This window comes from Argiope bruennichi, chromosome 2 (assembly GCF_947563725.1).
Source record: "Argiope bruennichi chromosome 2, qqArgBrue1.1, whole genome shotgun sequence".
In the NCBI taxonomy this organism is placed as follows: domain Eukaryota; kingdom Metazoa; phylum Arthropoda; class Arachnida; order Araneae; family Araneidae; genus Argiope; species Argiope bruennichi.
Window position 1 is genome coordinate 14849504 of NC_079152.1, and position 72089 is coordinate 14921592.

A 72089-nucleotide genomic window follows, 5' to 3' on the forward strand; every position below is an offset into this window, starting at 1 on the left:
GCGACAGGGCGAATCAACGATTTTTACGGGTCCTTAGATAGAGCCTCGAAACTGCAAATTTGTTTTATATAATATATATATATTCTTTTTTATTATTTTGAATATTATTCCGTATAATAATTCTATGGTTACTCTAAATTATTCCAATTCTTATAATTAAAAAATCAAATATTTCGTTAAAATATTTATAGATTTATTTGAAATTTTAAGTGTCTAGTTCAAGCACATGCGTAGAAGTCATTCCTATTCTTAGCATTGTGCTTTTAGACCAGATTCATACCGAACTTGAAATTTGGATTGTCGTATTAAGAATGAAAGATCCCTTCTCTGCTCAAGGAATACGTGGTTTGGTGGCTACAGCGACAAAACGAATAAAAGATTTTTGCAGGTCATTAGTTTGAGCCACGAGACCGCAAACTTGTTTATATATTTTTACTCTTTTTTTATTTTGAATATTATTCCGAATAATAATTCTATGGTTAATCTGAATTATTGTATTCTTAATCGGGGAACCTCTTCTTGAGCTTCCTGAAGGAACTGGTCTCACTAATCAAAATCTTAGTCTTTCGTGCAGATAGAAAAGTTTTTGCAGTTAAAATATCACTCACAAGGTTGCTTGTAAAAAAAAATCCTGGAAATATTTCTAATTAAATACAAAGCAATATAATGCATTATTTGATTAGCCCTTTTGTTTCATATACATGATATTGTTTTAAGTATAAGCAGGATAGGTTTCACCTTCATCATCTGACTGGAAATCCGACTCTCTAGACATAGCCCTCGCGTGGCTTCCAAGTAGGATGTTAAAATAGATAAATTAAACTAAACATTTGATTTAAAATGGCATAAGATTTTTGATATATTCTGATTAATACCCACTTTCTATTTTTAAAATTTTTCTGACCAATTCACCTTCACATTTTTTTTTCTCGCAGTAGAATAGGAGATGACTTATTTTCCAGCCAGCTAAATTTCTTTGGTTAAATCCTAGTTTGGTCTACCTCCGAGATTGTTGCCAATATGGTGACAAATAAAAAAAACCAGCGGAATAATTTTTCTAGTAACTCTAATGCTAATTTGTTTACAATTTTTTTCGCTTGTTGAGTTGTACATCTACTATAACAATTTTGCAAAAAATGAAAATTTAAAAAAAAATCGACAAATAAACATGAATTAAAGAATTTAAATTGCGTTTGATGATTGAAAATATTTTAACTGCTGATAAAACATTCAGTGTTATTTTTAAAGCGAACTAATCAAATATAATATTTATCCTTTTACAATTCTTACTGAAATATATTATTCTAATTAAAATCGTCTGTTTACGAATTTTGGAAGAACTGAAACTAAAAACATCTGCTTGAGCTTTTTGAATCGTTTGTTTTTATTTCACAGTTTTTCATTTTAATATTATCATAACATTCTAATGTAATTCTTTGCAAGTTGTTCTTTTCGTAGATTTTCTGTGTTTATTCACTGTTTGTAAGTATGTAAATATCTAATAATCCGATGTCTGATAATTGAAATAATCAGAAATATTATGATGAAAAATATTATGAAGAATATTATATTTTGTAAGTTCGATATATATATTTCGAAATATATATGAAAAATTTTGCTATTTATATGGAAATCGTACTCTGCTTGAACGAAAAATTAATTGAACCGAGTAAGTATATTTATTCCTACAAATTTCTTCTTAAAAAGAGCGCCAGTCTCTAGTAATGAAGCAATTAGGAACCGGTGCTTTCTTTTTTCCTTGTGCTGTTTTTGTTATTCTCAGAATCCTTAACTTTGATGAGCTAGCGAAACTACTAAGTTCCCCCTCCCAGTGTTAGTGATATTAATTAAGGATATTTTTTTAAGTTGGAAAAAATTCTGCTGAAGGCATCGTGTGTTCGAATTTTACTGTCTAAAATATAGAACTGCGCAGCCAGTTTCCCAAAATTTCGTTATTTAAGAATTCAAAGAAGATTGAGAACTTGTGATCCATTAAGATTTAAAAGAAAGTGCTCCTAGATAAAACAATCGTAGTTATTAAATCTTATAATTTTAATAAAAATGGTGGGTAACTATAATTGTTTCATAGTATTATGTTTAGCCATCTTGATTGGCAATTTTGTACTGTTTGCATCTTTGGTGAAATAAGGGCACATTAACTAGAATTTTGCCAAATTAAGTTGAACCTTTGATTTAAAGTGACAAGAGATTTGGATTAAAATCGTATTAATACCTACTGTCTGCTTATAAAATTTTTATGGCCTAGTTTGTCTACTTTCTCTTTTCTCGCAATTGAAAAGAAGACGAGGATTTATTTCACTACCAGCTAAATTGCTTTCAGTGCATAATTTTTTGGCAAATCATGTTTAACAAAGATATTACTCAATATTCACACAAGGTTGTTCAATGTTCTTAATACTGTACATTATAATAATAATATTGCAAAACATTTTAACATATTGTTATAAGCTGGATAGTGGTGGGAGGGCAAAAGAGGGTATAGATGGCCCAAGTACCATTTTTAGGGGGCGTCATGAAGACTAAACATTAAAACATTTCGTTACATTTTACAATAAAATATAATGAAGAGGCGAAAAAAAATGAATGATTTATTTTTCGCGTTTTATTTCAAACACAAAATGAATCTTTTTGTTACTTTAATCGTTGTTAATTGCTTTACTGCGCCAAATCTTAAATCCTTGTACTTCAATCGATCATTCGTTTTAGTAATACTATTATCAAGCTCGTACTTGCAACTTCATGATGTAATCATCACTGAACTTTAATTATGGTATCGCCATTTATTTGAAAGTAAACCTTTTCACCTCCTCTCCTAAATATCCTCTATTAGCTCAACAAGATAAATGATAAGCTGATTAGAAACACTGATAGCTTCACTACTTCCTTTTCTGACTTTGAAGATAAATTTTCATCTATAGTACTCTTAAAAAAATAATCATTTTGAAAATTTCATTTCGTTTGTTTAATTATTGATATTTTGCATAATCTTAACAAAATTGGTAAATGTATAATTTTTATTAATCAGTGATTGAATCGCTATTGTTGCTACTCTAAAACTATAATTTGTTCAACTGCTGTCTTTTATTTCAAAGTGCTAGAAATATAGAAGCTCGTATGTTATTTTGAAATTTTGATACAAATAATAAACCTGCCAATGCAGGTTTAAGTTATAACTATAGGTATTTTCACTAATTTCTTTTAAACAGCTTCCTTTAAAAAACGAAAGCCATCTTAATAATTTTAATTAATACCTGAATCATTATTTCGTTATTAAACACTGTTATGAGATTTTCTTTATGAAGATTCAGTTATTTGTAAAAATAGAGAATCCACTGTATTTCAAATTATAAGTTAAACTTTATTGTAAGCATGCATTACAAAAATGTGAAGGGATATCATATTTTAAGTCCCACAGAGCATCCATAATGAGGTGTCACTTATGATACTAAATCTATTAATTTATTTTTTTAAACTATTTCTTAAAGTATTTTCTACTATTGTTCAAGCCAGTTGTGCTTTCATTATCAAAGTTAAATACGCTCTTCAGACCGGAGTAAGGAAATCATGCACAACATCCACAAACTCATCGACTTTCTCGAGCAGTACCAGGTGGGTCGTGTCCTCTATGGTGATAAGCTTCGAATTAGGGCAATACGTTAAAATTTTCTCAAACCTTGAGTCACTAGAAAAAAAATAGCCAAATATTCAACTTTTAGTAAGTGTAAAATATTAAAACTTTCTGTAACTGTAAAATACTAAAACTTTTAGTAAAAACAAATCAACACATACTGAATCTTAAGAATTGATACAACCCTTATCACATCTTTGTAGAAAAAAAGCTAATGACTATAATTAAATCTCTATAAAAGATATTTTAGTATATACTTACGAATATATATGACAAAACGAAGACAAAAGGTAAAAATGTAATAATGTAATAAAATAACTACTTGTTATTGAATAATATATCAATTTATATAATATTATTTATGATAATGATATATTATTGAATATAAATAGTATTTATGTTTTATGTAATTGTATAATATTATTAATTATATCTTATTGAATTATATATCAATTTAAACCCGTTTAAATTGATATTTTGATATTTATAAGAATGGTTAGTATTTAGTACTGTTGACGCCAACTAAATTTGTAGCGCCACCAAGTGGTGAAATCATATAACCGTTGGAGTGTGTGTGTAAACCCGAGAGATACAGGAGAGTGTGTGTGTAAACCCGAGAGATACAGGAGAGTGTGTGTGAAAACCCGAGAGAGAGGGTGTGTCAGGAGTGTTGAGAATAAACAAAGGGAGATACAGTCCACGAGTTTGTGTATCATTTTTATGTGAATGAGTTTTTTTTCTAAAAACTGAGCTATCGAAGGCCAAACATGGTCCAGTTAGCCGGAGACGTCTATGCATCTATTGTATAGTGATTCATCATTTGAAATGTGTGATTTATTAGTGGAGATATCGTCGATGATGATGAAATTGGTGCGAAAATACCAAGAATGAGAATTCTATTGTGGATAACTGGTCTCGAGTGACAGCAGTCCCAGCAAAGAGGTATGGGCAGTATTATCCTTTGAGTTATTAACTAATTAATTTCCCGAGATGAAGTTAATTTTGTTTTTAATGAGTCATAATTAATTTCCCGAGATGAAGTTAATTTTGTTTTTAATGAGTCATAATTAAATTCCCTAGATGAAGTTCATTTGTTTTTGATGAGAGTGTAATTAATATTCCGAGACGAAGTTAATTTTGTTTTAATGAGTTTAGAATAAAATTGTGATAATATTATTCTCTTGAGTTATTTTAAATTATATATTTAAAATGGCGGATTTAGCAAAATTAAAGAAAGATGAATTAAAACTCGTTGACGAGGAGATAGGTTTGGTTGTTGCGGAAGGCATGAAAAAGAGTGAAATAATACGTTTAATTGAGGAGAGTGATGTGTACAAAATGACAACGAAGTTGTTAAAGATGCTGTAGATCAAATAATAGGGAATAAAAACCAAAAATCCGATCAGGATAGTGAAATAGAACTAGAGCGTCTTAGATTAGAGAGAGCTAAAATAAAATTACAATTAGCGCAATTAAGGGCTAATGAAAATAGTACTCAGACTTCCGTTAATGTAGAGCGTAAAACCGAACCAGAAGAGTCTCTGGATAGCTTATTAAAGTCTGTGAGAATATTGTGCATTAAACCACCGAGCAAAGCTCAGGATTGGGGTTTCTTTTTTACTTCGTTAGAGAGAGCACTTAATACTAAAAAGGTTCCTGAAAAATTTAAAGCTGAGATTTTATTAAATTTATTAGGAGAAAGAGCTTCGAATATCCTAACTTATATTGCTGAGAAAGACTTAAATAATTATGAAGAAATTAAATCAATTGTACTAAGAGAATTCGAGCCAACAGGGCAAGCAGTTTTAGAGAATTTTAGATACGCTACTAGAGATAATGAAACTCATGTGCAATTCGCGTCACGCTTAATGACGAGTTTTGAATATTATTTAAAATTAAGGGGTGTTAAAGATTTTGAGACCCTAAAACAATTGATAGTTTCGGATAAATTATTCCAAACGCTGGATAAAGAAACAGCAACTCATATTAATATTAGGCAAAATCAAAAGTGGTTTACACCTCTCGAGTTAGGAAAAGAATGTGATCTTTATTTTGCTTCCAAAGGCAAAACCATTAATGAGATGAGAAGAGGGCAAAATTATAGCAATAAATTTAAACCAGCATCAAAAGTATTTTTCAATGAGATGAAAAATAAAAATTGCGATTTATGTCTAAAAGGCGAGAATCATCCTTTGTATGCTTGTCCTCAATTTAAGAGACTTTCGGTTCTTGAACGCGTAGAGGTAGTAAAAAATAAAAACGTCTGCTTCAAATGTTTATCGCCTAATTGCAGCGTTAAAAAGTGTTCGTTTAGAAATTGTTTCTGTGCAAAGCTCACAACAAGTTAATACACTTTTCGAAAGAAGCAAAAAATGTTTCGTCTACGAATGTAAAAACCGCCGAAGTCATAAATAAGTCGCAATCGGAGGGGAGAAATTCGGAACAGGGTTCGGTTTCCCCCAGGGAGTGGGGTCCGACTTTCGTCGCAACAAATCTAACCGTAAACAAGAATGTTGTTTTGTCGACTGTAAAGGTGGGTTCACACGAGGCTTTTTATTGCGCGCAATCGTTGTCTCTCTACTGTTGTCCCTCTATTGTCCCCGTGTGAACAGTTGAGACAACGTTGATGGGACAATGGCTAATAGTTGTCCCGACGGGACAACCATTTGCCATTGTCCCGTTGCAGTCACGTGATTTTCCTGAAGTAGGCGTGACCTTCTATTGCGCGCAATAATAAGCCTCGTCTGAACCCACCTTAAGATGTTTGATAAAAGACAGATGTTCGCAATGGCAGGAAGTAAGGTGCCTTTTGGATAACGGCTCACAGTGCTGCCTCATGAATCAGAATTGTATGCAGAGGCTAGAACTCCAAAGTGAAAAAATAAATCAATCTATTTCTTGTATTAATAATGCCTCGCTTGTAGTTAATCGCAGAGTTACAGCAATTGTGGCTAATAAAAATAAAAGTTTCGAAAGAAATATTTCAATGTTAGTGGTATCAAAAATAACGGATTTAATACCGAATAAGATGATAGATATGCGTGTAAATATGCCAGAATCAATTGACCTTGCGGACCCTAATTTTAATATTCCGGGCAAAATAGATATTTTAATTGGCGCTGAATACTTTTATGAAATAATAAAGCCGGGAAAATTAAATGCTAAAAATGAGAATTTGACGTTACAGGACTCTGTATTTGGGTATATTGTAGGAGGTAGCGTTTCGAGTTCAGTTAAATTAAATTCTAACTATTGCGGTTTAATACGTGGAGCAGAAGAATTAAATTCAGACTTGAGAAAATTTTGGGAGATTGAGGAAATGGGTAATGAATTACCTAAAAGTAAAGAGAATGCTATTTGTGAGGAGCATTATGCGCGAACACATAGAAGAGATGAGACAGGAAAATATACTGTGGCGATGCCATTTAAAGAGCATTGGTCATGTCTAGGGAATTCAAGGGATATTGCTCTAAAACGACTCGAATCGCTGTGGACTGGCCTGTCTAGAGACCAAAAATATCTGAAACTGTATTCTGATTTTCTGAAGGAGTATGAGGAGTTAGGCCACATGAGCGAGATACAAGATGAAAGTGTTGAACCTGAAGTGACATATTATATGCCTCATCATGGCATCTATAGGCCTCAAAAAACGACGACTAAACTACGTACTGTGTTTAATGCGTCCACCTTGACTAGTAGTGGAAAATCGCTCAACTCAATTCAGTATAACAGCGGAGTGATTCAAGACGATCTATTTACATTGCTAATTAGATTCAGAAAACATATATTTGCATTTACTGCAGATATTCGTCAGATGTATCGTATGATCAATATAGATGAGAGTCAAAGAAATCTACAAAGAATTTTATGGAAAGAGGGAGCTAATGAGCCCGTTAAAACGTATCAGCTAAATACGGTTACCTACGGAACGGTTAGTGCTCCATATCTAGCCATGAGAACACTGTAAGCAAATTTCCATTGACGAGGGAAAAAACTTTCCAAGTGCTGCATCAGTCTTGTGCCATGATTTTTATATGGACGACGTTTTAAGTGGAGCGAGTACATTGGAAGAGACAAAAACTTTGCAACATGAACTTGTTGGCATTCTAAAAACTGCCCAGATGTCATTACACAAGTGGTGTGGAAATACTTCCGAGCTTATTCCTGCTACGGAGAAAGAGTATGAGTTCTCATCTACAGATGAAATTAAGACTTTAGGGATTGCCTGGAAGGCTAAAACTGACTGCTTTACCTTTAAAGTAGATTTACAGCATAATGCCCATACTACCAAAAGGTCGGTCTTATCCATTATCGCCCGACTTTTTGATCCACTTGGGTTACTTGGGCCAGTGATCACGAAGGCAAAAATATTCATGCAACAATTGTGGTTGCTCAAGATCGATTGGGGTGAAATGCTTCCCGAGAAAGAAGCTAGTGAATGGCAAGAGTTTGTAACATCTTTAAGAAACTTAAATGACCTTAACATAGAAAGATGTATTGTCATTCCAAACGCGGAAGTGAATGAGCTTCATGGATTCTGTGACGCGTCTGAAAAGGCATATGGCGCTGCAATCTACGCCAAAACAGTCGATTCAGCGGGTGAAATGAAAGTGAAGCTAATCGCGAGTAAATCTCGTGTGTCACCAATCAAGCAGGTAACTATACCTCGTTTAGAATTATGCAGTGCCGTTCTGCTCACCAAATTGATGCAGAAGGTAAAAAATGCATTAAAAATGGATATTACGTCAGTATCGTATTATTCGGACTCTACAATCGTGCTTTCGTGGATGAGAAAAGAGTCACGAGACTTAAAAACATTTGTTGCGAACAGAGTGGCTACTATTCAAGAATCCAGAGAAATGAATCAGTGACATCACGTTCCTTCCGAACAAAATCCCGCTGACGTCATTTCAAGAGGACTTGACCCAACGAGAATGCAACAAAGTGACTTATGGTGGTTTGGTCCAACCTTTCTCCAAGAACTGCTTGTGAACTTTCCTGGTGATTGCGACGACATCCACGATTCTTTGGACAGTTCTGTGCAGAACAGGGACGTTTCTTCTGAGAAACTTTATTTAGCAGAACTCAAAAATCCGACTAATTTCTGTTTAATTTCAGCTGTGGACTCATCATTTTTAGATAATATACTTAGTGTGTCAAATAAGTTTTATAAAATAATTAAAATTTTAGCCTTTATTTTCAGATTTATTAATAACTTGAGAAACTCGAGCAAAATGTCAGGTCCTTTAACCACCAAGGAACTGCAGTTGGCCAAGTTAACTTTAGTCAAACTTTTTCAGGTAGCTGCCTTTAATTGTGAAATAAAAGCCCTCAAAAAAGGTGAAAATGTTAATAAGAGTGAGGTAAGTTGCTTGAACCCATTTCTAGACCCAAACGGTGTCTTACGTGTTGGAGGAAGACTAAGTAATTCTGATTTATCATATGATAAAAAGTTTCCCATATTACTTCCAAAGAATCACAAATTCACGTTGTTAGTTATGCAATATTTTCATCTTAAATAATTGCATGTTGGTGCACAAACATTGTTGTATTTGGTAAGACGGGAATATTGGCCATTATCTGGCAGAAATACGGCCAGAAAAATTATTCATGATTGTGTTATTTGTGCTAAAACTAAACCTAGAACGGTAACCCAAATTATGGGAAATCTCCCAACCAATAGAGTTAAACCTAGTTATCCTTTTACTCATGTCGGGATAGAGTTTTGTGGACCTTTCTATATTAAATACAAGGGTCAGAGGAAAGGCAATTATCAAAAATGTTATGTGGCTGTTTTCATTTGCTTTGCTACTAAGGCAATCCACTTGGAAATAGTCACTGACTTAACTGCAGAGGCAATGATTGCCACTTTAAAGCGCTTTTTTAGCAGAAGAGGTGTTAGTTCCTCTATCTGTTCTGATAATGCAACTAATTTCAAAGGGGCCAATTCAGATTTGAAACGTTTGCAAAATATGATTGGTAGACCCCCAGAGCCATTAGCTAATTACTTAACAACTGAACAAGTGACATGGAAATTTATTCCACCAAGGTCACCTAACTTCGTTGGCTTATGGGAGGCGGGTGTTAAATCTTTCAAACACCATTTAAAGAGAGTTGTTGGTAATGCGCGTTTAACAATGGAACAGTTTTTGACTATTGTTATTCAAATTGAAGGTATTCTAAACAGTCGCCCACTCACACCTTTGTCATCAGATCCAAACAATTTTGAAATTTTGACCCCAGGCCATTTTTTAATCGGCCGTCCCATAAATTGTATTCTTGATCCAGATTATTCAGAGAGAAAAGATAATCTTTTATCTCAATGGCAAAGATTGAGCAAAATGGTCCAAACAATTTGGAAGAAATGGAAATTATATTACTTAAATAATTTGCAAGCCAGACACAAATGGCAGTTTGAGAAACAAAACATTTCAAAGGATTCTTTGGTTCTTTTAAAGGATGATAATCTTCCCCCTTGCCAGTGGACAATGGGAAGAATACAAGATTTAATTTATGGATCAGACGGCAAAGTCAGAGTAGTACTTATAAAAACTCCACAAGGAGTCACGAAAAGAGCAATTTCAAAAATTTGTTTGTTACCATGTGAATAAAATCAATGTATATCTAGTGTAATTATTATATTTAGTATTTAAAATGATATAATGTATATTTAAGTTGTTCATTGTACATATTGAAATATAGCATATATTTTCTTTTCAGAAATGTTTTGTATATAATATTCAAATTTTTTTAAAGTGTAATTTTTTTGTATCTTGTGCAAGATAATTGTTGAAATTTTGCATTGTCTAATTAAGTAATGTGTTAAATTTTTATTTCTGTAATGTTGAGATTTTGAAATGATATTTCAAGGGGGGCGGAATGTTGACGCCAACTAAATTTGTAGCGCCACCAAGTGGTGAAATCATATAACCGTTGGAGTGTGTGTGTAAACCCGAGAGATACAGGAGAGTGTGTGTGAAAACCCGAGAGAGAGGGTGTGTCAGGAGTGTTGAGAATAAACAAAGAGAGATACAGTCCACGAGTTTGTGTATCATTTTTATGTGAATGAGTTTTTTCTAAAAACTGAGCTATCGAAGGCCAAACAAGTACTTTCTTTCATCTCTTGAAATCTATAATTCATAGATTTTAAGACTTCAATTTTTTTTATCACAAAAACTGAATTATTTAGCATTTATTTTGCTTAACTATCAAATCACGGTCATTGCCCTTTTTACCCTTCTCTCTTTCAGCTCATCAAGCTGATACTTAATCTTTCGACTGAATAGACGTCTCGGAACACTGTAGTTGAAGAAATCTCTTCAAAATTTTCTAATGATGTTGTTTTTTAAAAGTCGTAACGCCACTAACGCCATTTCTAGCACACACCCAACATTATGGTGGCTGATTTCCGACTAGACAAACCAAGCAGATGATTAGTCACCGAGGGAGGCAGAGATGTGTAACTAGCAAAAAGTTAAACATCATTAGTTGTTACTTATGGCATTTGTCATAGACAAATCCGAGTTTGTGGGTTACAGTAACTTCTGAGGGTAAACGCCCCTGAACATCCCAGAGCAGAAGTTTGACTTCTAGCTCATACGAAGATGACACTCACACACTCGCTTGCGCAATCCCTTTTAACAGGTTTGGGGGGACTCTTTCACACACCTCACAGATAGAACACAGGGTAAAGAACAATCGTGCCAGAACTAGAACTCTAACTTGGGACGCCCAGATCACGGGGAAGACGCGCTACTCCTAGGCTAGGAAGCCGGCAAATATCATTAGCCTAGTCGTTAAATAAATAACTTTGTAAGAAGCAGAATTTTTTGATAATAAAATAGAAGTACTGCAGTGTATGTGCTCATTGAATTAATGAAATCGTACACGAAAGCATAAGTCATATTTTAATATATTGGAATATTAATCATTCATCAACTGAATTAATTATATTCCATTTGGCAGATCATATAAAATAAAAAAAAATATTTAATATAATGGAGAACCTTTTGCAGCAAAGAAGAATACATTCGATGTTTTCAAATGCATTATACATATAACAGGTTGTATAAGAAATTAGAGCAAATTTATGAAGTTGTCATTAGTGGGAAAGGTCTCAGTGAGAACTCGTTACAGCAGAACATCCATTGTGCGATTAGGTGGATTGTTTTTCTATCGTTAAATGGCTCTTGCTCTTCTATACCTAATTTAGCTCAAATTATTCTGACAAATTTTAGTTCATTCTTTAAACATTGCGTAGGTATTGCGTCAGATATAGAAAATTATTTCCTGAAAACGATTCTAATTATTTGTGTTTCTTATCTTCCAAGAACAATAGATTAAAGCAAACTGCGAAATAGGGATATCGAATAACAGGTTTTGGCTTAATTTGCTGTCCTTATTTCTTTGCTGTTATATCTCAGCGTCTTTTAAATGAACTTCCAGAAAATGTGAATTGCACAGCTGAGATAAACCAAATAATTATGTTTTCTAATTATTATCCAATTTGTGTAATTTAGAGCTTATTGAGAATGCATCTTCGGAAAAAAAATGTGCTGGAATTTCTACCTCATATGAAAAAAAAAAAAAAAAAAAAAACTCTTAATACGAAAATGTAGGTTGAATGATAGCTTATCAGAGGTTAGTTATAGCTTATTCCGATAAGTTTTAAGACAACCTTTGTGTTAATTCCTAAATTAATTTTGTATGGAATTTGTAATTTACAATTGAAATGAGATTACATTCTCCCAGGTAATTTAAAGAAAAAATTTAACTTATGGTATCAACAGTTACATTTAATATCAAGCATATAAGATTATAGAGATGATTAAATATATCAATAACGACTGGTTTGTTGAGTTTGCATGTGTTTTGCATTGCAAGCCAAAAAGGATTATGCTGCCTGTTTTTAGTTACGAGTTAATCAAAGGATCAACATAGTACATACCCAAAGTAAAGTAATACTGATGAAAACTGTACTATTTAATATTTAGAAATCCTCACTTGTTTAATTGAGATATTCTACTAAATATTGTGTTGAAAAACATATCAAAATTGGAGGACATTTATTCCAAATGGAATGAGGCATACGTCCTCTATTCCCCTTTCCCTTGTGGTCCTACGTTCAAAGAGCACTTAGTGCTATTGATACTGCATCGCGTTAATATTTTTTTTAATGGAAAGCCCGAGTGACCTGTTTGATTACAGAAAAATAAAAAGGCATTGGCCAAATTTTGTGAGCAATCCAGAGAAGAATTTGATTATAAAAGTGGAAAACTGTTATCACTACTTTAATCAAAAATGATGATAATATTAAGTTGTATTATAAGTACTTTGCATTTGTAAAAAATATAGCACATATGTTAGTTTGGGTGTTAAGTTTTTACTCTGATTGCCTGGAAAATTGCTAGTGATTCCTCAAAAATTTTGCTTACAGAGAGCTGAGTAGCTCTTGTTTATCTTTCTGATTCACAACTTAAACCGATAATTGATTATTAATCCGAACTAAACTGCAGCGAATATTTTTAACCCTTATGTTTATTTTGTAGAGTATACCATACATACAACTTTATAAAAATATACTACCACTATAAAATAAAAATATATATAAAATATAAAAAATATAAAAATATAAAATATAAAAAATATATATAAAATAAGCTACCTATATACATTTTTTTTGCTTTTCTTCAAAAAAGCAATCTTGCCACGATAAGGGCTAATCAAGATAATACTAATGATTTTGTTTCCTGTTACTTTACCCTGTGATCGTACAGTAGTTAAGTTATTGATATTGAATGCACATAATGATCTACTTCCTGCTAGTTAATGTCGCAGTTAACGAGGAAAACATTTGATCATTAAGGCTCGTCAGACCACGCGAAACTTTATTAGAAAGCATGTGAGATGGTAGAAATTCAAAATTAAAAGATGTTAAGCAATTACTGGGATTTTACCGAAACCGCGTGATGACTACTGTATTCGGAATTGTTCCTGTCACTCTCGCAAAACCACTTTATCCATGAAATAGTCAAAAAGCTTACATTATCATGTATACATGCGTAGTATAAGTAGGATGATTCCAAATTCATGGTACAGAGCTTGGAAGGGAGGTAGAGAACAAGGATAAGAACCATATTGACATTGGAAACCCAAAGGGAAATCCTTTTCTTTAGTCAGAAATGCAGAGTGTCTCCATTCAACTGAAACAAGATGTTTTGTTTCTAAAATGTACACTAGTGAAGATATTTTAATGAAATGTTCTACAATGGTACATTTATTGAAAACAATTATTTATTATATAGAAATGTATGGGCGCAAGTGATGCAAATGAGAGAGATAAAACTTAAATGATGGTGCCGTTGACAAGTTGGACGTACACTCCCAAAGATAACAAATATTTCATGCACACATGCAGTAGATGCTGATATTTAATAGAAATTGGCGTTTCGCAAACAAGGCGCCTCAGATATTCCTAGAAAAATTGAATCCGGAGTAATTTCAAATCAGTTTGGAATATATGTTTAGTATATTGATATATTAATAAAAGTACATACTTTCTTAAGTTTGTTAATATTATACAAAGTTTGAATTTTGACTTTTTTTATAGTGGACTTTTTCTAGTGGATTTATTTTGATTAGTCTATTTTGATGGATCAAGTTTAAAAACATTGTGTATATTAATATGCCTATACAATAGTTTTGAATATTGCCTTAAAATATTTAAAAGCTGATGATATATTGGAAAGGAATTTTAACGGCAATAATCTATATTATATGTAAAATAGTTTATATAAAAATCTTAATTTCATGTAGCTTTATCTATAGTCCAAAATTGAACAGAAGTGCATTATATTTTTCATCAGTAAAACTGCTTTCCATTTAAATTGGATTTGGCTGACGTAGATCAATATTGAAATTATATCAATACTATATAATACTCACGGTATGTTATAGGAGTTTGAGCATCGTACAAAAAGTATCTCATGAGAGCAAAATCCTTCCCGTTTGTCAGAGAAGCCCGGGAATTCTGCTAAGATTGCCTTGTGTATGAAATCTATATTCACTTTCCATTTGAATTTCCCATCTTCTTTCATTAAGTCATGAGCCAGCTTCTTATAAAAAAGTTCTTTCTAAAAAGGAAAGGAAAGAACGGGGATTAAATATACTTTGTCCTGGCTATTGTTCAGAATTATTTTCACATAATATTGTTACGAATTTGTAATGTTGCTTCCCATCAGTTAGTTCCATAGGAGGAAAGATAGTTTTACCGTCAGCTCTATTGGATGCTGATAGGATGCCGGATCAATGGCTTGCCAATCGGATTTGACTTGAATGGCAATCGGACTTGAAGTGGCGACAAACTCCGCGTCCATTTGATAACTTCGAGATGAATTTGGCGACTTTGGAGACAAAATGGATAATACTAGAAAGTTCAGGAATTATGGCAATTGGACCGATTGGAGACTTGTTATACTTGATTGTTCGAGAACCTTCTGTGCTCTGCTCCAGAAGCTATAAAAGACCGGCTGTCGTAGCTGAAGCCACTCCTACAGAATCGTATAGTGAGTTAACGACTAATTATTTGGATCAGTCCAGCGAAGAGCGTTGAGTGGAGATCAAGCAATTGGAATTGGATTGAGAATTGGTATCGTTGGTATAGCGCAGAGTTTTGGGGACAAATTTGAAGGAGCATTGAGCCGTATGTGGGATAGCCAGTTATTAGTATTGAATCGGCAGTTAGGTACAGCTAAAGTGAGGAGTCAGTGAATATTAGGTGATTGGAGAGACATTAGAGAATAACTATTTGGATTCTCTTCTCCTCCTGAGTTCTATCTAAAAGAATTCCTTTAACAAAGAAAAGCAAACATTAAAAAAAAAATCTTCTTACGTAGGAAATATTTTTTCTTCTTTTATCCACGGATAATTCATTTTATTAAATCGGATATTATATAATCAAAGTACTTGCAATTATTTATTTGGTTTATGAAGTTGTCATTAGATGTAAACTCAAATAAGAGACTGTTAAAGAGCTTGCTACGTATATTTTGTGACGAATTTAATAGAAAGTATACATCCTATTGCTTTAATAAGGGTTAAAGTGCAATTTTTAAAGGAATTTAAATTCTTTGTGTTCATTTATATTAATTATAAATCTCTGTATTAATAATTCACTTGCAATTCAAATATAATTTAAGTTGGGTTAATACATGTATTACTTAAGTATTCAAAAGATTGCTAGCCGAGAGATGAAAAATTTCAATTACTCGAAAAAGATAAACCAGAAAGCTATTCGTTTTTGTTGTCATAAACGATGTGTATAAAAGTAGAATTAACAAATAATATTGTTTTAAACTCGCTTGTTGATAATTTAATGCTGATTAAAGTTTTAAAATAAAGCTATTTGTCATCATCTCATCATTAAGTGCAATATAAATGTTTACTATGACTTAATAATAATTTTCATTAAACATTTCAAACAATACTAACAAAACGAACCTCAAACGTCATGAGTCGGGTAACTTGCTATCGACCAATCGCAAAGAGAATAAAACGTAATATTTACATATTTTTTTTTTATAATATAGAAATGCAGTTACAATTTTCTTAGAAAATTTATTGCTTTGTGGAAAATAGAAGATAAAATATATCACATCTTAACTTCAATGTATCTTCAACCCCACAACTATTTTATTTTTTGAACAATATAGGCAAACGAACATATTCAATTTTATAAATGTAATACCGTATTGATTCAACTTACAGTCCACATAACTTTATCTATATCACTCAATTTTCGTATCGAATTGTAAATTCCCTGAATTATCTAATTTCAAAATGTAAATAATAACCAATTTGGGGTTCTGAGGGGCGACTGTAAAAGGATGTAACTTAAATTTTTACTTTCTACAGAATGTGTCATAGTAATATAGAGAAAGTATTGTATTCGACAACAAATTCGAGCTCGGGATTTTGACGAATTTCTACGGATTAAACATCTCCGAATTCGAAAAACGCATTTTCGGAAAAATCCATTTATCTGTCTGTCTGTGACAAAGATAACCCAAACTCTTTGAGTTAGACAAGCGAAATTTGATATATGGTCCAAATTCGTAGATTTCTATCAACTTGTGGTTTAAATCCGTTCTGAAGAAGTCTATCAGTCCGGCTGTTCGAATATAAGTTGTTGCTGTTGTTTATAATGGCACTTACCATGGACAAGCTCGCTGACGAAGTCTGTGATTTTAAGCCAAGGGAGCGTCTCTTGTTTTTAGTAGCGCCAACTAGGGCCAAGAGTACGTCTTAGCTACTCACGCATCACATTCGCTTGCACAACCCCTTTTTACAGGGGGGGCACATTCACACCTCTCACAGATAGAACAGGAAGAACAACCATGCCCGAACCGGGACTCGAACCCAGGACGCCCAGGTCACGGGGAAAAAGCGCTACTCCTATGCCAGGACGCCGGCTCGAATATAAGTTAACAGGATAAGTACAAAACGAAGAGAGCTAGATGGATTAAATTTAGTATATAGGTTTAACATCTATAGTGTAGACAACTGTCAAAGTTTGGGCCAAATCCATTAAGGAGCTGAGTGTCTGTCGGTCTATACGTTCACAAGCATGTAAACGCAATAACTCAAACGCAGTGGCTTAGATGTATCAAATTTTGTATGCATGTTTTTAACTACAACCGTAATCTTGTGTCAAATTTTGGTTTCAGTCAGTTGGGAAAAAATCATCTAAAACCCAAATTCAACCTTCGGATAACGTTAACCCCATGCTAGGGATTAATCGCCAAAGTTGAATTTAAATAACTCGCTAAAGTTGACTCGATAGATTCAATAAAAATGCTAAATTCATGCCAAAGGTAAATATTTCATAGATAATGTACGGCATTTCAGTGGAAGGCGTTTAATAAGATAACAATTTTGTTAGATAATATGCGAAAAAGCTTTGGGGGTGATCATTTTAAAACGGTATTAGCGAATTTATCCTGCCTTTATTTACTTTGAAACTGCATATTTCTACAAAGGAAAATTTAACGAAAGTAATATCAATCTTTTCAGGTTATTTACATATTTCTAATATTCAATTTTCTAATAAAAAACACTCAGTGAAAAAACTCACCGCTTTTGGTCCCATCTGGGCCAACTTGTTAAGTTTAGTCCGAGCGTCCTTCAGACTCATTTTAGGATTCAAGGCCTTTAAGACTCGATTTTGAGCTTGTATTTCTGGAACGAAATTCCCTTTCATGTCCTCATAGAAATCGTTAAAGGGAAAGCTATCGACCATCACCATCTTTTCCACAATTTCTGGCTATAGAAAAGAATATTTTGTATAAAATTCAATTGGCCTTTAAAATTAAACGTAAAATTTATGAATTGTTTTAGATCAATGAATCTTAAATCTTTGCAATGAATGATATATGTTTTATCTATAAGAATATGGGACATTATGACAAGCTAAAAAAACCTTTAATTGCGTCCATTCGATTTCAGAGTATTCTTTGTATTATGCATTTTCAAAATACTTTATATTAATTTATATATTCCTTTTTTTTTATAATTCACACTTAATTTTAACTGTATTTTCAACTCTAAACCTTATCAGGTCGTTTTCTGCCAAATGAATTAGTGAGATTAAAGGATCAGGAAAACTAAGATGGTAAATAATTTTGTTTTTGAATAAACATATATTTTAAATTATCAATATATATATATATATATATATATATATATATATATATATATATATATATATATATATATATATATATATATATATATATATATATATAATACACTCATGTCCAAAGTTAAGGTCACAAACATAAAATCTGGAAAAAATGAAAAACTATTCACTGTATTGCCGTGAAATTTGGCACAGAGGTACACTACAATGGAAGAAAGAACATACACACATAACAACATGGAAAAGATTTTAATTGGGAAATAAGAAACAGGGTATATCAAAAAGTGTTACATTATGAATCAGAGATAAAACATTTATCTCAGGAAAAGTCTGCCTAATATGGAGTGTGACCACCGTGCACTGCTATACAGGCTTCACAACGAGCTTTCATACTGTTTATGAGGGTGTCAATAAATGTTTAAGGTAATAAAGCCCATTCTTCCAAAAGCACCACTTTTAATTCTTGGAGGGTATTAGGAGAGGGGGTTACACTGTGCAATGGCTCTTCCGAGACCATCCCAAACATGTTTAATAGGATTATCATCCGTAGACCTCGAGGGCCAGTCCATATGTCGAATATCCTCTTCTTCAAGAAAATCATCAACGATCTGAGTTCTGTGTGAACGCGCGTTATCGTCCATAAACATGCAGTCTGGGCCAAAAACACCCCGGAACAACCTCACATAGGCTTCAAGGATCTCATCCCTATAGCTATGTGCATTGACAGTACCCGCATCGAAGACGTGCAGTGGTGTACGACTGCCCAACATTATGCCACCCCAGACAAGGATTCCTCTGCCACCAAATCTGTCGATTTCTTTTACGTAGGAGGGATGATAGCGAGCTCCTCGCTCTCTCCAGATGAAGATTCGACGAGTGTCACTCTGTGTGGTAAATATCGACTCATCACTGAAAAGAACACGCCCCCATTCTTGCTGTGCCCAAGACTGATGTGTTCGGTACCACAACAACCGGGCATTTCTGTTGAATGCAGTCAAAGGGACGCTCTCAACTGGTCGCCGGGCATAAAGGGCCCTCTCTGCTAGACATCTGTATACTGTTTGTCTGAAAATTCTTATTCCAGACGCAGCAGCAAGGTCACGAGCGAGTTGAGGAGCGTTTTCAGTCTATGCCGTCGTGCGCTTAATGCCAAATAGCGATCCTGTGCAGGCGTCGTTGCTCTGTGACGGCCTTGGCCGGCCTTCCTGGTTACAGTACCACTTGTTTAGAATTGATTCCACAACCTGGATATCACTTTCGGTGCCACTTGTAACCATCGAGCCACCTCCGCTTGAGACTGCCCAGCTTCAAGCCTGCCAACGGCTCTCCATCTCAAGGAATCGTCTAAACGATTATGAGACCTCATTCTCACTGGAAGCAAGTTACATTTTTTGTTTTAATGCAATATTCACAAAATTGCAGGCAAATATCCCAGATGCCTAAACGGTCTAATTTCAGTAGTTCCTCAAAAACTAAAGCTAAACAACATTTTTTTGCACATCAAAGATTGATATCGTGTTTCCTGTCCTTCACAATATATAAAATATAATTTGTTTAAATTTTATTGGTAGCCATTTAGAATTACTTTGAAAAACATTTTTGTGACCTTAATTTTGGACATGAGTGTATATAATATTAGCAGTACCCGCGCAGCTTGCCTGCGACATTGTATGCAAGAGGAAAAATTAGCTTTAAACCTAATGCCAGGTTTAAACTCGGCCAGTTATAAGACAGCCAGTAGGTTCCGACGGGACAACAACATGCCGCTGTATCGTATCTTACTGCGTATGTATAATTTAGTTATTTTGCGTTTAGCGTTTGTATAATTTAGTTATTTTGTTGGGCGTGAAAAAATTAATCACTTATCATAGATTAATTCCGACATTTTTTGCTCTTTGTTCTTGCAGTAGCGAGGTTGTGTGTATTTTCAGTTTATTTGCTATCGTTTTTTCTTTAGTTTTCTAAATTGAGATATATTGATCTTTTTTTTTATTTTACTATGTTTTTTGTGTAATTTTTCATCATTTTAATACGATACGCAATGAAAAAGAAAAATCAGGGGCGCTAAAACGTCAATTTATAACCAAGCATGGAATGCCTGAATCTATCTTATGAAACTGTGGCAAACATAAATCAGTCCCTTTCTGCCCATGTGCTGCCTACTGGCTGTCTTGTAATTGGCCGAGTGTAAACCCGGCATAAGTCTAGCCTCCACCCGATATGACATGGGCATGTCACGCAAGGTCAAACAAACATAAAAATATATTTAGAAATCATCAAAAAAAACAAACCTGCCAAACAATTTTTATAGCACATATTCAGAAATGTTTAGACTGTTAAATAGGTAAAAATATGATATGCTCATAGTCAAAACAATTCACTAAAAATATACAATAGAAAAGATGTTTTGAAATTTAAAAATATATACAAATAAGTCATTGCACCCACTGTCCCACACTTGTTTATCAACCCTATAAAATCTGATATGAAAATCAAATTCAACTTGCTTCATAATATTTCTTTGTCAACTATATTGGATATTTTTTCCCCTGGTGCCAAGACAAAAATATTTTGTTTGGATATAACTCTAGAAAGTGCCGCATAAAATTGTTCAGGCTAAACTTTGATGTACAGTCATTTGACGCCTTGCTAGGTTGGCAATTTTTCGTTGGCGCTTTGTTTGGTGTTGTTACATTGCCATCATTTTTTTACTATTGTTTGTTTGCTGTATTTCGATCTTTCCTGTTCATTTCCCTTGATTCTTTCATGCTGTACATATTCCTTCTGGTTACTTTCATTATTTTCGATTAAACTTTGTATTGCGTGCATTCCATTTTGCTGCATTTATTGATTTTTTTTTCTATATTTCCGTTAATATGCTGCAGCGTTCATCGAAACCTGACGGTTGGTAACGCTATTGCTGCATTTCGAGCCACATTCAACCATTTTGCTAGAATTTCTATTAAACTATTGGGGGGGGGGCGATTGTTTATCAGTTTTTTCTTGAGGTTCTGATGCAGGAGAATCAGTTTTAATATCAAAGATTTCTCTCATTACAATAATTACAATGGATTTACCGTTTTTCTTTAAACTTGCTCAGTTCTCAGTTGGACTCTGTTTCGCCATGACAATAAATAAAACCCAAGGACAAACGGTTCATACTGCTGGAATTGACTTAAGCAAAGAATGTTTTTCTCATGGACAACGGAACAACTTTGATATACACTCATTTTCGCCAAAAATAATAATAATAATAAATAAATATCTCTGATTATAAAACTCCTTTTTCTATTTTGATATGACTTCAGTATACTAAAACCTTCCCCAGTAAATGTCAAATATCTCCAATATCAGTTTAATATTTGTCAAGTTTTTCTCTGCCAAACATACAGGCGCTTTCAAGAGACTTCATTTTATACTATGTATAGATATGTATGCGTATATTATGAATTATACACAATGATTATTATACAATATACACAATGATTTATCATTCAAAGTTTCATTTAAATCAACTAAGGATAGTTGGTTTAAGATAAAAGTATGCAGTGAACTCACTTTTTGAAGGATGGTTTTCTCTTTTTACAGTTGCTTTATTTTGTGGTTGTGGATCAAAATTGTACTTATTAATATGTACTGTTTATTTTAACATCAGAAGACTACCTCTTTTCGATGATTCTACCTCGCTAAGGGAAGAGACGCGGAAGTATGAGCGCATTTCCTGAATTCTTCATCATTCTTTGGCCGTGAATTTAGCCTAATAAATATTTTTCCTTCAGTTTTTTTCCATGTATATGTGAGTATCTTGCCCTTTCTGATCGTACGTTTTTATTTTAAATCAAAAGTTACCATTGATTGCTTGTATGGCTAGTTCAAGTGGCAAAAAGGCTTTTAGGAAAGGCACAAAGAATGTTTTATATAACATAATGAAATGCAATCAAGATTTTCTACTCAACAATAGCAAATTTTGTTAATTTAAAAAATATTATTAAAAAATTCAATAACAAGTAAAAAAAAAAGATTTTTAACAAAAAAAATTTGCTATTATTTTTTAAGATAGTGAATTATCAAATTTTAAAAACAGAAATTTTTTATTTATTCATCATAATTTAATGTTTAAGTTCTTACACTAAATAAAAATTGTTCTAAAGTATTTCTTTGGGAATTAGAATCTTTTCCTCACAATATTACGAGTTATTCGCAATTTTTTTCACTTTCTATGCCCGGAGGATCATTCTAATCCACTTTATTACTAAATATAAACATCTCCTATTTTTCATCTTTCCTCTCACCCCTATATTGGCACCAGGAAATACTCTTCAGAACGGAGAATTCTGGGATTAAACAGGATTTCGCAATTATTGTGATTCGGTTTTGCACTGAACAGCACAAGATACACACATCGATATGCTTTTGTTTAAGGAAAGAGTTGCTATTTATACAAATTGTTGTTTAGTCAATTCTATTGCCCATAATATGGCCTTTTCCCCTAATCCTGATAATTTAACTCACTTTTACTGGTCTATTTTAAATTTGTAGAATTTGGCGGTTTAGAAAAACCTCACACAAAACTTTTTGAATTTTTAAAAGTCATTTTTTTTTCAAAACACTTAACATCTTTTTAAATCTTTGTTCCTAATTGTACAAAATTACAGATCTTTTTAATATTTGTTACTCTTATTATTGTATTGTATTATATATATTTGTTACATCATTTAAAATTTTATCAATTTTTAAAAATTTCTTATGAATAGCCTAATTTGTCCTAATTTTGATCTTGTGCAAAACACTATAACATGCCACCATTCTAGTCGTTGGATCACGACACTGGATAACAGAAAATTCTGCAAAAAAAAAAAAAAAAAACTGAACATTAGACAAATTTCAAACTTGAACAAGTTAGTCGAAAAAGAAAATTCTAAAGTTTTTGGTCATAATGATTTATTTGGAGTATACCAACTGCAAATTATAACGAACTCCTTCATTTTTATCTTAAAAGCTTTTGTTGGATTAGTGCAAAAATTTTTTTCTAACTGGAATGTTGATTTGTGCATTGATGTTCTTATCATTTATTTTTTAATTGAAAAATACCACCCATCAAATTATTTAAAAAAAAACAGGATGCGTAGATTCTACTCTTATTTGTGTCCATGGTCTCAAAATCCATAGGGTGATTTTGATCAAAAACGCACGAAAAAATCCCAACCGGAGCATATCCCAAAACTTTCTCGCATACTCTCTACTAAAGGTGTTATCCCAGAGTGTATGCAGTGGCGTATAGTATATCAAGCTTTGGCGTGAATTTACCCTTTTTACTGAAGTTGGCGAATATTTTGGTGATTAATCCCTGGCATGCAACTAATAATATCCAAATTTGTGTTTTAAACACGCTTTTACCCAATCAATTGAAACAAACATTTGACAAAAACCTACACTTGTAGTCACAAAATCTCTTACATTTCAGATATTTATTCAAATCGTAACGTTTTTGTGTTATTGTGCTTAAATGTTTCTAAGGATACAAACCAAGAGGTAGTCAGCCTCTTCTTGAATTTGGTTCAAAATTTGATTGATTTCTGCCCTATCGATTTTAAATCTATGAACCAAATTTTATCTATTTAGCTCTCTTCGTTTTGTAGTTATTGTGTTAACTTATATTCGAATAGCCGTACAGACAGACTTCCTCTGAATGGATTTTGCTCAAAATTAGATAGAAATCTACGAATTTGGTATAAAGATCGTGTACCAGGTTTCATCTGTCGTCAAACCACTTTTAATTATCTTTGTCACAGACAGACAGACAGATTTTCTAAAAATGTGCTTAAAACGTGGTGATTCATCGAACTCCCGAGTACGATTTTTTTGACGATTACTGTACTTTCTCTATACTACGTATTAGCGGAAATTTTTTTTTTTTTGTTTATTGAGCCAAGAAACAATGCAATTGTCTTTTTTTTTTCGAGATCTCTCATAAATCGGATTTCCGAGTATTGTCTAACGAGGGGAATAAGTAAAATGCCCTGCAAAAAAATGATAATAAAATAAAATAGTTTAAAAGCTGCTAAAAATATTCAAATTTTTGTTGCATTCTGCGTTCTTGTCAATCATTCTTTGCTATGAAATTAAGAGAGAAAGAGTTTTAGAGCTTAATTTTATAATGTATTACAGTAGATCTAGAATAGAAATGAGGTGCATATTTTTTAGATCTAAATAAGTTTTTCCTATGCATTCATATTGAACTATTATATTATGGTATTGTAATTCAAGGACAACAGAATGTGTGGAGTTTATAGCGACGATTAAGAACGAAAAAATGTATATTTAGATACTACACATATTTTTTTGTTTATTTTTGGTTAGAATAAGCTACTAAGAAATTATAGTCCTATTGTAATAAAACCAATTTTAAAAACTGAGTTGTTAACAATAAATGCCGTAATAAAGATATAAAAATTGAAAATTTTAAATATTACTGAAAAAAATAACACATTTTTTACCATTTTTAAACCCTGGTATGGAGCAGAAAATATTTAATTTTTAAAATTACTTTATCGTATACATAGTATGTAGAAAGTATTGTAATCGTCAAAAAGTTCGAACTCGAGATTTTGACGAATCTTTGTTTTAGACCTCCCTGAGTGCAAGAAGCATATTTTTGGAAAATGATCATCTGTCTGTCATCATCTGCCTAAATGGAGGAATTTTTGTGTACGGTCTGTACACCAAACTTATAGATTTCTGTCAAATTTTGAGCAAAATCCGCTCAAAGGAAATCCGTCTATCCGGATTTTCGAATATAAGTTAACACGATAATAAGTTAAACGAGCCGGTGTCCTGGCATAGGAGTAGCGCGTCTTCCCCGTGACCTGGGTTCGAGTCCCGGTTCGGGCATGGTTGTTCTTCATCTGTTCTATCTGTGAGTTGTGTGAATGTGCCCCCCTGTAAAAAGGGGTTGTGCAAGCGAATGTGATGCGTCAGTAGCTAAGACGTAGTCTTGGCCCTAGTTGACACTACTAAAAACAAAAGACGCTCCCTTGGCTTAAAATCGCTGACTTCGTCAGCGAGCTTGTCCATAGCAAGTGCCATTATAAACAACAACAATAAGTTAAACGAAGAAGGTAAGATAAAATTTGGTACCCATATTTAACGTCAATAGTGTAGACATGTGTCAAATCTTAAGACACCTGTCAATTTTGACCGTCTGTCAGTTTATACTTTCAGAAACATGTAAATGCGATAACTCAAAAAAGCAAAGTTTTAAATATATCGATCTAGGTATGATATTTTGTGACTACGAATGCAGTTTCATGTCACATCTTTGTTTCAATCAGTAAAACAAAGCGACTTGGTGAAAATTTGATTTATTTTTAGTCCATCTAATACATACCTGATGAATTGCTATCAGATAGCTAATAGTACAGCTGAAACTGTGTGTGACAAATGTGACTCTTTTACAGTCGTGTTCTGTAAGGAACCTTTTGACATCATCAGTCATCACGAATATGTCCATTTTTTCAGAAAAAGGACTCTCTCCGTGATTCCTTAAATCAAGGCAGTAGACCTGAAAAACAGTTTAAGAGTATAACCAATGACAGTTTAATGAAAAAAAAAAATCAAATATATTGAAATACGAAATACTCCTTTTTACTGCCGGCATCCTGGGTTAGGGGTAGCGCGTCTTCCCCGTCATCTAGGCTCCGGGTTCGAGTCCCGGTTTGGGCATGTTTGTTCTTTGCCCTGTGTTCCATCTGTGAGGTGTATGAAAGTGTCCCCTCAAACCTGTTAAAAGCGGTTGCGCAAGCGAGTGTGTGAGTGTATCAACTAGAAGTCAAACTTCTGCTCTGGGGTGTTCAGGGGCGTTTACCCTCCGAAGTTACTGCAACCCACCAACTCGGATTAAATCACTGACTTCATCAGCGGTTTTGTCTATGACAAATGCCATAAGTAGCAACTAATGATGTTTAACTTTTTGCTAGTTACACATCTCTGCCTCCCTCGGTGACTAATCATCTGCTTGGTTTGTCTAGTCGGAAATCAGCCACCATAATGTTGGGTGTGTGCTAGAAATGGCGTTAGTGGCGTTACGACTTTTAAAAAACAACATCATTAGAAAATTTTGAAGAGATTTCTTCAACTACAGTGTTCCGAGACGTCTATTCAGTCGAAAGATTAAGTATCAGATTGATGAGCTGAAAGAGAGAATGGTAAAAGGGGCAATGACCGTGATTTGACAGTTAAGCAAAATAAATGCTAAATAATTCAGTTTTTGTGATAAAAAAAAAATTGAAGTCTTAAAATCTATGAATTATAGATTTCAAGAGATGAAAGAGAGTACTAAATACTAACCATTCTTATAAATATCAAAATATCAATTTAAACGGGTTTAAATTAATATATTATTCGGTAAGATATAATTATATAATATTATACAATTACATCAAACATAAATACTATCTATATTCAATTCCCCTGTGAAAAGGGGTTGTGAAAGCGAGTGAGTGAAGGCCATCTTCATATGAGGTAGAAGTGAAACTTCTGTCCTCGGGTGCTCAGGGGTCTTTACCCTCAGAAGCAACTGCACCCCTTTCCCGTTGTAACTCGAACACGACATCATCATAAATCCTGCTTAATGCTCATAAACAGTATCATTCAGAACTGGCAGTTCAATAATTTGCAAGATATCAGACACACTCATACAAAATCATTTTTATGTAAAAACCTAGGGGTTTGAAATGTAACTTACGGCTGCTAAATAAATGGGTAGTAGTGATAGTGAAATATTAAAAAAATTGGACACTAGTTGTTGAAGGAAACTACGCTTTGATATATACTTACCAGAACATCACTCTAGGAACATCTCTTCCAAGATTATCCAACAGGTTTCTCATCAAATTGTATTGGCAACTAATTCGCGTATTCCTCGCGATATATCTCCTCCAGTTCCATGCCAAACTTTAAAGCGAATATGTTGTTTTGCTCTGTAGCTCCCCCCACCCCCATTATCTTGCTGTTCGTGAGTTTCCATCGATGCCAGCAATGCTGAAAGACTAAATCTTTTTTTGAAAATCTAATTACATCTGGTATAAAAAAAAATGAAATAAAAACTGACTGTAAGGGTATAACAAAAGAAAGGGACTCTTAGAGCGTATCAGATTTTCAAGCTCACCGTCATCAGTTGCTTAGTTAGCACTTCGTGCATGCCATTATATTACATTCATTATATTTTGCATTAAAAAAAGGTATAAAAGCATTGACGGTTTATCTCTATGAAGATTCTAAGGTTGGTATTTTTCCTTAAAAATGGCATAAAGGCATTGACAGTTTATCTCCTTGACGATTGTAAGTGCGAACTACGTTCTTGTTGTACAAAATGCCATGGGAAATTTAACAGCCGAGACATCGAGGGGGGGGAGGGGGGTAGTAGTATACATGAAGCTGAGTGAATAACGAAGATTTTTTTATTATTATTATTGCGATTTTTTGAAGCTTGCAAAAGGGTCGCGGTGGGCTAATGGTAAGGTCTTGGTTTCGGAAGCGGAAGGATTTATGTTCGAGATCCGATTCTAGGGTGCTTAGGAGCTTTTCCCGTCAGTAGTTACTGCACAAACTCGGCTTAAATCGCTGACTTTGTCAGCGGGCTTATCTATGGCAAGTGCCATAAGTAATAACACACTTTCATAGTTTAATTTTTAATTTATTATCATTAATAGTAAGGAATTTTGAAATAGTTTTTCTCAAATCTCATCATCAGTTGGCGGTAGAAGTATGAAAGTACAATTTTATTAAATTCATCGATCAATTGATGCTTAAATTCTGAATTTATTAAAGAGTTTAAAATACACGTTGTACATGCAGAGTACACGTTGTACATGCATCCAAAAATGACTGATGGATTTTGAAAATTAGTGAAAAAAAGACGGAATGCTATAGAAATACATAGTTTAGGATCTTAGAATAGGAAAGTCATTTCGGGTTTACACTCGGCCAGTTATAAGACGGCCAGTAAGACAACGCATGCGCAGAAAGGGGATTAATTTATGTTTGCCACAATTTCATAAGATAAATTCAGGCATTCCACGCTCGGCTATAAATTGCCTTTTCGGTGTTCCTGGATTTTTCTTTTTTATTGCGTATCGTATTAAAATTATGGATATTTACACAAAGAAACATGGTAAAATAAAAAAAAAGATCAGTATACCTAAATTTGGAAAACTATAGAAAAGAAATGGAAAATAAAATGAAATAAACACACAACCTTGCATCAGAATGAACAAAGAACAAAAAATGTCGGAATTAATTTATGATAAGTGATCAATTTTTTCACGCCAAAATACCGCCAAATTCTACAAACGCATGCGTAGTAAGAAAGAAAAATGCAATACAGCGGCATTTTGTTGTCCCGTCGGGACAATTACTTGCCATCGACCAAACAGCATTTTTCAGTCTTTCTACGCATGCGCTGCCTGTTGGCCGTCTTATAACTGGCCGAGTGCAAATCCGGCATCAGGGAACTTTATCCCACCAAATGGCAACTTTAATTAAACATTGCATCAAACAGGCGGCTCTGCAAAATAGGAAAAACAAAACCCGTAATGAAAATGTTGCAAGGAATGTTGCAAAAAATTAAAAAAGGATGTTTTCAATGCAACCCTTTGCAATAATAAATGTGCCACTGTCTGAGGCAAAAATTTCCCAATTTCAAGTATTTCGTTTTAACTACACCTGTTGCAATATAAAAGCAGTTTAAAAAAACATTTATTATTATTAATATAACGTCAAAAATATTTTTTATTTTAATTATTTTTTTACCTTTTACCCTTTAATTAACAATTATAAATGTTAATGACTTTTCCTAGTAAGATAAATATTAATGACTAACATTTTTCTTATGAAATTCAGTACTAGATGGCGCCATAGATATGGCATCAAAATTAAATTTAATTAACAAATTAATATTTAATTAGTGAATTATTGAAACAGTGCAATTTCAAAATTTTAGTACATCAAGGAGTAAGTTAAAAAGTTATTATAAAATTGCTTTCAAGCATGAAACAATGCGTGCTAAACAGAAGTACTAAATTAAATTTCCCATACCTTTCTTTTGGTTTTCTGACACAGTTTACTGCAAACCTCTCTGTACATGTATTTACTCCAAGTCATTCCATGCAGCAAGATTATAGGAGGAAGGGCCTGACGCGTGTCATTATACTCATAAACATCGTAGGCCAATTCGATTGTCTCCATTTCTGTCTATAAAATCAAACAATAAGTTGAGTAATCAAATTCTAGTTATTGTATTAAAGCAAGTTTCAAATCAGAATATTTGCAACCATGATCTCAATCTCTGGCAAGGTAATAAAGCTATGTTTTGAAACTTTTGAAATACTACAGATTTTCCAATACCGCAAGAGAAATTAATGCATAAAAATATCTTGAATTAAACTATAACATTAAAATTTTATTTAGTTACAAATTAAATGAATACTTCTGGCTATCGGTTCGGAATATTTCCTTTTTACTTTCTAGTATACGTTTCTAGTATAGAAAAGGTAAAGTAATCGTCAAAAATTTCGAAATCGAGATTTTGACGAATTTTCCCTTTTTATATCTCCCTGAGTTTACAAAATGTCTGTCTATCAGTGACAAAGATAACTGAAAAACTTTTTGAGTTAGATGGTTGAAATTTGGTATAAGGTCTTTCCATCAAATTTCCAGATTTCTATCAAATTTTGAGTAAAATCTATTCAGAGAAAATCACTCTGTTCGAATATAAGATAACATGATAGCTACAAAATGTAGAGAGCTAGATAGATAAAATTCGGTATACACATTAAAAATCTATAGTATAGACACCTATCAAATTTGGGGCCAGATTTAAGCAGGGGTTGACGGTTTGTCGGTCTGTACTTTCAGAAACATGTAAACGCGATCATTCAAAAACACAATTACTTAAATATATCAAATTTGGTATGGGATTTTATGACTACGAGTTTAGCTCTGTGTCAAATTTTTGTTTCAATCGTTTGATAAAAACGTGTCTAAAACACAAATTTCATTTTTGGATACTATTAATCGCAAGCATGGGATTATTCGCCAAGCAACTCGCCAAAGATGACACGCCAGATTCAGGAAAAAGGATAAATTCAAGCTAAAATTTAATACTTCGTAAGTATTGTTCGCCAATCCTATGTAAGAAGTTCTTTGGCGTCAGAAGTTTATTAGATAATATGCGAGAAAGTTTTGGAGAGACTACTTCCACTGGTTTTCATTGGGTTCGAATTTTACCTCCTTGTTAAAGCAGTGAAAAAGTAAAATTTTCACTACAGATCGGAAAAACCTTAGGACTCATTTAGAAAAATACTGATTAAAAATCAAGGAATAACGATATTTTTTTCAGTCTCGTTTTAAGTTAGAATGAAATATTCAAAAATTGATCTCAAATCGGTAGAAAAAATAAATAAATAAATAAAAGTAGCGGATGAAGGAATTTTAATTTCATCATTTCAAATTTTAAGGGAAAAGTAATTAATATTGAAAAATTCCGGTTTGCACATTGAAAAAGAGTATTTGTGATTTACCGCAATCGAGTAGAAAGCAGTTAATGGCTATAAAAAGTGAATTGCAAAAATTTAGATTAATGGAAATTTGCTTCAGAAAATTGTTTTCATTAAGAATGACGGTGAAAACTTGCATTATTTATGTAGTACATAGATAATCTTGCTATTTTCTATAATAATGTAGAAATGTATGTTTCTTATAATAATAATAATATAAATTTATTTCGAATGTCTCTGAAAGGGCTCTAACGACTTGTATTAAATTGTATATTTAGATAAGGTTTAGCTTTTTAAATTTATCTAGTGCCTTTCCGCGATTTGACACAGGAAATAAAAAAGATTTATTACTAACTATTAAAATAAGTATATTTAATAACCGTTTCGAAGCATGGGCAGTGCAATATAGGGGTCAGAACATGAATGACGTGCATGTTGCGAATCCCCGGTTCAAGTCGCGCTTTTTTTATTTTATTTCATTTTTTTTACATATACATTTATATTTAATATTTTTGATTTTTAAGTTTATGTATATAATTGTCTTTTCTAAAATAACGCGATTTTACACAGACAAAAATATTTTTTTAATACTAACTATAAGAGCTTTTTTCTGTCTGCTGTCATATAGCGTCCTCTTGGAGCCGATTTCCCCATGGTAAAACTGAGTGCAAGTTTCAAAAATGTAAATTGTAAAATGAAAACTGCACTATAGCAGATTGTTTCGCACAACATGCTAAACTAAGTGCATTTGTGATTTTTTTAAAAATTTAAATGGCCAGTTCATATGCAGATAAGATTGAAAAATATTCATATGTAATCAATACGTGATTCGTATGTAAATATTTTTCTCAAAAAAACAAAAAACAAACAAACCATGATTTAAAAAAAAATCCGATGGAAGATTGGTTTTCCAGATATTTAAAAGCATGGTTTAGGTTATGGTTTAAAAGTATAGTTTAGGAAACCGGTAAAATTGGTAAATTAATAAAAAAAAATTATTTGTTTAAAAAACATGAAATTGGAATTAGTTTTAGCAGTCTGAATATATGTATTCCTTATTGGTTAAACATAATCTAGAAAAATAAAAAATAAAAAATTTGTTCAAAACGTCTATTGTAAAAAAAGAAAAGAGTTTTTCTACTATTAAGGAGTAGTTTGATTTTACTATGTACCATAAATTAACTGGTGATCTTTTATGTTCAGCTAATAAATAGAACGTGCCCTGATATATCATTTATAATAACTTATTTCACATAATTTAATCATAAATTAGAAAAAAATGAATTATAATTAAACTAAAAGAATATTAAAATATTTAATGAGCACAAAAATAAAAAGCGATTGTTTTATGATAGCAAATTTGGTTTTCTGAATGTAGTTTTAATGCCAGCTAGAGAAGTGCTGTAAATGTTAAATCCTTTTCTGGGGCCAATATATTAGTTAGTTTTATTAAATTCTGGCATAACATTATTACATAATTCATTAATTTCCTGGAAATGTCAAATGCATGTTGAAAAGTGTTATTTTCTCAACATGTAAAGCAGAATAATATGGAATTTCTAAAATTAGTAAAGACATTATTTGGTTGTAAATTTATTAACTGAGTAAATTCAAATAATATATAGATGATGCCGTAACATTAAACTGCTATAAGAACTTAAAAACCTTTAATATTTGAAACTTTTTATGGTTTCATTTGATAGCCGAAACCCTTCCGAACATTTTAAGATATGGCACATGCATGTACATTAATTTGTTTAAAAGATAAAATCAGAAACGCGAAGGTTACTGTTGGCCTTTCAATCATAAACGTGAAGTTAGTTAGTTTAGCTATATTAACGTCCCGTTTAAAGCAAAACTAGAGCTATTTGGGGACGGACCTCGTCATTTTGAACCGCGGTCAGATGACGAGGAAGACACCTGTACTGGCACCCCCCTCTCCACACCAACGGCAGGACGTTTGGCCCTGACGAATTTATCGTGCAACAGACCCCCTTACACGTCGGTTCTTCGGTGGAATGGAGTCTCGAACATGAAACCTTACGGTTCACAAGCCGAGACCTTACCACCAGGCCACCACGGCCCTCATAAACGTGAAAGTAGGGTTTATACAAAAACTGACTTTTTGTAAAACCGGTTTTCAAATCCCATGTTTCCAAAAAACCGGTTTTAGCCGGTGTCACAAAAAAAAAAAAAAAAAATAGGGAAAAATATTCTCTTTAAGATATATAAAATAAAAAACGAAATCAATATCAAATTCAATAAAATTAATTACATATACATATTACTTACTCAAATTACCGAAAACTTAAACAAAAATTTTGAATAATATTTATATTATTTTCACTAATTTTTTCCTAAGAAAATAGGATTTTAAAAAACATAAAATATCGACTGAACGAGGGCTAAGTCTTATTTTGGACACAATATTGCCTGAAATTGAAAATACTCGTTCACTAAATACTGAGCTTGCTTTATAGTTTTCATGGCATCAAATAACAAATCTAAGATTTTCGTTCTTTTATTCGTTGCCTCAAATAATGAAAATTCAGCTTTCAGTGTCTTTGTATTTGTAAGTTTTTCTTCAGGGTCTTCAAGAAATTTAAGAATTGATTTTTCCATGGCTTCTTTTAAAAAAGCATTACTCTGATGAGCAGTTTCTTCGATTTGCTCTTCATCAGAATCGGTTTCCACATAAGAATTTGGAAATATTCTAGACAATATCTTTCCAGATAACTTAATAATTTCGGTTTTTGAAACTAAAGAAAGTACACTAGATTTTTTCGCTGAACTAGAAATGTTTTGTGGATTTTGCAAGTACAGCAAAAGAGTTGCTGATTCTACTTGTCTTCTTTTTTTGAATTCGGTCTTCTAAAGCATATAATAATTTCAAGTTTATTTCAGTGTTCAAATTCTTAGTTCATTTAACAGAAATTCAAATATACCTGCACTTGTTAATAAATTCGCATCTCGTCGCCTTAAGCCCTCAGCTGTTAGACAAATCGGTTTCAACCGATATTTTTTTATTTATTTATTTTAATTTTATTATTATTATTATTTTGAAGAATTGGAATATCCAGACGTTCCGGAAAATCAGTTTCCTTACTTTAAAAACCGGTTTTCGAATGTGACAAATTTACTTTAAAAAACCAATTTTTTAAAACCGGATTTGAAAAATCGTCAAATCCTACCTGAAGGTCAGCGGTTTTGATTGAGGTAATCGCGAATAGAGAAATTAAATAAAGGATTCTATTTTATTTTGAAGTCATTTTTTTTCAACATTTTTAAAGCTTGCGCGCAGGATTAAACAAAAATGGTTCATCGTATCAATATGAAATTTTCCAGATATGCTTATATGCATAATAAAAAAGAATTAGGCAAAAACAAAGTATTATTAAGTATACTTTTTTTCAGTGCTTGCTAATATGGCAAAAATGTTTTTTTTAAAGCGTTATCATGTTTTAATAACATAAAATGTTAAATAACTCCAATAAATCTATTGCAATATTTTTTCATTTTGAATGATTATCAAGTTATGTTCTTTAGGAATAAAATTGGTGTAATGTTTGTTGATATAAGTTACTTATTTTCTGAAAAATTTTACGCTCACCCAAATTCTGCCCGACAATTTATTCAGAATATGATTTTCGCATATGTTTTAATTCATTAATAAGAATTATTTCACTGACCTAAAAATTCATAATTATAAAGTTAAATGTCTTATAAAACTCTGGGAAACAATCGGTTAACCCTTTCTAAGGCCGTGGGAAGTATACTTCCCACCAAATTTATCAATCTTTGCATGAAATTATGTAGATTGGCATAAGTTCTGACAAATTTTTTTAGAAAAACAGAAACTTAGATGCTTCAGTTCTTTGTCTTACACAAAATGATGTGTCTTGGTTTGTCACTTAATTATTAATTAACCAAATTAATTAATTAATCAATTTAAATTTATCTAATAAGCTAAATGAGCTAGTTGTAAGCCTTTTCTTATTCTAATTTCAAGCCTAAAAATATTTTAACATAATATGACTAGAAAAAAATATCTCTTTAAAGGGTTAAGTGTAAACATTTTTTCTTTAGTTAGGGAGAGTCGCATTTGACCAACTTTCGAGGTCTGCTTTTGTTGTTAAAGGTCTTATAGCCCTTTAAGTTATGATAATTAAGTTGATATTCAGTGGATTAAATACTCTAGGTATTCGAATAAATCAAAACATACGAAATTGCGTTTCCGTTTTGTGAAAGATTTGATGGAAGTTAATGCTATTAAAATAGAATATGTTAAAAAAAAAGACAAAGAACCATAACCAAGATCATACTAAAAAACAACATAAAAATATTTCGGAAAGGCAACTTACTAAAAAATTTGAAAGATTCTATTCTTCAATTATTGTGGAACTCAGAGGATCACTATAAGAGGATCATCACTATCTTCATTGATCGTTTGCTTAAGAAGTGATTTTCGATTTCCATCATACCCGACAGAGATAATAACGAGAAAAAAAAAAAGAAAGAAAAGAAATGACTAATTTAAAAGAAGGAAAACTAACTTCATTTCGTGTTGTGAAGTGCGAGGAACTTTAACCTTTATTTAGGCGCGGCTAATTTACAGTCCCGCAATGACGCTTAGGCAATTTTTTCTTCAACTTGTTTTTGCCGTTGCACACGTGACTCCTCACATATTCATCGAATTTTGTAAGCATGGGAAAAAGAAAAACATTCAAACTTTTGCATCGTATAATTCTGGATACACTTAAATTCAACTTGCTTCATTCGTAATGAATTGTTTCGCCATACCCAGTAAACAAGTTAATCAACAATTGTGTTTCCTGGTTCTTAATTCTTTTCCCGTCATTTTGAATTTCGCGCACTAATGTCGATGTTCCGAAGAATTTTAGTGTAGGGAAATAACCTTATAAAGATACCCTCAATTATGAATTATTTTCTGGGAGAAGGGGAATGTTTCATATTTTTTTTATATAATATTTGATATTTTCCTTCCCTACGTTATCCAATCCGATATTCGGATACAAGTGTAAAGGCCTGTTTTTAATAGCTAATCCAACAATTTAAAGCAATAACAATATTGTTATTCATTTTTCTTTGATAAAATATTAGGGTGTCCCAGAAGTTTCTTTCTCGTCGCGTCTTTAAAGAGGCTTGTCACTGGAGACGAAACTTTGATTTTATATAAAAACGTGCATAGAAAACGCACTTGATGCAAGGACAATAGCCCTTCAACTATCGCAAAGCCGGGACTACACTCCAAAAAAGTTCTCTTGTCCTTTTGGTGGGATTGGAAAGGCAGCATTTTCTACGAGCTCCTTCCTCAAGGTGAAACAATAAATTCTGAGAAACACTGTCATCAACTGGATCAATTGAAAGTTGCCATAGCAAAAAAAAAAAAAAAAAAAAAAAAAAAAAGGTCAGAATTAATAAATCGACGGGGCGTTGTTTTTCCTCATGACAACGTGAGACCACATATTGCAGTAGTCGTAAGAGAGAAGCTCTCACAATGATAGGAATGATTTACCGCATCCTGCATACTCTCCAGATCTCGCTCCATCTGATTATTTCTTATTTATGTTCTTAAAAAATTATCTTCGCAATAAGCGCTTTAAATCCATCAGCGAAATAAAAGCGCACCTCGAGGATTATTTCTTGTCCAAAACACAACAATTTTGGAAAGAAGGCATATTGAGGCTTCTTGAGAGAGGAAAGAAGGTAATATAGCAAAAGGGTTCTTATGTAGCAAAATAAATAATACCTTAAACAGTAAATATTGTGTATTCATTTCATATTAGAAATAGGAAAGAAACTTATTGGATACCCTAATACAATTCGACTGGACTATAAATTATTAATTAGATCTTTCTTGTATATGTAGTAGAGAGAAAGTATAGTAAGCGTTCAAATTTGAAGAGATTTTAACGAATATCCTAGTTTTAAACAACCCTGAATTGGAAAAATGCATTCTGTCTGAGACAAAAAGAACCCACAGACGCTTTGTGTTAGACGCATAAACTTTTGTAACTGGTTTTTACTCCAAATTTGTAGATTTCTGTCAAAGTTTGAGCAAAATCCATTCAGAGGAAGTCTGTCTGTTTCGTTGTTCGAATATAATTTAGCACGAGAACTTCAATATGAAGAGAGCTAGATATATAAGATTCGGTACACAGAATTACCGTGTATTGTGCAGATATCTATGAAATTTTGAGCCAAACATATTGACCAGTGGTCGGCAACCTATTGAAATGGAAGGGCCAAATGCAACAGTTTACAAAATTTTCCAGTTTTTAAAGAGCCACTAAAAAGTTTCGATTTAATATTATAGTATTTGCTTATATATATATGTTTTTTTTATTTAAAATAAACGTCTTTAAATACAGTATAATCTTTGATAACTCCTGAAAATATTACTGTATAGACTTGCATTTTATATCAATTTAAAAATTAAATGATTGCCTTTTTTTAAGACATTTAATTAAGTTTCTAGTGTTTGCTAAATTTAAAAAAATATACTTCGCATTATTTTTAATTATAAGTTTCAATCTTTCTTCCAATTTTTAATCACGTTATTTTCTTCCATTATATAAATTTGAGGAAGAAAACTTGTTAATCCTTGTTAATTGCGCAGTTTACACCAGTTATTAGCAGTTAGCATATAATGTAACATAAAATTGGAATTAGTTTACCGAAAAATTTAAGTTTCCTGTTGCCTTTTTACTTGCTTGTATACGTAGTACAAAGAAATAAAACCATCAAAAAATTAGAACTCGAGGTTTTGATGAATTTTCACGTTTTACACATCCTAGAGTTCGAAAAACACATTTTTGGAAAATGTCCATCCGTCTGTCTGTCTTTGACAAAGTTAACTCAAAAAGACTGAGGTAGACAACCGAAATTTACGATATTTATTCCGAATTTGCAGATTTTTATCAAATTTTGAGTACAGTCTGTTCAGGGGAAGTCCGTCTGTCCAAATTTAATTTAAAGCGATAATTACAAAAGGAAGAGAGCTAGATAGATAAAATTCGGTACACAGGTTTAACATCTTTAGAGTAGACACATATTTCAGTTTGAGCCAAATCCAACAAAATATTGACCGTCTATCGGTCTGTACTTGCATAAACATGTAAACGTGATAATTCAAAAACGTAATGACTTAAATATATCAAATTTGGTATGGGATTTTGTGACTACAAGTGGAATTCTGTATCAAATCTTTGTGTTAATTGGCTGAGAAAAACTTATATTAAGTTCATATTCGATTTTCGGATTTATTAACCGCACACCAGGGATTATTCGCCAAGGTTCACAAGATAGATTCGGTAAAAAAATCCAAAATTTACGCCAAATTTTAATAATTCGTAACTATTGTATGCCAGTGTCATAAAAGGAGTTCTCCGGAATAACACCTTTATTAGAGAGTATGCGAGAAAGTTTCAAGATCCGATTTCCACCGAAGAATCGTCGTGTAAGAGTGTCCGGTGCACGTTAAACGTCCTCCCACTGGTGTGGAGAGAGGGGTACCAGCTCAGGTGCCGTCCCCTCATCTGGCCGTGGTTGAAAATTACGAGGCCCGTCCCAAAATAACCCTAGTGTTGCTTTAAAAGGGGACGTTAATATAATTAAACTAAACTTCCTTAATGAGACCGATCAGATATCGGCCTCATTAGGGAATGACGTCTAAATGTACTTAAAGTAAGCCACAAAAGGAAAATAAAATGAAATAACAATACATTTTCTTCCGTAGCCAAACAGTTCATTCCCATCATTTCTGTTATAAAGGATGTCCCAAAATTAACGCAAGATTTGAATTTTCCATCATTCGTGTGTAGCAAACTATTGGCAACCCTATTAAAAAAATACACACATTTGACATCTGATAGTTCAGGATTAGTAAACATGGAGGTTTACACGATCGAACAATGTGTTAACGCAAGATTTGAATTAAATAAAAAGCATGGTTTTTTCTCCTTTAAAATTGTTATATTTTTATTGAATCATAAAGTACACAGTATAAGACTGTCTATGGAATAGCAAATGGCTTCCACGGCTTTGCTGGCACATACTAACTCTTTTATCTAAATTTTCCATGACCATTTTGAATAAATGTAGTTGAATTTCGTTGATGCCGCGTTGAGTTTCCTCCTTCAATGCGCGTGTGCTTGTTGGCATATAGATCTTTGCCTTCAAATAACTCCATAAAAAGAAATCTAATAAATCACACGATCTGGAGGCCAATTCTCAAATTTTCGAAATGTGGTCGCCAGGCTTTCATTATTTTTGAAATATTGTTCAACCATGAAAACACGTTGTTCTATCTTATAACGCTCCATTTTTACTAACCCTAAACTAATAGCTGTCAAAAAAAATTTTTTTATAGGGTTGCCAACACTCTACTATACGAATGGCGACAAATGCAAATCTTGCATTACTTTTGGCACACCCTTTATAATTAACGGCAAGGTTCTCCTCGAAGCTTTCTCGCACCCTCTTTAATTAAGATTTATCCCCTTCCCGCATAAAATTATAAATCTTGGATAAGGATGAAAATGCCTCGCATGACACTTGTGAACAATAGTTACAAAATATAGATTTTTTAATTATATGGAATTTATGGTGTGCATATATATTTTAAACGCCTTTTGCCGACCCAATAAAATCGAAATGTGACACGAAACGTCAATTGAAGTGGCACACTAACATAAAAAATTTCATTAATTTAGGTCTTTCCGTTTATGAGTTATTGCATTTTCATGAATGCGAAGGTATAGGTCAACCTTCTGACAAATGTGATTCAAAATTTGATAAGCATTTGTTTATTAGATGCTAAGTACGTGTATCAAATGTTACCTGACTAACTCTTTGCATTTTGGAATTACCGAGTTCACTTACAATCGAACAGCTCCTCACTCCCTTTCTTGACGAAATAAACACTTCCTGACCCATGTTTAAGAACGCAGAAGGTTTCCAAAACGAAGATGATAATGGTGTCGTGTCCGCGTTACAACGGAAAGAGGGGTGCATTAGCTTCTGAGAGTAAAGACCCCTGAGCACCCGAGGGCAGAAGTCTGACTTCTAGCTCATATGAAGATGGCACTCGCACACTCACTTGCACAACCACTTTTACAGGGGGGGGGGGGACTCTTTCATGCATCTCACAGATAGATGCCATACATCACACAGATCACAATCATGCCCGAACCAGGATTCGAACCTGGGATGCCCAGATCACGGAGAAGAAGCGTTATCCTTAAGCCAGGGAGCCGGCCAAAAATGAAGATGAATAGCACATATACAGACACTCCAAATAAATTTTCTAAGCAAAGACGCCCGTAAAAGAAAAAAACAAACTGTTTTTTAAAAATAATACTTACTACGAATTTCTTTTCAAATATAAGCATGTCCTTTTAATTGCACAAATTTCAATTCCTTTCCAAGTCATTTTAATAAGTCATTTATTTATTTTTCAAAGAAAAAACGCATATACAAAATCATAATGTACAACAACAACAAATACAACGGGAAACAAAGTATATTAAAAAGGCACGTAATTTTTTTTTTTTTTTAAAGTGGCAATTTTATCAAACAAATGAAATACAGAAATGAAACACTTAAATTACAGTCTTTAAGAATTAACAGACAGTGAGTGCAAAATATAAGGTCCAAAAACATTTCTATCAAAAAGCAAGATTCTAAGTACGAAAGTAGAAAAGGGAAGGAGAAGAAAAAAAAAAAAAAAAAAAAAACACTTTAAAGGCAAGTCAAAAAATTTTCCGCTGAAACAGATTAATTAATAGTTAGTTTTGAATAATTGGTAAAAATGCCAAGAGCTGAAAAAGATACTTCTCAATAAGGTTCTTTGACTTTGTGATGCATTTCATTCATTAGCTTTTGCGTTCCGAAAAAGAAGAGGGTTTAGGGTTGAGTCAAGCCCGCTTTAGGAATGCAAATTGCAATTATATAGGGGTGGTGGTAAGAGAAGCGATTTGTCAATACTTTCCTTTTTAAGAATTTAAGTAAATAACAAGATTTTCTTAACTCCTTTCTTGGATACTAACTGAATACGGCATAATCAGCGCTTCGTATTATAGAGAAGAAAATCGTTTACTCATTCCGGTAGTCTTTCTTTTTATCTATTAGAGCCAAATTTGAATAAAAATTGATAATAAGACGACGTACCAAGTTTTCATTAATCATTTGAGATGTTTATTAGTTTTCATGTAGTATTTGATGTAGTTTTCATTATAGTATTTGAGATCGCTTTCGAACGAATATAAAACTGAAAAGTCTAAAACATTTCGCTATTTATAAAATTGTGTATATTTTGCATATGAGAACATAGACATTAAAAAAAATCTCGAAGATTCTTAATATAAATTTTGCACTCTCTGATAACGATCCCTGCGAACCTGCTTGGTTCTTTCGGCTTAGTATGCCGATGAATTGACAGGAACATATATATATATGTTACAGTGAAAACCCGAAATCTATCAAAATGCAAATTTACAAGGCAATACGCGTTTTAACTAACAGCACTAGGGAGAACCCGTTTTACTAGTTTTTTTTTACTAATTAGTTAGATAATATTTGCATCGATCCAAAATTATTGTACTAACTAGACTTAGTAAATCTGTATCTGAGGAAAGAACTTATTATTGAAGAAAAAAAATTACTTTAGATGCCTAAAACTCTTAGAAGGGCACTCTTCTCCAGATTGTGAGTAGAACCGATTTATCGGGCTATTCTAAATACGGCAAATGAAAGACGGTTCAACATCCCTTGATGCATATTACCAGCTATACAATTATAATTCTTTGACAGAACGAAGAGAAATGGGCTATTAAATCTTAATCCCGTGACCGCCATACCAAAAAATGCATACGGAGTCAGCAGCTAAACCTCTCATTAGAATTAATTTTCATCTTAAAATGTGAAAATTTTTTGACTTGCCTCGGAAAAATTAATATTTGAGATCAAAATTCACACTTTTCGAATTCACATGGACAATGAAATGTCGTTGGAGATGGTACTTCCTTCTAAATCTCTGCCCACATTGCGAGCAAGAGAAAGGTCGCTCGCCAGTGTGAGTTCTCACATGGCACTTGATATTGCCAGCAAGAGGGCTGCGATATTGGCAAACCAGACAACAGTACACATGATGACCTTCAATTACCTGCACTCTGTATAAAACTGGGCATTCGCTGTCGTCGAGCTCTGTTAAAAAGCAAAAAAGGAAAAAGGGTAATTTTTTTCATGGATTTCATGACAAAAGTCTCTTTAAATATATCAGTCTTCAAAACTGCATAGTAAAAAAGAAAGAAACCATTGATTTATGACAACTAGAGACAATATTATGAGCTTTATTTTTGCAAATAAAATATTTTTCTAAAATTCTACAACTAGCAAAAGATTTTCATAAACAGATGTTATGATCTCTCAACTGAAACAATGGATCCAACTATGCTGATTACAATAAACAGTTTAAAATATTAGCTCTGAACAATGAATAATTAAAAGGGAATTCATCTTTTGGAATTCTAGACTAATAATAGTTTAAACTCAAACAAAAACTTTTTTAGAGTCAAATTCTTCGTCTTTTTCATGGTGAAGCCTGGATTATCTTAATCTTTTGTATTTTTTAGTTTCCTTTTAACATTTATTTATATAAAGGACATGCTTCTTCTTCTTCACGAACACAACAGCCCCTTGTAGATCTTGGCTGCCTCAACCACGCGCAATTTACAGCGCTTTCTATCCTCTGCAACTACCCCCCTAGTTCCTTATCCTCAGAACACTCAGGTCTCTTTCCACATCATCTATCCATCAAGTTGGAGATTTTTCTCTGCCCCGGCATCCCATAGGATTTTTAAAAGTGGATATTTTGAGGACACTGTTTTCAGGGCTTCTCCAAATATGGCCGATCCATCATACCTATTGTTCTGGATAACCAGTGTCATCTGTGGTTGCCTATAGAGTTTGTATAACTCAAAATTGAATCTAGTTCGCCAACATCCTCTCTCTAGTACTAGGCCAAAGATAGTTCTAAAGATCTTTCTCTCGAACATGTTCAGAGAAAGCAAAGGGCATACTTCCAGATTAATATATTTTTTCTTTTCTTATAAAAATACTACAATACACTCCCGAGTATCCAGCTTAATGAGGCGGAAGGGCAGGCTGGGTAACAAAAAAAGCTTGATAGGCCGGACTTCTATGAACTCCTTTCTGAGCTCAACAATATCAGAAGACAAAGTTTTTATACCAAAACTCATTGATATAATAAGTATTTAATCCTTCTTATTGAGTACTAAACCTCCATTTATCAAGCCACGTAGATTATGAATGGCAATATAGAAACAATTGCCGATAACCTGTCAATTTAAAATAGAAGGCTCTGTACTAGGAATTTATATATGTTTATATACTACATTGCACATTTCGAGAATTTATAAGAGTAAAAGTATATAAACTGTTCATATTTTAACATAAGTTTTGTAATGCCTAACTTAAATGCAGGTAATGTAAACAATGTTTGAACGCCTTGCCTCCCTCATTTAATTACGATAAAAGGAAACTAGGCCATATAATACGGAAGCCGGATAGTCGCGAATCGGATATTCGGGAGGGTACTGTATGAGAAAAATATAATAAATTTAATAAAAACGGATTTTAAAAATATGAGTTATTAATGCACCAAAAAATAATTTTTATTTTCTACTTTTTAATTTTCAGCTTAAAGATAATTCATCTTTATAAATATTATGGAGTCCTCTAATCACTTTTTTCACCATTTATATGGAATAATATTTACTTACATTACTAATTAACTAATAAATGAGTTTTTAGATTATTAAAACAGTATATTGTCCCTGAAAACAAATAAGTGCACATAAATCCAAAACAAACTCATCAGAAGTAAGAGCAAAACTGACTACAAAATTCATTACTATAAACATGAAGCAAGTCAACTTAAATAAGAGTGTGAAAAAGCAATTGTTCAGAATTGCCACTCAAAACTGGAAAAAAGAAAAATTCCCTGCATTTTTCCTGCATAGTATAAGAGGAAGCACGCAAATAACAATCATATGCTAATTACAATAGGATATCCTGCTTGTTTACAATATCCTGCTTGTTTTTATCAGTGTAAAAGACAAAAAAAAAAAAAAAAGTAACAATTCAACATTAACTGAAATATTAATATATTAAATACATATAGAAAAAAGTGATTTGTCTTTAAAATTGCCTAGAATTTTGAAAGACAAATTCACAAGTCAAAAGAAAAAAAGGATATTGATAATTTATCTTATGTTTACTAATTTAGAGTTATGAATAATTAAAGATTCGGGGACAATAAAACACAAAATAACATTTTTGCTATCATGATACAAACTATTTATCATATACAAACCATTTGATATCATGATACAAAGCATTATAATGCACCCCCCCCCCTTTTTTTTTTGTTCTTTTTATTTATTTTGCCAATTTATATATCTGAGTATCAATTTCTGCAGATTTTTCAGTCATTAATTACTTTTTTTTTCCTTTAGTAATAATTTAATTTATAAAGCTGTTTTGCACTTGTAGGATTCTTGTTTTTCTTGGACTTGTTTTCTGCTTCTCGAAAGCTTCATAATATTTCATATGCACTAATTTTGCATACTGTAGCAAATCTTTTGCGGTCGGAGCATGTAAGACAATCCCAAAAACGTTTATAACATCATGCAGGATTCTTAGAACAGTTAAAGAATTTCCTTTCAGGGTTTCAACAAGCATACCCTTGCTGATACTAAGCTCACAGCCAACACACCACTTTCTTTTCCACTTATCAAAATCACATTGCCATGTGACAATACAATAACTATTTTTATGACTTCCCGATAACCAGAAAAAAATTTTGGACCTCAAAACATTAGAAACGAAATCATTTAAATGAATTTCTTCATCAAATAAATCAAGTTAGTCTTTCAATTCACTTACTAAATTTTTTTTTTCAGGAAAATGTCAAATTGGATCTTTGCACCTTATGAACAAGCACTGGAAATTTATGCTTTGCAATAAAAAAATAAACCAACCATTCACTTTTCGTGCAATACTGTACTATTTTTCAATAAATGTGAATTTAAACAACATACATGTTTTAAAATCGCAAAATTTTTGAACAGACTTTCAAATATTTTTTCTTGTACTATTGTGGTGAATCTTATAAGCCAGATAACAGCTACGAGACGAATAATTGCTTTTGTCTTGTGGTTTTGTTACTCGGCTAAAAACCACATGGTCCCAGGTTCTATTCTACACAATGCTCCTTCCACATTAGTGACTTCGGACGAAGAAACTTCAACCTTCGCACAGCTGTTGTGGTGCCATCTACCCGCAGCAATCCAGTCGTCAGACTCACTTGTCGCAACAGCAACCATTTACCCACAAACGCTCGGCGCTACTCAAATGGGTACAGGCGCATTAGACTCAACAGCTAATAAATACATCATCACTCACCAGCATTATCGTTCGTCTCACCTCCGACTTACTGGAGAGAGAGTACTCTGGTGAAAAGCTTATAAGCCAGATAACAGCTACGAAACACGAGCAATTGCTTTTGTCTTGTGGTCTTGTTACTCAGCTACGAACCACAAAGTCCCAGGTTCTATTCTACCCAATGCTCACTTTCACGCTATTCTTTACAAATATAAAACACTGTTAAAAAATATCCTTATTCAATTCCAATAGCTCCACTATTATTCAAATAGCTGTAGTTACTATTCCAATAATGATATTTTTTTCAGATATTTAAAAAGGGAAATGAACAGAGAAGGGATGAGATTCTGCAAATGATGCTTAGTTCTTTACATAGCTAAGGCGACGATTTTTCATTCTTGACTTGTTTTAAAAGATCAGCAATTTTAGATGAAAAAAATTAATTCCTTGTATTTTTTCAGACAGCCCTGTTACTATGTTCAAACAAAATTAACATTGGAAGGTATATTTTTGCAGCTGCATTACAGATTAATGAGAAACAGAATGAAACAATTAATGAAATATGAAAAACAAATGTTACAATACTTGTTCATTTAGTAATTTTGTTTTACAAATCAGACTGAGTAAATACCAAATTCAAAAATCAACAAAATTTTTTAGTTGTAAATATCCTGGACTCACATAAAAATCTTTTTCAAAAACCTCACTTGAATTAAGACATAAAGGATATTTTTCATGATATGCCAAAATGAGGGAGTTATCTAAATATGTCCAACTTCTCTCTGAAAAATATCTTTTATATGAATTTTTCATTTCAGAAGATTAAGTTATTTGTGTGATTGATATATAAGCCAATAACCCTAAAATATCTGATAAGCAAATATAATAACCCAGAAAACTGATGAATTGTTCAATTCTACAAAATCAGAAACTTGCTTTTCAAAATTTTCAGACTTTATGCTGCTTTGTCAGATGCCGTTTCGCATGCTCTTTCCTGCTAAATCTTTGACCACACTGCGGACATGAAAAGGGCTTTTCACCAGTGTGAACTCTCACATGACGTTGGATTTTATAAGATTCCATGCTTTGAAATTTGCAGACAGCACAACGGTACACAGGATGTTTATCACCCATCAATGCTTGGTACAAAACCCCGCATTCATTGTCTTCTTTGCCTGTAAAAAAGAAAAAATTTTAAAACATAACATTTTTTATATAAAGCATGTCAATAAATCCATTTATCATTATCTACATACCATATATATATATATATATATATATATATATATATATATATATATAACCCTTAATATGATATAACGCTTCCAGAAAAAGCAATCATTCAATGGTTGACACCCATATGAATAGACAACAGAAATTTTGATGCATGGTTTACTCATTAGATAAAGCAGATTATGCTCTCTAAATATGTTACAAATTCAATTTTTACCTTACCAAAATTGAAATTAAAAGAGTCATTCATAAGTAGAATAATCACAAGATTTGCTCTAGTATTCTTTGGTCTTTGTAATTTTTGGATTTACATTGAAAATTGAATTTGGAAAAATATGGCTAGTATGAACACAACTGAAAACATTCAAATTAGTACTTTAACATGTCTACTTGAATGATTTCTATTTAAAAAAATGCTTATAATAGGGAAAAATCCAAAATGATAAATAGATCATAGAGAAATCTCGTAATCATAATTCATTTAAAAATCAAATTATCCCAAAACTTCCTAAATTCTTATTTTTCCTTCCGTTATAATTTAAAAGTAATGTATTTCAGTTAATTTATTTGAAAACTGTTCTTTATTTAAACAATAGTAAGGCCTCAAATCAAAAACAACGCATTATAAATGTTTTCATTATTTAGTAATCAAAACTGTTAATAGTAATAATCTTATTTAATAACTGAAACATAATATTAAAAAAAAAGCATTTTTTAATAATGTGTAGCAAAATATACACAAAAATTTAATGAAAGAATGTTAATTACATTCAAAATGAACGTAAAAGGGCTGTAAATGATTCCTGATATAATATGGATAGAATTAAAAACCAAATGAAAAGAATGAAAGAAAAATCGCAATAAAAATTAAAATTAGTAAAAAATATTTTATTTAAAAAAAAATCACCAAATAAATAAAATAATCCACAAGCAAATTATAACAAAAACAATACATTTCCTGAATTCAAAATCATCTAGAAAAATGTGATGTAAATAACTTTCCCAATATTAAAAACCATTTAGATCAAAATGCTTGAAATAAATTTCACCATAAACATTGAAAGATGAGGGTCATTGCTTCATTAAATAAAAAAATTAATAAAAATGCAAAACATTCTATATCTAATAATTAATAGCAATTCCATAACAGAAATAAATTCTCATATATAAAAATTTGGTACTGTAAATAATACAAAAAAAAATTGTAATACTCTTATTGAGTGACTGATATAACACTTTATTCCACAAATAAGATAATGTTCAAGACTTGGAAAAAAAAAAAACTGATTCCATATAAGTTTTTGTTACAATTGCTACATAGAAAAAACACAGAATATCAATAAATGCAAAATAATAATAAAAGAAACAAATGCACAGAATTAAGTAAAAGGAAAAACTAAAGTATTAGTTATTTTCAAACTAACTATTACATTTTTTAAAGAAAACATATAAACATTCACATTTAAATCTTTTCTAAAAACACTTGCAAGAGAAACTTAATATTGTTTTGATTCATCAGGAATATAATTAATCAATTATTTTAAATGTTTCTCTTTTTCAAAACAAAGGAAAATAATTCATAAAACCAATATGTCACTAACAATTGAATCGAAAGATATATTTGAAAAAATAAGAGAGAAAAAAAATTATTTACAAACTTGATAGAATAAAGATACCATACTATACACTAAAAATGTATACCAAAATTTATTTATAGTTTTAGAAAAATATATAAAATAATTAATAAATAATAATACATGAAATGGATAACATATAACAATGAAATAGATGATGAAACAGTTATTAAGTATCATTACTCTTTGCCAAACTGACTATTAAAAACATAAAAAAGCATTAACTTATTTTTAAAACTATAAGAGTAGGCAGGGAGCTCAAATAACTTCTTTTATGAATTTGTGTTTGTAAGCATATATCAATGTCATTTTAAATAAGTTAAATAAAAAAAAATTAAAAACATCTTAAGTGAAATTGGATGTTCCACACAAGAAATGATAAAATAAAACTGAAAATTTTGACATGAAATAGCAACCTTAGATGTGTTTGTGAAAATTTAAAATCAATTTCAATATCAATATGTCAAAAATCCTTATTTATGTCAAAATACCATCTTTACAACAGCTGACTTTTGTGTACCACTAAATGTGTCTTTATGTGGTCTTTTCTTTTAAACTTTTTATCACACAGTGGACATGAAAAAGGCCTTTCATTGGTGTGAGTTCTCGTATGAGAGCGCATTGTGAAATGATTACTGTTGTGATACTTGCAAATATTGCAATAGTACACAGTAAGTCCTTCAATCTTCTCCATTCTATATAAAGTTTGACATTCATTTGTTCCTTTTTGCACTGAAAGGAGAAAAGAATTTGAACACGAGCAGTATTTATGCATGAAACGTATACTAACAACTTTTTGAAATTCAATATCTTAATCTCTAAAATTAAATTTATTAAAAAAAAATTGGGGAAAAAAAGAAATTCCTGAATGAATATTAGTTTTATCAAAATCGAAATTCTTTGAGTAAACTATTTTTTTTTCTTATTATATCTTAGCAACTTCATTTATTTTTAATGGATTTTCATTTTTAGCATGTGATAAAAATTACATAATTCTATTTAATAATTTGTTCTAATACAGTTATAATTTTAAAAAGTGCCTTACAATTATATTTTAATCATAAATTTAGATATTTTAAATTTAATTAATTGTGTCAAGAATTTCAATAATCAATAATAACATATTCCATAATATAATATTAACCATATGTAATCTTATACCTCTTCCCATTAGTAAACTGATAAAAAAATGCAAATTAAACTTTTTAAAAAGTTTAGTCGTTCTTCAAATCAAACCCATTGCTTCAAAAACAAAGTCACTGCAAAAAGAAACATAAAAATTTAAAAAAATTAAAATAAAAACTGACATATGCAGTGGTTAGTTTATTAAAGTTATTCCAAAAATAAAATAAAACATCCTTAATGGAAATATTAAAAAATTTTTAATTTGTTAAATTGCTCGAATATATATATATATTTTTCTTTTTATTAACATGCTTATTTACACAACAGCATTTTTTACACAGACTGAAACATGTCCTTAATCAAACATTTGATGATGGCAAGTATTAATTTTGTTATCTGTTATCTGATATAACATTAACATTTTATATTACAAATAGAATAGAAAGTGATTTACTTACAAAACTAAATATTCATGCATTCTTGAACATTAAGATAATATTCAATGAACAATAACAAAGAGAATAACATTGTTAACATTTAAATAATTTTTCCAGATCAAGTTTAACAATAATAACAATCTCACAGAGACATAGCATTTTAGAAATGATACTCACAATAATTTCCTCCTTAAAAAATTAAAAATAATATTACAATTGATTAATGATAACAAAATGCAATTTCCTTTCATTATGTTGTTGTACCAGATATTATTTTTCCTCAACATAAACTATATAATTTGCTTTTTTAAGTTACTGCACCACTGCTTGAAATTCTTTAGAAAATTAAAAATTAAATCAGAGAATAATCTAAATAAATTTTTTAAGTATCTTTTATTACTATCAAAACGTAAAAATACTTCTTAAAATTTAGAAAAACTATTGATATACATCAGGCACTTCGAAATAACTTATATATCACTGATTTAAAAATTATTGAAGCATAAAAATAAACAGTGACCCATGAAGTTACTTCTTTAATTACAATGCAGCATCATTTATCTAAATTCTTCAACTTCTGCAATATGACATGGAATTTTTTAAAGTCAATAACAAATATTTCTGCTGTCCCCTCCCCCCCCCCCCCATCATATCTGAGACAAACATGAAATTATATGTTCATATCAGAAGTAAAAAAGAATTAGAAATATTTATTATTGTTTCCATATTTTTTGTTGCAAAATTAAGATAAATGTTGTTCATTGATAAGCAACAACTTATTAACCATTGTTTTGGATCAATTGAATAATCCCCCCCCCAAAAAAAAACTAATAATAATTTTCAAGAAAGAAAAATTAAGGTTTCATTTTTCTTCAAGTCTTTCCATACATTCTTTTATAGATCTTAAATATTATCATGCGTTTTTGATGCTCTTTCAAACAACTTACGGATTTTAAATAAAAAGTGTTTTTTAATTATGAATTCAAGATTAGTATTGTACTCAAAAGCACTTAAATAAACTTCTTTCTTTACTGGATAATGAATTAAAAATACTTCTACACCCAAAAATATGAATAATATAACTCAAAGTTAAAAATTTGGAACTAGACATAATTCTGATCAAGTCAATGATATGTAAAATTTAGGATAAATAAGTATTTTAATTAAAAAATATGACTATTTCACAGTAAGAGCTTTATGGTCTAATAGTTTGCGAGGGAGTCTTTATTTTCACATTCGAGCTGCATGCTTGAACATATGTTTCTTCACATGTTCTTTCCTTCTAAATCTCTGACCACATTGTGTGCATGAGAAGGGTCTTTCATCAGTGTGAGTTTGCACATGGCGACGGATGTTTCCACGAGCTCTGGTCTGATATTGACAAACACTGCAAATGTACAGAGGATGTCCTTGATCTGTTAGCATTTGAAACAAAGCTTGGCATCCATTCTCCTCTTTAAACATGAGGAAGAGAAAAATCAATATGAATTATAACAACATTTTATTCAACACATTATATAAATTAAATTGATTTAACATGAAAACTTTTAAAACATGAAAACCAAAAAATATTATGAACAACATGTAAATATGGATAAAATATATTTGAAAATGTTCTCAGTTTTTAATTTAGATTAGGATTTATAGATAAACTTCTCTTATAAATATGCTTTACCATTAAAGCACATTTTTATTGTCATTATAATATTTAAAGATAACTCATTAAAAAAGTACATACAATAGTAACTATTATGCTTAAGCAAGACTGATAAACAGATTTTCTAAAGAATCAACACTAGATAGTAAACTAATCCTGTTACAATCCACTGCTACCAAAAATGTTTTCAAAAAAAATCTTCAGCTAACTATTATATTTCATATGAAAAGAAAGTTTTATTTAAAAAAATTAATTAAGCACTTTTAATTTTATAAATGACATTTCATATATACTGATAGACCAAATTAATTCATTTTTATTTTCTATTACATTATAATAAAAATTAAGATACATAAATATATATTCTTTTAAATGGTAATAAGATACATAAATTCTAAATCTATCAATCAATCGTAAATTTTAAATCACCAATCAATAGTTACATCAACAACTAATTGTTTGCGATGAACAATTTCATTCAACATCTGCCATTCCAAGGCTATATAGTCTCAGTAACAAACATAGAAATAAAATCAATATACATATATTATTTTAGAAAACCTGCCTTTATTAAAAATTTAACCAAGAAGAAAATTTTAACTTAATATTTTTATAGAAGAAATTATTTTAAAATTATTCCAAAATTTTTAAAGAAAGAGAACGTCATGAAAACTACAATCTAATCAAAATCATATTTATTTCATTTCATTCAGACATGAAAATCATATGCTCATCTACAAAAATAAGTGCTGGATACACAAAAACTATAAAGTTTTCATTCTTTTTTTATTTCTCGTCAAGAACAAAAAAAAAGTCATTAAATCAGAAAACCTTCCAGAAAAATATAATATTAATAGTAGATTTTTAGTTAACACAAACAATATATATTTCACATTTACTAAGTCATAAGAAATTTAAATGAAGAATAATTAAATATAAACTTGATTTAAAGGAATCAAAATAGATTCCCTTACAAGAAGTACAAAATATTCATATTGCAAACTACTGAATAATTGACTTAAGTATCATAAAGGCCATCATCAACAAAAAGAAAGTTAAAGATGCGTAAATACATTGATAAAGAAAAAAAGTGTCAATTAAGACTGGCATTGCTCCATAATGTAAACAGGAGGGAGGGGAATTTCATCTTTAAAATTTCCGTACAATATGAACAACCAAATGCCGTTTTACATGCTCTTTTCTCTTAAACCTCTGACCACATTTTGGGCATGGAAATGGTCTACCCTCAGTGTGAGTTCTTGCATGGCGATGGATGTTGCTATTAAGATTAATATGATACTGACACATCACACAACAGTATATACAATGCCCTTCAATTATCTGTGTGAAATATAAAGCTTGGTATTCGTTGTCCTTCTTATCTGCGAACAGAAAAGAGCAATTAATTAAAACATAGTTGTTATGAATATAGTAATTTCTTTTCTTTTTTTTTTTAGGAAAATCAAATTAGAGGCTTGTTCTAATCTAACATGAATATTTAACAGCAGTTTATTTAAAAAATTGTTTCATATGAAAAATGTAATGTAATATAGACTTGTACTAAAATTCTAGATTTCATATTTTTAAAAAAATCATAAAATGTTCTTTTAAAAAAATTAAAAATTAGAAAGGCATGTTTTTCAATATATTTCCTAATCATTTATTAAAATTCTGCATATTTTATTAAGAGCTTTGTTTTTTTCTTTTCTTTATTTAGAAAATAAAACACATACGTTTAAAAATAATAAAAAATTATATTAAAAAATGCTAAATCATTCATTCAATTTTGATTATGAAATGTACAAAAGGTAATAAAAATAATTATCAAATGGATTATTTTCAATCTCATACAAAATAAAAGCAGTCATTAAAAAATCAAACATATTAAGAAAACTTTATAAAAACTGATTGAAAATTAACAAATAGAATGAATTTTTTTCCATAAAATTCAACTTAAAGTTAACTGACATTTCATATAATAAAATGAGAAATTCATCGTAAGAATCTGCAAAACTTTTGAATGAATAAAATAAATTTTTAATTAAATTATACAAATCAAAATGTAAAGTTTAGGATCAATGCTTTTAAAAACATCAATATTTTAAAATATATGTAGCAGGTTGTGTACAACTTTTTAAAAATCATTTATTCTTGCAAGTTAATAAAAAATTATTCAAAAAGAAACTTTAAATAATTAATGCAAAAGATTAGTTTTGAAAAATTTTAATAAGGAATAAATGTTCAGAAATCTCAATTTAAAAACTGCATTGCAATTTTTAAAAAACTATGTACACAAATAATGCAAGCAGTTCATCAGTAAATCATTCTAAAGCAATTTATCAGTAAAGCATTCTCTAATTTTTTTTTTTTTTTTTTTTTTTTTCATTTCCTAAGATATTTTTGCAGAAAATTGCATTTTAAATTTTCTTTCTTCTCTCAATTTCATAAGAATATTTCCATTTTCAAAGAAATAGAAAATTCTATTATTGATTCAGAAAAAAATCCCTTTAATTTTTAAGTAAGAAAAAACTTTATCAAATGGATAAATAATACACAAAAAATCATACATGGAACTGAGAGTTCAATAAAATAAAGACATTAAAATGCAACTAAGTTTCAATTGAAAATAAAAAAAGAATAAAAAAAATTATAGAGGTATTGATGAAAAAGTAAAATTGGCTGTATATTAGGAAGCAATAAGAATGTCTCAATTTCATATTAAGTTTGGCATTTATTGTCTTCTTTTTATAATTAAAAAAAAATTGAAAAACACAGCTGCAGCTTGTCATGGAATGAAAATCATTGGTTGATTTAAATTGAAAAAATAATCTTTTTAATAGAAATTTCTTTAAAGAAATAAATGTGAACAAAAAAAAAAAAATCTGAAATTGAATAAAATAGAAAATTTTGAAATACTTCAATTTTACAAATCTTTTTGTAAAAATTATATTGAGTTTCAGCATGTTTTAAAACTGTAAATCAATGCAACTATGTTTAAAAATTTTAACTAAAGTTTTTTTACACAAACATCCAATATAAAAGAAGTTTTAAAATTAATTCATATTTTGAAAAATTATATTTTTTACCTCCTCATCCAATAAAATAAATAATAGTATTTCATAAAAAAGATGCTAATCAATTATAATGTTATACAAAACAAAATGATATGCAAAAGCATAAAAATTTGAAAATTATAATTAAGTATTGTATGTCCCCATATACAAATGAGTTAAATACTGACACAAAGATAACAAATTTTAATAATTGCTTCATAGTAGAAAATGAAAGCTTTATGTCCAAATTCTTGACATAAATAATCATCAAATGTGTTTGGTCGCTTCATTTCTAAACTTTAGCCATTCTTTAAATATGAGAAAGATCTTTCATCATGTGTGTACAGATACCAAATGGTTTGATCCTAGAATATTCAGAATGATATACATTCTGAAATACTTAAACAGATATTCATAAGCTATTTGCAATCAATATAAAGACAGGGAATCACTTTTCTTTGCCCAGATGAGGAACAATGAACTTGAAAGCATAGTAGCATATGATCAAGAAGTATTTAAAAGAAGTTTATTTGTCTAATAAATGAGTTCTTAATCATGATTCATTACATTAAATAAATCACAAGAAATACAACTGGAATGCAAGATACTACAACAGTGTTCAAAATCTGATAGAGTTCAGTAATTTCTAAATAAAAAACATATTAACATGCATTGTCAATTTTACTATGGTTTAAAATCACTCTATTTTTCAACAAATAAACAATTTTTTAACAATAAAAATATTTTTTGGAACTTCAAAAATTTTAAGTTTTATTTTTTTAAATCAATATTTTGAAACTTGATACAACTCTTCTGTTTTAAATACATTTAAATAAAATTTTAAAACATAATTATAATTATAAAATTACTGAAGAAGAATTATTAAATGATTTATCAGTATTTGCCACATAAATTTGAATCAAAACATGATCAATTATATTAACAAAAAATGAGCATTGATTTCTTCTTAAATTCTTAAACATTCAGAAAAATTATTTATTTTTTCATGAAATTTCCAGTTTATTGCTACCTTTCATAAACACTCAATGCCATTTTCACTCAAATATACTGCCCTTTATTTCTTGAAAGTAATAACACTGTTCATTAAATAACAAATATAAAAATTAATATAATTGTTTAATTTAATTAATTAATAAAGTTAATGAATTTAAGATAATTATGATCAAAATCAAATTATGTTATAAAATTAATTTTAAAAAATTGTATATAAAGCAAATTTTTAAAAATTTAACAAAAGTTTTTAATTAAAAAAATCATATAACACATATTATTTTCATTTTATTTATTTTTCAATATAACAAAAACATTCCAATCAATTAAAACCTAAAATTTTTATATAAAAAAAAGCACACTTTATAAAATGTATACTAAAAGATTAAAAAAATAATAATCTATTGAATATAAATACAAAAAAAAAGTAAATCTATTGATGAAACTATTGAATTTGAAAGTTTTGATGTGTTAGAAAACATCTTCATGTTTACCCTTTTCTATTTAAATGTGAGATTAAAGATAAATTAAAACAATATTTTATTTTAAATCTCTGGCTACAGTTTTACGAGCGTAATTCTCAAATGACTTCAGATTTTATAAATATTCTTATTGCAATGATGGTAAAAATTGTAGCAGTACACAATATGTTCTTTAGGATTCTCACTCTACATAGTGTTTCACAATAGTTCTCTACATTTTTCACTAAAAAGTAAAAAGAATTTTAAAAAATGGCAATAAATTTTTAATGAATGTATATAATTATTTGTTTAAATTTGTTATAAAAACAAATTAATTTTTCTAAATCTAATAAAATAGAGAAATTTTTCTTGAAATAAGTACTTACAAAAACTAAACTGCCAATTTGAGTAAAATATCTTGGAATAATGCTATCAGTTTCATTTTTACAAATCATAAGATCTTCTAATAAATATTCTTGCTTTCATAACAGCAATACAAATGCAAAATATACATTAATAAAATTAAATATCATTCCAGCTCTTTTTAATTAAAAAAAATCATTTGCATAATTTTTGAGTGAAATGCACTATCATATGTTGTTTCACATGGTCACTTCTTTTAAATCTCTGTCCACACTCTGGACATGAAAAGGGCCTTTCACCAGTATGAGTTCTCACATGACGATGAATATTCCAAGGGAACCTGGTGACATAATTGCAAACAAGGCAACGGTACGACTGATGTCTTTGAACCATCTCCAATCTGTACAAAGCCTGGCATTCATTCTCGTCTTTATTTATAAAAAAAATAAAACAAAATACAAATTATAATAGAATTTTATGTAATGCACAATAAAAACAGAATAAATTTCTGTCAACTCCACAACTTGATTTAGCAAAGAATTCTTTGTATCCACACAATATTTATAAACAAATTTTAATTGAATTTATACATCTTTTTCTTAATATCATTATCTGATTTAATGATAATTATAACACCATGATGAATATAGTTCCAACAATAAGCAATAAATGGCAACTGAATCACAATCCAAAATTTTTAAATTAAAAATCAAAAGTTTTATCTTTTTCCTGGGGTTATAATATATCAATACTTATTTAATGTTGCAAAAATAAGATACAAAATAAAGATGCAAATTTATTTTGTATTAAAGTAATGCAATAGATTTTTTTCAAATATCTATTAAATTTTAGAAGATTAAAGGTTTTATCAAAAGAAAAATATATTCCTACTAAAAGGCTAATTTAAATGCATTATTATTAGTAAAAATTGTAGTAAAGTAGAAATGTTCCATCAATATGAAATGACATCTGTATTTTATGATTTAAAGTCATAAATGAATAAAGTACCCAAAAGAAAGTATATATTACATAATGAAACTTGTTACTTAAAATTCATGTCTTTAATGAAATCTTAAATTAAAATAATAGGCCAATCCTCCCCCTTTTTGTAAGAAACAGATTTACAGAAACTACCATTAATTAGACTATTAAGAACCTTATTCTCTCCAGTTACAGAATATTCTCTCATTTTAATGATAATTAAATACTTCCAGTTTTGGAATAAAGTATTCTACATTCAGATGCTTACAGCAGTAATAATTCATTTTTTGTGGGGAAAAATTGTTTCTGTGTAAGTAAAATGCAGAAACAAGTTTTGAAAGAGGCAAGTTTTGTGAAACAACAATATAACATAAAATATGTGCATTTCATTTTGCATGTATTTTAAAAATAGGACAGCAAAATATTTGAACAGAAATTTATTGTCCTTTACACTAAATATTATATATCAAACATTGAAATTAAGTAATTTTTTTAGAATATATAGCATACATAAAAAATTCAAAAATCATATAATGGCAATATGGCACAGGGTTATATGTTAATGAAATAATAGTTCATCAATAATTTTGCACCTAGTCACTTCAGAGATATCAGTAATACAAGTTAAAATAAGAACCAGAAAGTTATTATTGTGTCTATAATAAATTATAATTCATGAGTAATTTTTTTCAAATATTATTAAAATGTAGTTTTTTTTTTTTTTTAACTTGCATCACAAGGCAGAATCTAACAAAAGTTGGTTACTGAGAATAATTAAATTAAATAAACTTAAATGCATTAGCAATTAAATCGTTCAAGAAATGATATTTTAAACCTTTCTATAATAAGGTTTTAAAAGGTAAAGGCAGTTAAATGGAAACTAAAAAAAAATGCAAGACAGATACAAAAAATAAAATTCAACACAAAACTGTTAAAACATAAAACATCCGCCAAAACTCAGAGCAAAAAAATCATTGAGAATGGCACATATTACAATATAAAGAAAGTTTTTAACATATATATTTTTTAAAAATATTATTATTAGTTAAGCAAACAAGGATTTAAAAGATTTTGACTTGTTTTATTCTAAATTTTCAAAGAAACAATTAAGCAATGCATAGTTTATTTAAAAAAAAAAAAAAACTTTAAATAAAATCAAAATAATTTCATACATTTTTTTAAAAATCTCTAAATTTTACTTGCATGGAAGAAAAATTTTGGTCGCTGGCTTGAATCATACTGCTTAGTTGGCGGACAATTTTAAGATTATTATATATTTTTAACCAACCAATATTAATACATCACAAAAATTAGATGAAACAAATTTAAAACACAGAACAAATTCAATTTCAATGCAAAGCAACCCCAGCCTTCATACTTATAAACACTTTAAAAACAATGCAGAAACATTCTTACAATCTTGTTTATCAATTATAGTACACATTTAATTTATTTTTCAATTATAATTTTAAAAAATAAATTTAGTGAATAATATTAGTTTTTTAACTTATTAAATATTACTTTTACTATTAAAATATAATTTTTTAAAAGCGAATAACATACTGAAAAAAAGACAATAGTTATCATATTTTCAGTCAAAAATTATAAAAATTTTCATGTCCAACTTATTTCTGTAGAAATGAACAGGGATGGATTTTCCATTAAGCAACTGCCTAAGGTCACACAGGCAAGTCATTTAAAATAATGCTTTTAGCCTATTAGTCAAATAAGTAAATTTATAAATAATATACTTTATAATTTATAGATATATATAAATTCTGTGCATTCTAACTTTGTCACAAGATAATATTAATTAATATTAATATTAGGATAATATAAACACATTGTCAAACATTATTGACAAAACTGGTTCTTATTGTTTCATGGCGTTCATTATTTTTATAACAATACCCATAAACAAGTATTTGCTAACATTATTAATATTGAGTATAAGAATGGATATCAGACAATCATGAAAAATAATTAATAAATAACATCATAAAAATTTCCAGAAAATACCAAAATAAAAAAATAATAATTTAAAATGTGTCAATAACATGCTGATTAAATTAAAAATTAAAGCCTAAATTAATTGATGATAAATGTGAGTCTAATATCAACTGATCAATTAAGAGATTTAAGTCATAATATGATCTGCTTAAGGCCACAAAATACTTAAATTCACTGGATAGAAAAAAACTTTGGATTCTAGGCATCTTTTGTCCATTAATTGTCTTTAATCTTAATATCACTATAACAGAATTCGGTTATTATAATTGATTTGATTACAAAAAATTTAGCAGCTAAAGTTACAGTCTTTCGACTATTAAAAAAATTCATATTGCTTTCATAAACATAACTTCTTTTATCATGATTATTTCAATCTCTCTTCAGACATTTTTTAGATACTTGATGTAATACAAGCGAAATCTGATCTCTAAAACCTTTGGGGCATACTGAACATTTGAAGGGTCTTAGATCAGTATGAGTTAATAAATGACGCTTTAAATGGGTAGTATATAGTGTTGAATAGTTACAATGACTGCAGGAATGTAATTTCCCTTTAAACTGGTTCAGCAAAATTATTTTTTCTGTCTGTTGACCAAAAGAATTGTCATCTAGAGGATTTCTTCTGTTTAAAAGTCCTGAGGAGGGGAAAAAGAAAAAAAAGTCATTACAAATTAAATTTACATATTTAAAATATGTATATATGAAGATAAGATTATATATGGGAAAGAATCACATTTCTTTCAGCCATATTTCAATAATTTAATCACTGACAAGTTAATTTTCATTGATTTAACAAAATTCTTTAGAATTTTTTTATTTTTATTGCAAATATACTTTTTTAATCTCAGAATTCATTAAAATCAAAATCCAATAATATCTATTTAATTTATATATATATATATATATATATATATATATATATATATATATATATATATATATATATATATATATATATACTTTAAAAAACACATGTTTTGTTGCATAAAATGTTTTGATTTTTTAATACTTATGCTGAAACGTTTGTTGCAAGTTCAAAAATAGCCTTAAAAATAATTAGGAAATCAATATGAGCATTATGTTTTAAATCTATAAATGACAAAGTACAAATACATTATCTCCATGCATAAAAAATTAAAATAAGAGATATATGCTTAGTTATTATAATAATTTAAAAAAATTCTAAAAACACAAATATCATCTCATATTTATTACCTAGATTAAATATTACTGAATTAAGAGTTCAAAATATAGTCGTATTTATGTACTTTTGCTTTTATCTGTTATTTTCTGAATAATAACAGTAAATACTCTATTGTTTTTCTAAAACAACAGGATTTTGCTTAATTTTATAAGAAAGATGATCTTATTTTAAAGGAATAGAAATTACCATCATTTTTTTTTTACTGTGAATTGAGAGAGAGAGAAAAAAAAGAAAAGATGCACATATACAAAAATAAAACAAATGTATACTTTTTATTAAGTAAACATTCATTTTGAATGCGATTTTTCTTCAGGTATTTATTAAATAGTTTCAGGAAGTCATCTTGATAAAAGAAATAATTAGAGAAAAATGCCTGAAAAAAAATGATTATATAATGGGAAGAAATTAAATACACAAAGTAACATCAGAGTTCATATTTATAATAGCCCTAAAATTTCATGTGAAAAAAGGGAGAAAAATGAGTGAATATCTGAAACTTGTGTAAAATGTTATATATTGTTAATAAGGAATATTACAACAATGTCAAATTCAATCATAATGATTGTATACAATATATCCACAAATAAGGTAATCCATTATATGCGTCTTCATATTTAAAAACTATATAATAAACTTCCCATAGTAATAGAAATATGCACAAATGCAAAAATTTAAATACTTAAGATAAAAATGCCAAAAAAATTTTTTTTAATACATTATTAAATTATATAACATATTTTTGAACACTGAAAAGTTTAAATAACATCTGAATTTCTTATTTTCTAAACAGAAATATAATGTCTCAGAAATTTCACTAATCTTATGAATTTTTGGCATTCTGTGATACATATATTTGACAGTTCAACTATATTATATCAGCTAATGACATAAAATATGATTTTATTTACCTTATGATTATAGAAAACGATCCTTGAAATTAAAATAATTTATCTTAAAATAGTCAAAATAATTTGTCTTAATCTCAAAGATAGTTTCATTAGCAAACATATCAATAGATGGTATTAAAATTATTGGCCTACTTAAAATTCTACTCACATTTATCACCTATTCTTCAAAAAATTAAAATCATACCCAGGATTGCTTAATTTAGAAAAATTATATATAGTATAGTTTGACCAATATTGTAAATTTCAGTGATCAGTAACTATCATAAAAAAAATGAAATAAAAGGCAAACATTTTATTTTACTATATAATAAATGTGTGATTTTTTTAAATACAGCGTCCAGTGTTAAATGACATGAAAAATATTCTTCTTTAAAATTAATAGAATTACATAGAACTTTACAATTAAACCAATCTAACTACCTCAAACCAATTTAAAATTAGCTTGATAGTTGGTAAGTTAGTAACTTTAATATTTTGCATGTTGAATTAGTCTTTTAAAAAATCTATAGAATGTGGTAGTCATAGTTTTTAAATTGAATTTACACTACGGTAATCTAAATATTAACTACAGTTACACCATAAATCTTAAGTGATGTAAAAATTTTCATTACTGCAGAGGAATTTTTAATCTGTACTATGATAGAAGTCTGTACATAAAATTTAAAAACTTTTTAAAAGCATAACATGCAAGTGGGAAAATCAATTTCCACAGATTACTAGAAAATACAATAGAATTACATATAGAAGCACAGCTTCAAAATGACACTTTTTTGTTGTCTAATAAGTATCATTGAGTAAACACACCATCAATATATGACATATTCTATAGTTTGCGGTAAGCAATTAAATTTGTTTCAATTCAAAGTTTTTTTCAGTTTATAATGCACTGCTCTTTAAATTTTATTAATTTAAGATTAATAACATTACTTCAGCATGCAAATCAACATAGCACAATAAATTAAAGGCTGACACAATGATTTTTGACCCAATTTACAGCAATAAAATCTTAAATTTGTTTCTAACTTAATTTCTTGAAGAACAGAAATAGTAATCTCATTCTACTTTATGATATGTAATAAATATCCTATAATATTCAAATCATATAATATTTATTTTTTCAATGAAGCTTTTAAAATATTTAGTAATAAAATTTTGATATGTAGCATGCAATATCTTTCGTGCTTCATGGCAGCATTTTTTATTCTTATTATCATTATTATTATTGCTTAAAACGAAACAATCTGTGTGGGGATTTAAACTAATATTAAAAAAAAAAAAAAAAAAAAACAGTAAATGGAATTTTTAATTGCAAAAACTACTAATTTCTAATTCTTTTTCTTAGAGTATATAAAATAAATACAAATATGGATACCAATACTAAAACCAGTATAAAGAAGAGCAACATGAATATTTGTTAACGGAATATATCACTATAGTCTGTGTATTTTCTGAAGGTGATTCAAGGTCACATTTCCTACACTGTTATTGATTGTCTGGTACCAGTAATGCGGTAGAAAATGTGACCTTGAACCGCCTACAGAAAATACACAGACTATAAATAGGTAAAAGTAAAAAATGATGAATGCATTTTAGTGATGTGTTATGACATTACATCGTTCAAAAAAAATATATCTCTTATTCAGCTGCTTCCACATTTATTTAAAGCCATGTGATACAACAGATTTTTTTTATCCTTAAATGATTTTAAACATGTCGAACATTTATATGGTTTTTCACCGGTATGAGTCAAAAGATGTCTTTTTAAATGAGTGGTATATAATGATGAATAATCACAATAACTACAGTAGTGCAATTTTCCCAAGATATCTGTTGAACAAACTGTGAAATGGCTTCTTCTCTTGGACTGATACATGTTGAAAGACATGCCTAAAAATAAGATGTATTAAAGATATTCATATTTCAAAATACTTATAATTTTAGTACAATGAAAATTTGGAAAGTTACATTTAAAAATATAAACAAACAAAAACGAAAATTATAGTAAAAAAAAATCCGAAATAAGAAATTTTATTTCCCAAGAGTAAAAAACATTGTATTTACAAGATAGCAATAGCAAAAAAAAAAAAAAAAATCTATTTAAATTAAAAAAAAAAAAAAAGGCTGATCAAATAAACTTTACTAAAAATGGTTGCTTATTTTTCAACCTTTTTTAAAAATCTTATTCAAATACAACAAAATTTAAATTTATTCGACAAGAATTAAATGAATAGCAATATTTTATTATTATTATTATTATTTAGAAAAAGAAATTTTGTAGTCAAGTTTACATTGAAATTATCAAAGAATCATTTTCAATGTAATAATTTAAGGTTGCTTTGATTTTATAAAATAAAATTGCATCAAAATTCAGATTTATCTGTTCTTAATAATATGGCAAAAAAAGACATATTTCATATTAATGGGTAAAATATTTTTCATAAAAATGTAAACCTCTTCAAATATTTTTATGAAGGAGCAAAGAAATCTTATACCTTATTGCTGAGTTGTAGAAAAGTTGCAGTTTTAAATGATTAAATCTGTTAATTAATGCATCAATTTTTAAATTAAAACATGGTTTTTAATAGAATTTAAATAATACAATTGAAAAAGACATTAATAAAAGGGTAAATATATTTAAAATAAGATACAGATTTTAATTAACACCTTTCAGAACTTATTAATAAAATATCAATGGCATTTATATTTGCTTTTCCATTTTTAATAATTTTTAATATTCTAGTGCAAAATCAATCTATAAATAAATAAATCACAATTACATCAATTATGAGCATAAATATAACACAACAAATCAAATTAAAATCAATTCCACTAAGACAAGAAAAATAAAATATTAAGAAATCTTGCAATTTATCTATATGCAAGAAAATTTTCCAGTTAAAAATACTTTTCTCTGAAATTTACAGCTGCCAAAAATGAAAAGTTCACTGAATCAAATTCATTCTCAGAGATAACGTAAATTTTTTAATAAATAATTTTGTTACTTCTTATTGTTTTATAAACAGAGCATCTTATATTCATTATTTTATATAAAACTACATAAACAATGTACAGTAATTTGCTTATATAAACTTTTTATCAAATATTCATAAAGAAAATTATTTTTAGGCAAATGATTATTAATATCAGAAATGTATTTCTTGTAAAATACAGTCAACCTGATTTTTTTTTTAATTTAATAACTTCTAAATAAAACATAAGATATATTTTAAATTATAAACTTTTTTAAAAAAATGAAGCACACTAAAAGGAATATAAAAATTTATCTAATATTTTATTTAAATGTTTGCTACCTTTATTTAAATGATTTTTGTTTTCAATTATTAGAATGAGTAAAAAGGGGGAAAATCATATTAAACAAGAATAAAACAAATGCAATTGAAATTAATATTTACCTTAAGTTAGGAAAATCTAATCAAAACTATTACTGGGTCAGAAATATAAAATCTTACTTACCATATATACCTATAAATAAGTTTTTAAAAAAATTTCTTTTGTTTTTTAGTAATCCCTTCATTTTACATTACTCCCATTTAAAATTAGCACATTTAGTGATTTGTGTATGGATTCTAAAATAAGAATTTCAAAATCTCATTGCATCAACTGATAAAACTAGTGTAATCAAAACTAAATTCATACACCAAAATATTAAATTATCAATCACTACTAAGAATTACAGGAGCCAAGATAATAATTTATAGTAATAAAAGGCTTAGACAAATATTTTCTATATAAAACTAAAAATTTTACAGAAAGTAAATGAATAACAAAATAAGAAATGTTATAGTTTGATTTGGGATATTGAAATTATTATGTGATAAAGTAACAGCATGAAGCTTGTAATACTCTCAATGCATCATGTTGCTTTTCTTTTTCCTCCTCCCCCCCTTTGCTTTTTTTTTTTTTTTTTACAAAAACCAATTTAAGAGAAATTCAATTTATTTACAACAAAAAGGTACAGATAATTACAACAAATTAAAAAATTCAGAATCGTCAATTACAAAAATTTTATATTATCCATAGCAACTTAATAATTTGTTCATTAAATTTCACAGCCTATTCAGTATCAGTTCTTTTTATAGAAATTTACATAAAAACTTTTTTGGAACAAATGATGTCACATATGAAATCACAATCTAAATGATTAAGCAACTAAGAATTGTTTTTACAAGAGCAACCTATTAAATAACAAAAAAATATTAAAAATTGCATTAAAAAACATAATTCAGATTCACACAGGTAACCCTTACATATAAAAAATTATGGTATATATATATATATATATATATATATATATATATATATATATATATATATAAGTAAGACCTGGTGAGAAATTTAATCGGATGTCCTTGAAATAATTTTTATACAGCAAATTATAAACTTATTGTGTTGCATAAATTGATTTAATTGGGAATTAAAAGAATATATGAAAATGATAAATGATTTAATTATTTTTATACAGTCAACCTTTTTTTCATAAAAAAAAATCATTAATAATTTATGACTTATTGGGATTTTCTTTAACATATTCTTCTTCTGTGTTTGATAAAAAATGAGTTGATCATATCTTAATTTAAACTTTTAGACTAAATTAGATTTGAAAGATAAAATGGCTAAGGGGATAAATTATTCTCGGCTAATATTAATTGTTAATTTTTTAATATTTCATATTTCAAGAAAGATCTTTCTGCAAAAGTGATAATAATTATCAAAGTCAATATAATTTTTAGAATAGTAACAAAACATGGATGCAATTTAAATAAACTGTTTTTAAATAAAAATCATTAATATTTATAATATAGTTATCCTGGATAGTAAAACTCAATGAATAAATCAATACAATCAATATCTGCATACAAAATCATGCTCCAGTCTTAGTAAAATATAAGACTATTTTCAGTTTTGAGTCTTTTTTTATGAAAAATAAGTGAATTATTCTATTATAACTAGAAAATACTGAATTCGAAAATATTTTCCACCATATCTAACAGTCAACTGGTTTCTTTATGAAAACATTTCTTTTGCTTTTGGTTCTATTATTTGATTTTTAATGTAGGTATCACTTTCAATTCTTTAGTTTTTACAATTTCATTTATTAAAGAAAATATGATCCCAATTCAGGATACTTAAAAAAACATAATAATAACCCTTTTGATGTGAATTTGCATTTCTATATTATAGCTTTGAAACATCTAGTTTATAATACCTATTTTAATCAGTTACATCAGATCAAATAACCAAATTTAATAAAAAATTTAGTGAAGCAGATTTATTCTGAATTGATTGGATTTCTTTTTCATATCAGTGATACACAGTAGCAACTCATCAATTAAAAAATATGCAATGTTGCAAAAAAAAATATATATATCACAAAAAAATAGGTTTATATTTAAATAACTAACATTTTTTATTGTAATTTCTGAATTATATGTTATAAAAATTACAGACCTATCTTTTTTTTGGTGAGTGACTTTTAACAAAAGAAAATGACTGCATATTAAAGTAGACGAGTTTCGTCTGAACAATATGAAATAGGAATTAGAAACTAATAATTAACTTAGGAATAATAAATTTTTTTAAACAATCAAGAGAGCAAAGGCAAACTTTCTTAGAAGAAGAGGGAGAGTGTATTAGAAATAGATAGTCATGTGCCAAACATGGGTTACAACTACAGCAGCCAAACTACCAACAATTTTCATAAAAGGAATCTTTGGTTTTTGGTTTCATTTTTGCACAGCTAATGAATTTTGAAATTTTCTAAGACTATTCAGAGAACAACCCCAACCTATGGCCTATTTATTGATTCATTTTCTGCCTTCTTTTCTTTTATCAAATTCTTAATGTGGAAAAGAAACCAAACAAGATTTTTAAAAAAAGCCTCTAAAATAACATTAAGAGTTCATAAAGATATTTCAAAGCTAAAGAAAATTGTAATACTTGATAGACTAGACTAGACTAGTCACTAGACTTTTTACTTCTATCAATGCAACATTCCTGCCTCATTTCTGATAATGGTTCTGAAGTAAGATATTTGACATGCTTTTTTTCCCAGTATTTCACAAAACTTTTAAAATTATTGTGTATATACTTTTTAAAGCCTAAAAAAAAAAAAAAAAAAAAAAAACAGGATTTGTAAGAAGAAATAATTTCGAAATGCCCTCAAGGACTAAATTCAAATCACAACTTTTATACAACTTCTCATATTCACTTTACACTTCCCTGCCCTCAACAGTTCCCCAATTTCTAACTGTTCTTTTACAAATATGCTTTTGAGTGTCATTGATAACCTTTTACATTTCATGTAACCCTTCTAATGTATTTGACCCTTTCAAAACAAACAAAGCAATCTGTTCAACTCATTACAACGTTAATAGTTTACATTAATATATTTTAAAATATTAGATAATTATCCTTGTTGGCTCACAACTGAAGTGCAATCTAATAAAACTGAAAAATCTTTAGATTAATTGATTAAATTTCTAATTCTTTCTCCAGCTTTTTTTAGTCACAGCAGAAATCAGTTCATCTTGTTTTCTATGAGATAAATTGGAATGCAATGCTGATTCAATGCAACGATCCAAATGCTAGTTCAACATTGTTTCAAATCTAGCATATTATTCTATAAGAGCTAAGAAGTTACTATTGTACATATTATACAAATCATTGGTACTTTTCTTAAATGAATTATGTGCTGATAAATATAAAATTGAAGCTGTTATTCTTTCACAATTATATATTAAATACCGTTTAATTTTAAATCATTTTTCATAATCTTTATCAACAGTATAGATGTATGTATGCTGGTAGTAAAATAAAAAAAAGCATGTTATGCCGAGCAACATTACATTCTTAAACATGATTTCACTAATAATAAACTTTTAGAACTACATATTCTCTAATGTGGAAAAAGGAAAACAGCTATAAGGGTCAAATATAGTATTTTTAAAATCAAACAATCCCTGAAGAATTATCTCTAATAATTATAAAAACAAATGTGTGCCTGCAAGAGTATGTTGGCAATTTACAGGGCAGATCATTGCATCTAGAACAATCAAATTTGGAGACAAACAGATTTTGGTGGATAAAAATATGAAACTCAAATAAATTTTGAAAATTTTGAAAAGAATTTTAATTAATTAACAACGAAGTGAATTTTGGTACATGTATTTTTTTAAGACTTATGACAATTTTTTCAGTTTATTTCAAACTAGCAAGTATCTTGTTGATATGATTACATAATACAGATGCACCTATCATTTTAATAATGCAATCAACTGAGCATTTTGTAAAATGAATAAAAGTTTCAGCATCATGAAAACTCGGCAATTAGATTTCAGATAGCATGGATTTTTATCATGCCATCATGACATCATATGACTTGATTCTAAATTCAAGGCACAAACTGAAGAAAGTATAAAACTACTAAAGTAAGAAGAAAATATAAGACTACTAAAATAATAATACTTAACTGTCTAGCATAAAGTTTAAAAATAATTGATTGAACCAACCAATAATTAATTGAAGCAATCATTATATTATGCATTGAAGTTTAATTGAAACTAAATACAATCAATATTTACAGTGAACAAGCAGGTTCCATAGATAGCAAATTATAGATTATAATGTTTGATTTTTTAAAATCTTTAATAATAATAAAAAAAGTAGGTATTTGTACCTTTTAACCTTACCTTAGGTATTGGAAATAAATTTAAGAAGAATTTTAAAGTATCTTTTGAAGTAAAAACTATTTTTGATACTGTTTCAAGAACAGTTAAAAGAATAAGATTGTCAAAAAATAGATAATTTGTTGTTTTTCAAAAATCTTTATTGTTTCTTCTTAGTATCAAATACAGACAAGCCTTGTTTCAGTTACAAAGCCAATATTATGCTATTTAATTTCGGTCATCACCTTACTTCCCAATATTTTCACTTTTTAAGTCAGTGCATTTAAAATTTTCATTGTTTCCTTAATATCAAAAAATTAAAGAAAAACTGCTTTCTTTACAGCTAGAAGAAAGCTTAGTTTGCTGAAAAGGCAACAAATCTACTTAATTTATCAGCAAAATGTTTTATCATAAGATGCTAATACTTAGTAAAAAATTAACTTATGATCAAAATAATTTGTAAAAACGTTCTATAGAAATAAATTTATATCAAAATATAGCATAATCAAGATAAAATTGAAGAAAGTTTTTTAAAAACATATTACCAGTTTAAAAATGGTAAGATACAAAAAAATTATGCAATGCACATTAAGAGGGAAAAAAACCCACATTATTTCATTAAATACTTAATTTTTATTTATGGAACTTAATCCTTTTTATATATCAGTTCACTATCTTCAACCTCAATTTTGAATAACAGCATTTTACATATATATTATGCCAAATATTGAATTATATAGGGGTTACCTGTACTTCATGTCAGCTTTCAATTTCTAAAAACGAAAATCTTTCCAGTTTAATAATCGGTGCATTTAGACAGATGCATGTTCAAATATCTTTTGTCCTTAAATGCCTTCAGGCATTTTGTGCATTTATATGGTTTTTCTCCCGTATGAGTCAAAAGATGTCTTTTTAAATTAGTTGTATACATTGATGAATAATCACAATAAGAGCAGTAGTGCAATTTCCCAGTGAAATTTGATGGAACCGATAAATGTATTCTTTTCTTCGATTGATGAAAATAAGAAAGCATTCCTAAAAATAAAAGGCAAAAATTAACGATATTCACAATGTTAAGATTTCAATGAAATAAAGAATCGGGAAATGTATGTATTGAAAAGAATTTATAAACAAAAATTGAAATTAGCTGTTGAAAATGTATTTTAAAAATTTCCTTTCTCCCAAGAAACTTTTAAGCTTTTTAAAAAAACTTTCAAACTTTTATAAAAAGCAAAAACACTGCTTTTCATAATAAGCTAAAAAAAATCCATTTAGAGTTTATTGTATTTTAAAAAATCTTAAATTATGCAAAATTTTATTTATTTGTAGATTAATAGATTATTTATTCATAGATTTGTAGATTAATTTTGTGGTAAAATAGCGACACGTAACATTATTGATGATATATAATATTATGCAAACAAATTTACAAGGGAATTCAATTTATTTACAAAAGTATTTTTAAGAAATATTACAATAAGTTAAATAAAACTAAAAGAATCCTCAAATTCTTAACACTTTAAGACATGATAATATTCAGGAAAAATCATATTTTTAATATCACATATGTTTAAAATTCAGTCTTAATTAATACATCAAGAAAACATGAAATACCAAAAATACATAATACAAATGAAGTATCAAAAAAGAGTTTTCTTTAAAAAAAATAAACTACAAATGTTTGTCAATAGAATTTGTTAAATAACAAAATTAAACATTACAATTAACACTTATATCATATGAAATAATTTGCAATTTCTAAAAAGAAATCTGATTAATTTAATAGTTTGTGCATTTGTTTGAAGCCATATGTAGATTCAAATATCTTTTATCCCTGAATGCTTTCAGGCACCTTGTACATTTAAATGGTTTTTCTCCAGTATGAGTCAAAATATGTCTTTTCACATCAGTAGTGTATAAAGATGAATAATCACAATAACTGCAGAAATGTCGTTTCCCAGAAAAAGTTTCTGAATAAGCAGAGTAGAAATTTTTTTTCGTGGATTGATGTACACTGGTAAATATTCCTAAAAATATGATAAATTGAAAAATTAGATATTCGTATTTTAAAATTCTATAATATCAATATTTTTTTAATTCCAAATATGTGAAAAGAATTGTTAATTTACTTGCAAAAAACAATCTAAAATAAGGATTTTTTTTTTATTTCAGTAACAGTGAATAATGAATAAAAACTTTATCATTTCTCCAAAATATAAATGAAAAACAAGTATCAGCATGAAGAGATAAAAACTGAGCAATGATCAATAAAATAATGTAATCAAACCAGCTTCATTCAGACATTATGCATTTTCATTTTTGGTAATAAAAAAACATTTAATTTAATAACTTCAACATTAAAAAAGATCCATAAAATGAAACACAGAAAAAGGTTACAAAACGTAAATTTTACAAAATTATTACTTCATAAAATGCTGAAACTTACTATTGAATGAGAAACATTCTATCAGCAGAATTTTTTAAAAAAAAATTAATAATCAATAGCTTAAATTAATAAATATTGTTTTAAATTTGGTACTATACTATGTTACAAAATATGTACATAAAATATAAAGATGGATTCGGCAGAGCATAAAAACATTTCAGTCACGCATCATACTAGATAATGATTAATACACATAAATGTTAAATATTTCATGACTCTAGATCAAAAGCTAAATTGAAACAGAAAACAATTACATTTTGATATTTGTTTTCATCTTCCAAACCCTATTACAAGACAATAAAAGTAATGCCGTTAAGAAAAATAAATTACAAAGATATAGCTTTTTTGCTTCAATATATTTGAAAAGACTTTATGCACTAATAAATATTCACTTCATTGTTACATATTTGTATTAAATATACATTCATGATTAATCTTGGAAAAGAAATTTTATTAACTAAACATATAAAAAATATTTGCTTTTTTTTTTTTTTAA

At 29.3% G+C, this 72089-nt stretch overlaps 2 protein-coding genes across 2 annotated transcripts; both read right to left on the bottom strand.

Annotated features, from left to right (window-relative positions):
- Positions 1-3394: 3394 nt before the first annotated feature.
- Positions 3395-35392, bottom strand: LOC129961645 (protein ABHD11-like). Its single transcript, XM_056075171.1, has 6 exons — positions 35260-35392; positions 29439-29594; positions 25732-25905; positions 17781-17969; positions 14594-14781; positions 3395-3703 (listed from the first exon to the last, which is right to left on the bottom strand). Exons 2-6 carry the CDS (start codon positions 29586-29588, stop codon positions 3565-3567), a joined length of 840 nt encoding a protein of 279 aa, XP_055931146.1. The 5' UTR covers positions 29589-29594; positions 35260-35392; the 3' UTR covers positions 3395-3564.
- Positions 35393-46333: 10941 nt separating this feature from the next.
- Positions 46334-51278, bottom strand: LOC129958949 (zinc finger protein 775-like). The gene is made up of 3 exons (XM_056071706.1): positions 51049-51278; positions 49489-49511; positions 46334-46560 (listed from the first exon to the last, which is right to left on the bottom strand). Exons 1-3 carry the CDS (start codon positions 51276-51278, stop codon positions 46334-46336), a joined length of 480 nt encoding a protein of 159 aa, XP_055927681.1.
- Positions 51279-72089: the final 20811 nt, after the last annotated feature.

What these genes read in the sequence shown, in the direction of transcription:
- LOC129961645 (XM_056075171.1), bottom strand. Translation starts at nt 29,588, where the DNA reads ATGGAGACAATCGAATTGGCCTACGATGTTTATGAGTATAATGACACG. An exon ending in CCCAGATGGGACCAAAAGCG is followed by an intron (nt 14,782 to 17,780) that starts GTGAGTTTTTTC and finishes TTTCCTTTTTAG; the next exon opens with AAAGAACTTTTTTATAAGAA. An exon ending in TCAAACTCCTATAACATACC is followed by an intron (nt 3,704 to 14,593) that starts GTGAGTATTATA and finishes TTTTTTTTCTAG; the next exon opens with TGACTCAAGGTTTGAGAAAA.
- LOC129958949 (XM_056071706.1), bottom strand. Translation starts at nt 51,278, where the DNA reads ATGTTTAAAGAGGAGAATGGATGCCAAGCTTTGTTTCAAATGCTAACA. An exon ending in TTCAAGCATGCAGCTCGAAT is followed by an intron (nt 49,512 to 51,048) that starts GTGAAAATAAAG and finishes TTCTTTTTGCAG; the next exon opens with TGACTTTGTTTTTGAAGCAA. An exon ending in CTTTGTTTTTGAAGCAATGG is followed by an intron (nt 46,561 to 49,488) that starts GTTTGATTTGAA and finishes TCTTTTTTACAG; the next exon opens with GCAAAGAAGACAATGAATGC.